The 72,089-nt window shown below is 34.7% G+C and overlaps 1 protein-coding gene across 1 annotated transcript; it reads right to left on the minus strand.

Moving 5' to 3' along the window:
* Positions 1–6,818: 6,818 nt before the first annotated feature.
* On the minus strand, positions 6,819–46,007 carry LOC131028156 (uncharacterized). The gene is made up of 2 exons (XM_057958376.2): positions 45,849–46,007; positions 6,819–8,102 (listed from the first exon to the last, which is right to left on the minus strand). Exons 1-2 carry the CDS (start codon positions 46,005–46,007, stop codon positions 6,819–6,821), a joined length of 1,443 nt encoding a protein of 480 aa, XP_057814359.2.
* Between the last annotated feature and the right edge of the window lie 26,082 nt (positions 46,008–72,089).

A 72,089-nucleotide genomic window follows, 5' to 3' on the forward strand; every position in this document is an offset into this window, starting at 1 on the left:
GACGATTTTTGCAGCAGGCAAAAAAATGCTACCAATTGAAAATGGCTCTGATTCATCAAAAAATGAGATAGGCCATTGTAGAGGAGCCTCATGCAAACCCACAGGTTCAAACAGATCAACCATATGTGTCCTGTATTGGAAGAAACAATCCATCAAATTTTGACAATTTTTTGGACTCATGGCACTTGAGAGATAGCCCCGGTATGGTATGACTCTCGACATTCTGGTGCTTTGGGATGCACAAAATGGGAATTCCTAGCCCAAAAATTCTCACCCAGACGTGCTCCTAACATTGATTTGTGCACACGACGAGCTGAAACAATTCTACCCAATCCTGCAACTCTGCATTACATGCAACTAAAGGTTTTTGTTGCAAGCGAAAAAATGCTACCAATTGAAAATGGCTGCAAGTCATCAAAAACCAAGATAGGCCATTATAAGGATCCTCATGTGACCCCACAGGGTCAAATGGATTGACCATATGTGTCTTGGATTCAAAGAAACAGTCCATCAAATTTTGATAATTGTTTGGACTCGAGGCACTTGAGAGATAACCCTGGTATGGTATGACTCTCAACGTTCTGGTGCTTTGGGATGTATGAGAGGAGCATGCATAGTGTAAACCTTCCCACCCAGACGTGCTCGTGATGTCGAATTGTGCACACGATGAACAAAATTTGACCATTGTGAGCGTGAGGGTGCTCTCGCACCAAACACATATTGTTGTTTATATTCATATTATCGATTTGTGTTATTTATATTCATATTGTTGATTACATATGAAAATATTCATTTAAATTTATAAAAGGGAAGCCACCAAATACAACGCATACACAATAATGAGTTGAATACAAGGAGTTTTGTAGGGTTAATTCAACATTTTAACAATTTTATCAAATCATATTCCATGATTGCAATGTTTTATATCATATATTTTTATTGTTTATATTCATATTGTTGATTACATAGGCAAATGATCAATTAAATTTATAAAAGGACAACCACAAAATACAACGAATACAAAATAATGAACTCAATACACATTTATTGGATCGAATATCAATATATATATATATATATTGATATTCGATCCAATAAATGTGTATTGAGTTCAATATATATAAGGCATGTCTGCCAAGTCAATACAAGTATTACAAAAATGTGGTATATGCCATGTCCAAATCGATATACAATAAAAATGTAGAATATATCTACATGTATTGGTCATTCTATGACCAAAACTAACACTATATGATCCTAAACTTGTGGTGGATCATCAAAATCAAGCCTCTTCGATGCAATACGATGCTCTATAGATGGCTGCAAAACTACAATTCAAAAGCCAAGTTAGAATTCGTTTGTAGAAAATAGTTCATAATTAACAACATAACTATGCATTTAACTATAATTCTTTTGCAACTGAAATGTAGATTACCTCATTGGTTGATCTAGGAGCTAATGTCTTCGCTCTCCTCTCCTTGTCACTCTTAGGAGTTTTCTTGAAGACATACTTAAATGGATCCACGTTATGGCCGTACTGTGAAGGGGTCTATTGTAAATTAAATGTACAATTAATACAATGTACTAACATAAATATATCAAAAACACTTAAAAGCTATAATATAGAGAACAATGACGTACTTGTGTCTGAGATGCTTCTCCAATGGACTGAGGATGGCTCACCATTGATGGAGAAACTATCGCTATTACCTATACAAAAAAATTTCAAAGATTAAATACAATTAATATAATGATAAGTATTGTACGTTAAAAATAATTAATGTAATATATCAAACAAAAGTGTGTTGGATCCTGAGATGCTTCTCCAGTGCATGGAGGAGGGTTCGCTATTGATGAAATAAGTATGGATATTTCATGTATGAAAAAATTATAAGATTATAATACATCACAAGTTCACATGTACGCATGCATATAATCATGAAATCAAGAAAATAAAGTAGAGATACATACCTCCACCCTCTCTTGATCCACGAGCGAATCAAGTGCATTCAACAAATCCACATAGCTCAATGGTTGTTGTACATGTAAAATAGACAAAAAACACCAATCAATCTACAAACCCCAACTAATACTTGATTTCAACATTTTCAAACAATTGTACAACTAAAAATGTGTTCAATTACCTTCTTCCCACGTTTTGACATCTTCGAGGAATTCTTTTTCTTAGGACGAGCCCTAGATGCGGAGGGGATAGCCTAAAAAAACAAAATTAACATGAGATATTAGTACAGATAATATATTGAACATAATTTTAAAAATCTAAAATGAAATGACTTGCATATTCCATCAAAACAATACATAAAAAGGGTTGTACAAAATATGATACTGTATAGCCTTGTAGGCCAAAATCGATCATTGAGAGCGTGATGTCATCAATCTGGGATATTTGGTCCCCTATCAACACTTACAAACCAAAAATTGGACCAAGCATTAAAGATTATTAGTATATATTGTATTTTTTTGAATTCAAAGTGTACTATTCTATTTTAACATGTTACAAAATTAATACCTCAGGCATTGAAGTTGCAGCTATAGTAACTAGGGGAGGAGTATGGGATATCGTTGTTGCATCCTGAAATGCATATTATTGTCTCAATTTAAATCGATGTATAAATGAAAATTCATTTATGTAATTACAAATTTAAAGTGACTGATAAATAAAATGCTATGAATTCAAATCAACACACCTATATCTTTTGCTCATGGGCAAACACCATGTCCATCAACTCATTTGTCAGTGCGAAATCCTCAATCGTGCGGGCCTGACATCTACTCTCGCAAATCGTGCATAGATGAGATGTGGATCCATCTGCACTGGCTGCATCATCTATCCCTGAGCCTATCCCCAAGCAACTGACACACACGTGCTAGATGGGCACTTTGTCACCACCTGGAGAAACTAATGGATCATCATCCAATACAATAGGGTGTGCTAACGATATCCCATGATGGATGATGGCTCCAATCAATGTTGTGGCCACCTGAAGAGTTTGTAGCTACATCAACTCTTTAAGCTCTTACTAGGATAGCATGATGCACCTTGGGTTTGGGTACTAGGGGGTGGCGACTCTCCGTGGGTAATTGCCTACAGGCTCTAGGTCTATCTTGGGCAAAGCCACCACCTCTACCATGGAACTCTCTCACGTCAAAATAGTTTGGGCACACATTGAGCACAAACTCACTATATACTTTTCTCAAGAAATATAATGGCACCTCATAATTATTACAAGGTGGATCATCAAAGACCATCCACCACCTCTACCAAAAAAGATTCTTCATCTACACATTGGTACACCAATGTATGAGAAACCTCTCTACATTAAGAGGTAATGACTGACCAGTTTTGGGATCAATGAAAAGGGCACATATTTGTTGTTTGCTAATATTTTTTTTTTTAACTCCCTCGTATGATAGCCCATTGACATAGAATTGACGACACCTATCTCTAAAGTTTCCCCATTTGGTAATTTGTGTGGAAACAACTATGACACCACTAGCTAATGTTTCTAGGTTAGTGGCGAGGGATTGATGATGCTTAAGTTCAGATGTTTTCAATTTAACAATCAATCTATTGATTTTAGACGTATTTTGTCCTAAATGATTAATTAATTGCTCCTGTGTTTCAGGTGTGTAGTCAAAAGGAGGAATTGGTGGTTTATTTTATGGGTTTTTAGGAGGTGCATTTCGTTGTTCTTGTTGCGGATTAGAAGAATATGGTTTTTGAAATAAAAAATGAAAAAACCTAATCAAAATTAATGAAATTAAATTCAAAATGTAAAATAAATTGAACAAACGGGAAAGAAAGACAAAAATAAACAAAAGCTAACCTTGATCCATATTATCTAGAGGAGAATTCTAGCACCCCGTTCGTAGTTTAGGAGAGAAAATGAAGAAAAAACAAACTAAAAATGCATTATTCACAAGAAAATAAGACCCGGTTTTTTTAAAAAAACCATTTTTTGACAGGCACCACGTACGCAGTTCTTTTGGGATTATTAGCGCATACACGCTCATTTTCCTAGAGATAGCGCGTATGCGCTACTTTCCCTAAAAGAAGTGCGTACACGCTACCTTCTCTAGGCTCAGGAACAACAAACCTAAGCGCATACATGATCCTTTCAAAATTTAGAACCGCGTACACACTGCTTATTTTTCTATGTTTTTTTGGGTGGTGTCCACTTTTCTGACCACCATCTTTGTGCACATACCCTATTGCATGTTAGGATTTTATTTTGTAATGCCATCGAGTCTTGATTTCTTTCTTTGGAAATGCATGTTTTCAATTTATCACATTAATTAAATAGTCGTATAGAGATGTATTCAATTTTTCTTATTAGTATTTTTCAATAAATTTATATGAAACTTATTTAATAAATTATCATTATAAGATGTTTAAGTATTAAAAGTAGATAAGAAATCATATAATTAAAAGAGGCAACAAACTAAGGGTGTTTCATCAAGCTTATAATTAGATTCATGTAAAGTTTTAGGTCAAGTATATTCAAATGTTGATCCATATGGAGTAACCTTGCATAAATTTAGCATGATAATCTTCAAAAATCCTAATTTAGTGTGTGAATAATAATGTAATTATCTTCTAAAATAACAAGATTTGCATTAGTAGCACTAAGAGAAGAATCAAGTGTTCTTCTAGAAAGAGACACTATCATTTCTCTTCCATCACAAATGAAAACTAAGATTTTTACAATTGATATCATGATTCTCTTTAGGTGTCAAATTATAAAAAGTTGTTTTTCTTTTTCCTTTTGATAGCTAGAGGAGGAAGAAGGCAAACAAAAATAATCAATATAGGGGATAGATAGAGGCTAATATTTATAGCTTGACATTAATAGTACTATCAATAACTTGACCACCTATCATTATGGTTAAATTAGGCTACATCTTGCATCATTTATTCAAAGATATTGAGAATGGTTTCAAAGAAATAACTAGTAGTAAATACCAATGCTTAAACCTCTAGAATTACCATGAAATAGATTGGATGACCTTAAAGTGCCCTTAACAAGGAAGATAATAATGATTAGCAATAGAATATTACAAATAAAATTCCATGTAGATTCAAAGAGAATAATACCTATGATGTCACATGGGTTGGGTATGAGTAATATTACCTCTAATCTTGTAAGTGATCTTGGTTGTTCCAAAACATTCCAACAAGACTAGTGGAATAATTTTACTTCTAGAAAGAGGGAGTTGATAATAATGAGATATTTGATCGTATGGATAACCTAGCTCTATTAGATTCTACTCTTTTTTATTTTTTCTTATTATTTAGAAGTATATAAAAGGGATGTAAAAACTACATTTTTGCATGGGGATATTAAGGAAGGGATTTAGATGAAATAACGTGATTATCTTGTAGTAAAAGCAATATAAATTTTGGTATGCATGGTAAAATAGACCAAATGTGATTTTAAATAATCACTATGGAAGTCACACAAAAATTTTGATACCTTTAGATTATAGCTTGAGTTTCTAAGAAATGACATAGATCATTGTGTTTATTTCAAATTAATTAGTGATCAAATACTAATCATTGTCTTATATGTTCAATGACATGATTTTTTTGGAAATAGAAAAGGTATGAATAATGAACTTAGAAATTATCTTTAAAATACATTCAACATGAGATATTTAGAGGGTACTAAAAATATAATGGGGATAAAATTGGAAGAGAATAGGTTCATAAAAGTGTTAATCTCAATAAAAGTAAGTTTGTGGAGACTATTTTACAATAGTTTTCCAAAGTCTAATGATTATTTTGAATACATACATAATGTTTTCTAAGCTATTATTAAAAGAAGCCTAACACATAAAATGTTATACAAAAGTCATGACATCTTGAGTTGATTTCTATGTAATCTATGTAAAGAGTATTGGAGTTATATTAAGAGGTGTTTATATATTTTCAATTTGGTTAACTTTTTTGTTATCATGGTACTACAAATATAAAAAAGTTATGGACATATAAAGCTTCATTGGTTTATATTAGTATATTGGAATTAGACAATAGAAGGTCCATTAATTGATTTTGTTCGCCATATTTACATTTGTTATTAGTTGGATGAGTAAGAGATAACCCATATTTTATTTATTCATGAGAAAAGAGAAGTACATGACTACTACATGTGCCTATGAAGAGGTGGTTTAACTTGACAAAGATTGTTCTCATATATATATAATGACTCTAATGCTATTTAGGTGTCAAATTATCAAAAGTTGTTTTTCTTTTTCCTTTTGATAGCTAGAGGGGGAAGAAGGCAAATAAAAAATATCAATATAGGGGATAGATAAAGGCTAGTTTTTCTACATTGATATTAATAGTATCAATAACTTGACCACCTCCCATTACGGTTAAAGTAGGCTACATTGTGCATCATTTATACAAAGATATCAAGAATAGAAAGAACTGGTAGCCACAAGATAGTTGAGATTGTTAATGATGTAATATAGAAGTTAAGCATTGTAGATAGTGTTACAATCTCTTTTTAAACCACCGAAAACATATAAATTCAATTGGTGTGAGGGTGTTATGTGCCTTGCCAAATAAATATTCAATTATCATTAATTTCATTAGTTTTATGTTTTCTATTGTATCATTCTAATATAATATCAAGGAAGAGAATGGTATAGAGTCTGATATTTAATTGTAATATTATTATTATTGTTGTTTATAATGTTTATATCTCCAACTTATTTTCAATGCGAGTTTCTATGGGTTATTATTATTATTATTATTATTGACAGTAATTCACATTATTACTTGTATCGCCTCTCTAATGTATTTTGTTGATTTGCTCCGTTCCATCCCCAACTTTTTTCGTTTTGTTGCACTGAGATACATGCTCTTCCAACTGTAAAATCCGCAGACTCAGATCATGAATCATCTCACTTTGTTTCTCACTTTTCTTCAGGAGATCATATACAGTCCTTTTTAATTTCTCATTCTCTTCTCTTGCCATGCCAATATCTTCAATGAGCTTTACTTTCTCTCGCATCTTATTCCCAGCTTCTTCACACTCCATTAACTCTGCACTTTCTAGCTTCATATCAGGCTGGATAGTCTGAGATTCAGAAGAATTTTCATCATCCCTTGGATTTCCTACAACAACTTCCTCTGTCCAAGGGATTGCAGGTGATGCATAAACCTCCATCAATTTCAGAGATTTAGAAGAATTTTCATCATCCCTTAAATTTCCTATTTTGAAACCTTCCTCTGTGCAAGGGATTGTAGGTGATGCATCAGCCTCCAACACTATGCTTTCAACTTTGTTTCTTTTCAAAATCTCTGCATCTTTATCAACCTCTGCGAATTCCTCAGTTCCAGACACAATTTGTCCTGCTTCAGAAGAGCCCTGTTCAAAGTTTTCAACTTCAGCTTTATTATTATTGTCTTCTTCAGGGAAACCCTCAATTTGCAAATCTTGCATTTCAGAAGGCAAAGTCTCCTCTGTTTTTTCTTCTGTAGCAGCATATTGTCTGGATCTGGCCGCAATTATGCCATCTACAGTCTCTTCCAAGTTAATCAGCTCACGAATCAAAGCCTTTCTTGATTCCCGCACAAAAGGAATCACTCCCTGAATTTCATCGAGCCTGAGCAATAGAGACATGATCCACTCCGTCATTTTCATCCGCTCCTTCTCATCTCGTCGAATCAACTCCACAACATGTTTGTCATTCAGACGCCTCCGAATTTCTGTAGCCTCTGCCTTAGTTTTCATTATAACCCTCAATTTGTTCACAGGCCTCGACTTCCTCACACAAAACCCTAGGAAAGCCGCCTGAATTTTTACAGCCGCTGTATTTTCGTCCATGGCGGGCGCCTTTTTGGATTTGGATGTCTTAGAATCGACGAAATTGACTGGAATTGTGACGACTTTCGTAGACGCGCTCTCAGATTTTACTGGAGTGGCGTACGAAGTTGTAGCGTAAGGATTTGGGCGCCTTTGATGAGATCGCCTTTCGGGGATTCGACCACAGCACCCTCCAAAGAAAGGATGATCCATGGCAGCAAAATCTCTCAAAACTCCAACGAAACCAAAAAACTTCAATCGAATAGCCTGTAACACAAAAATCTAAAGCAAAATGCTCCTTTAGAATTCAGGAATGCTTATGTTAATGAGATAATGGTGGCAAGAGAGGGTTTATGTGAAATTTATATGGGAGAAGCGACGAAAGGTCTGCAGGGTTTCAGACACGCCGGTTGGAGAATGATGGCGAACATTCTCATATATTTTTGGTGTTATTTTTATATTTTTGATATTATTTTAATAAAATATATGTTTCTTCATGTCACACTTCAAATTTATAAGCGATCAAATTGATTAAAAAGGAGAAAATATTATGTTTAATATATTATTATAGATATAATATATGGTCGAGGATGTGATTACAAGAATATTATCAGTATATATAATTCTTAGGGATACATTGAAAATTATCCTAAACTGTCATTTATGGAGCATTTTGATTGAAGAAGTTGAGATGCATTTTTATGATAAAGAAGTTGAAATTCCAATAAAATTGTACCATTTTATCATTTTAAGTTAATAAATGCTTAATTTTTACAAGCATACTATTTCCAATTTACATTATTACAAGTTCTTGCATAGAGAGAATAAGAAATGGAAAAGAAACATTGTGTACCTATTTCTCTTGTAAAAGATATGAAAACATAAACAATAGTTGAAGATCATTATATTGTGTACTTCTCAAAATAAATAGTTTAATTTGTATGGATATACTTTAAAATATGTTATATATATGTGTGTCTTGATGTGTCCAATTTTTTCACAATTACATTTTTATTTTAAATTGCAAATTTATAATGATATCAATGATGCCTAATCCCATTAGTCAAAATATTAGTTCTTCATTATTTCATAAATATACACGTACCTTCCTAAGCATCCCACATATCATAACAATGTTGGTGGAAAACAAAAATTATAGAAAGGTCTACAACTTGAAATCTACTAACAACGAAGGTTTTTATAGTGATTAAATATAAAGTCCATCACCTACATGGGGTTCAACAATGATACACTAGATCATTTTTTGTCTCTATCTCTGATACTTTCCTTGAAAACATTAGTGGCGGATCTCTCAATATTGTGACCTTTAACACTTTGTCCCTTGGTGGCAATATTATCCATTAACGTTTCTTACACACCATCCAGTAAACAATCAACATTATTTCACTTACATAAATTTAATGTTGGTAGAGTTTGATAAGGGAGCCATATAGACTTAGGGATTATTAAAGATAAAAAATTTTACTTTTATATTAAAAGTTACAATTGAAATCAGGCTTAAAAAATTAAAAATTAAATGAAACGTATGTAAAAAGTAAAATGTTAATTCATAATTTATTTATTTAATTAATTCAACTTCTATAAGAATAGTAGTTATTAATGTACATCGTGAGTTGGCCTAGTGGTGGAGAACTTGTGCTCTTGAAAGAGAGGTCACAAGTTCAAATCCCACAAGGGGTAGGGTATGTACACCTTATCGATTGTGGCCCATTACCTATTAAAAAAAAAAACAATAGTAGTTATTAATATCATTATTTAAAAACAATTGTATTTTATTAAAAACTCATTTGATATTTATATAAGTTAAATAATAATATGATTAAAATTTTTATATAATATATATTAAGATTAATTATTCAGATATTATAATATAATAATTATTAAAATTGAACAAATTAAACATATAATTTATTTTTAATATATTCTTTATATAATTTAATATATAATTATTAAAATCTCATATAATAGTTGGGACTTGATAAGAAAATAAATTGGTAATCAAAAAAGGACCAATAGATATCAAGAAAGAATTGTATTATTTTAAAATGGATATTGAAAAACCTATATAGGTATTATTTTAAAATGGATATTGAAAAACCTATATAGGTATTATTTTAAAATGGATATTGAAAAACTTATATAGGTATTCCATATGGCATTGGTAAAAGTTAATTTAAAACTTTAAAATAAAAAACTTCTATTTGAATAGTCTTTTATTTGTTTAAAATCATATAGTATGTATCACATTTCCCTTGCATCAATTGATATGAGAAGATGACATGTCTAAAGTTTGAAATGTTAAGCATGCATGATAAAATATCTGTCTTTATCTATACATAATAAAAACTGACCAAAAAATGATCCAATGACTGTCATCATCTCAATCATCTTGTACACCTATTGAGAAATGTGGATGTTGATTTTGGTTATTAGGCTGTCCATCTAAAATAATGAGATGCCTTGGGCTTAATTAGTTAATCACATGTTTATCTTATTTAGATAATTAAATTTTAATACTTTATGTTTCTATTTTCACTCTAATCATGCATTAGTTTCTTGTTTAAGGACCTTTGTTTTTCATACAAATATTATTAAGTTTTACTAGATTGATTAGAAATAGTTATATAATATAACATGGAAAAATACATCAATTACACGTGTCAATGTAGTTAATTTTATTTGCAATCATCTATTAACTAGAGCACATTGTATAAGCCATCAATTATATTATCTTCAATCACCTATTAACTAGACAATATGGTTATTTGATCTAGTTATTTTTATTTTCCTATTATATTGAAAGACTTGAGGATGATGATTGCTAAAATTTTATTAAAAATATAACATTTATTAGTGTCTTGATATTTAGGCCTATACAGGTTATTTTTGTATCCATCACCTCTAAGTGCATTTTCCTTAGGTGAACCTTGTCTAATATTGATTTGAGAAATATTATGATGAAGGGCTACTCCACCCAACACTCACACATAGAAAAAAAAATAGATACTAACACAAAAAATGCAAGAAGAAAAATAAACCAATTTTTATTTCTTCAATAAGATAAAATTTAAAATTCAAAATTTACAATGCTACAACCATATGAGCTTAAATTGTTACAAACAAAATCAACTCTCTAAAAAAATTCTACGAATCAAAGCCACAATCTACATTGATTGAGCTATCATCAGTAAACTTCATTCCCCTCTTTATTTGGCACCAATAACCACCTTCGAATGTTCTAGAAAGTGCAACCATTCATTTTCTAGCCCAAGAAGAATTTTTATTTGAAACTTGAATTTTTGTGGCACAAATTCCACTACCATAACTTTTGACGTGAGTGTTCAATTTTCTATCTAAGGTCTTCTAAGGTCTTCAAACTCTAGGTTGAAACTTTATAAAAGAAATTTCTCATGACACACTATAATATCTTCCAAATGGAAATACTATGAACTCATAGTGTTCATAATGACTACATAATATTGTCTAATGAATACCAGCCTTAGTAATGTGAAGCTGATGGTACCCCTAACTTGAGGTCAATCTTAGAGAACACCTTAGCTCCCATCATTTGATCAAACAAATCATAACATCCATATCTCTAAAGATTTATTTGCTTCTTCCATAGCCATAATACAATTTTGTAGTGTCAATTATTATACTGTCAATTAAAACTTTTCAAGGGCATCCTTTTGTCAATCCTTATATGTTCTATGTAAAACAAATTATTGTGCCTCTATGTAATAGGAAATTATGAAAACATCCATATAGTACAAAAAGTTCTTCTATCTAATGCTACTCTGATGTCTTTCTATAGTTCAAAGATGAACCATTCAATCTTCTATCTTTCAGTCAAAGGTTCTTCTAGTTTTGCTAGACTTCTTTAAATCCATTGTCATAATTTTTAACATTCTCATCTTATTTTTTCAGCTATATCCTTTATTTTTATTACACGATCCATAGGGATTTAGAGAGTATGAATTTTTTTTTGAACTATGCTTAGGGTATGCCTTCTTATACCAATCAAGTGTATTCTTCCATAAGGAAGCTACAAATTCTAATAATTTAACCTTATCCTCCTCAATGTACTATCTTTCCTAAAGTGTCTCTAATAAGAAAGCATATCCAATGACTTCTATTGTATCCTTTCCAAATAGTGGTAGCTTAATAGAAGACTCCATTTTTGTTTATTTCCTTTTCTATTTTTGGTTTGCAAACTTGCAGGCTATTTATTTTTCATTCTTTATACTTTTCACTATGTGGAGCTTATGTTCTTTGCCCTTATCTCTTGCTAACTTAATCTCAGAGTATTCCTCTTAATCTAATACTTTTTCTTCTTTCTTACTTGTCTCTTCTCTTTGTGGTATTTCCTTTACTAAATGTCACCCCCACTTTTTAACCAAGTGAACATGACACAACACTAACAAAGAATAAATTCAACTTTAACACAATAACATGATTTTTCAATGGAAATGCAATTCTTGAAACATACACAATTAAAAGACACAACAAACATAAACGAGTTACACCATAGTTTACTATTTTTGCAAATTTATTTTTAACCATGACATAATAGATTGTACAATTCAAGTAATAGTAGAAAATAACAGGTTACCATTCCAAATAGGATTAACTCATAAACATCAAATTAATGCTTTCTTTGGTTCCCAACATAATATACCTCCTTCTTACCCAAGTTTTCCTCGCAATTCCATTGTGGTGTATCCACATTTTCTCCCAAACCTATACCTACAAGGTGTCTATGTATCTAGGTGTTTAACACAAGGTCAAAGGATAATTAGTTACATGATCACCATGATCAATTGTATCATTAGATTTAATTGGGTCCATCATATAGTCATCAAATACTAAACTTGCAAAGATGAACAAGGAATGCATGAGATTGGGAAGGAGTGGCAAGATCAATCAAAAGTCAAACAAGCAAAACCTAAGGGCCAGACCTTATAGTGTCTCGAGGGCTCATCACAGATGGCCTTGCCTATGTGAAAGCTCAGAGACTTCGTAGTTCGTAAAGTAATTTAAAACCCATCTAATATGATGGTGTAAGAGTGGGTACACAACCCTTTCTAGGGACCACTCCCCTAGACAGTTTTTCCTTGTTTGTTGCTACCCACCTAAGTGAAACCAAGATGAAATCCTAGCAAGTTTAGTTATAAAAATTAGTCATGCATAAATTTCCTCAAAGGGTATCTCCAAGGACCCACAAATAGGTTCCTAATGATATTGAACAACAATAATAATATAACATAGTAGGTTACTACTGAGTGTACAATCATTGTGATAATGTTGATCCATATAACTATCATGCTAGTTATTATTAAATACATTACTTTAGCAATAAATAACCACAACTTTCCCATTTGCGACCCAATGAGTTTAAGAAGGGATAACTTCTTTTTTTAAGTTCCAATGTACCTCATATCACTAAATGATTTAGAACCATGGATGAAATCTACATTTATATGCATGCAATATCTTTTACTACACAAGATGATGAATATGAATGAATAATTAGCAACATTCAATGGCTAAAGAGATTAAAATGCATACCATTACTTAATGGCTTGAAATATTGAAAAAACAATTATCCAATTGATATACACAATAGGTACCTACAATAATTGCACTTCTAGGGAAACAATTAAGTTAAAGATGATCAACTATAATTACTAATTGAGATAGAGGTAAATATCAGCTCTCTATAAAGGTAAGATAAGATGAGATAGAAGGCATGATTCAATAACATAATGGCACGAGTGACAAGAACTATCTCCGAGGGGATTAAATCCTATCATTGAATCAGGTCAATAAAATTGAAAAGTAAGACTTGACTCCAATGGATGTAAAAGAAAGATGAAAAACTTAATAGTAGACCAATATTAATGATTATCTGGCAGAGATAGTCTTAATAAACCATTCACGTATTTTGGGAACTCGCTAAATACCTTTATTTTAGACTGATGTCTTTCAACTAATCCAATCCCATCATCAACATTCCCTAAGCCCTTTCAAGTATAGATGCATCTATTTTGGCTCCAAAATGACAGTACGGTTTGACTAACATGCGTGTTAGTCGCGCATTTTACACCATCAATTTTGCAATTAATTGTTGTGATTGACTAACCTATCGCTAACACATTGTATGAAAAGTTTGTTTTGGAACCAGAATAGATGCAGCCTTCAAGTACAAGTTATAGGGATACATGGAGAAAAGGGATAGCAAGGATAAGCTACTTTCTAGATCTCCCTATATGAATACTTGACTCTACATTATCAATAATAAAAGTAATCTAAATTTTATCAAGTTGGATATGTTACTTCTATTGGTGAAAGAAGCAAAGGCCCTCGAGCATAGATCCCATATTTAATGCAAAAGACGTGCTCTCAACTAATTGGTTTAGTCACGAAAGATCAATATAGGCTACTAAGCCTAATATATCTAAGACTGCAATTAATTATTCTCCTATAATTATCTAATAAGGAACTCCATACCTAATTTATAAGTGATCCACAAGGGATATTCCTTACTTCCATGTATGTTTTATAAGAACATTTTCTCAGCACTTAATTTTTTTTGCTATATTTATCAAAGATATACTAATATACTCTTCTTGATATAGTTTGGAGTATCTATTTTACCCTATTGGATAGCTTAGCTTTTTGTAATAGGTAGAGTTGTTTTACTCATTACTAGCACTCCAAAACCAAGTCGGTAGGGTTTGTTTAACTCTTTTTTCCTTTATTTGGTAGGAAGCATGAGGAATGAGGTATGTACATCCATCAACCCATAATGGTAGGGGGATTCCTATCTTAGAAACCTTTAAGAAAAGTGGGATGTTACTGGCAATGTGCCCTCATTGCTAGGTTCTCTACACTAATAAGCTAAAAGAGAGATTCAACTTGGCATATATTATATGTAAGTATATATATATACATGTTATTATTATAATATAATTAAATAAGTTGATTTGGCTATCATTACAAGAAATGGATTTATGACATAAATATTAGTTTTGTTCATAGATATGTAAAATAAAATGTTATATAGTTTTAAATATCTATTTTAGTTACCTTTCATGATAGTTCCATATTTGAGAATATGCATGTAATATAATATGATGCATATGATATTCAAACATAGTCATCTATATCTCATAATTCTTCCTTGAATAAGTCAATTAACTCTCTATTGAAGAGGCAATCTTTTAGAGAATGTTAATAATATTATCTTTATGATATCAATTTAATAGTAATGTTAATATAATACACCTATTATTACTAACATGCAACTAAATTTGAACAGTTTCTACTCACAATTTCTTAAGATAGGTTAGGAACCCATTTAGCCTTAGAAATCAAATAAAGTGAACTAATTTACTAAATACATACCTTTTTTAAAGCATCTATCCATTTGTCTAACATCTATATAGATATATCTTCCTTCCATATGAAGATTATTTTCTACCTTCACGATTCCTTCAATCTAATGCATGAATCACACTCAATCACAATAATTAATGAAATATAGTAAATATAACCAAAGGATCATAAATTCACTCACACTCTACATAACATAAAATACTTACATATAAACCTTGATTCACAAAATCTATACTTTTCTTGACATACAATTTATTCAACCCTTATTCTAGATTATAAATCATATGCATATTAATTTCACTCATGTTAATGTTCCAAAGATCCAATTCATTTACTTAAAACATTGGATAATATGACCATTAAAATCTATCACTTTTTCATTATTTATTTGTAACATTCAAAATAATTCCCATTACAAGCATAATTAGATGATTTATAATTAACGTAGAAACATATGCCATTTAACATCAAATATAAGTAAAAGTATCATCAAGTTTGATCATCACTTGATCAATTTTCATTCATTAGTAATACTATTTTATAATATTACTTGTTACCATAATTCAAAATGGTATAAGAATATAACAAGAAAAAAATGAGTTAACTCCCAACCTAGTCCCTTAATATATCACAAAAGCCTAACACTTATCCATATCCAGACTATACTCATTCCATGATCAATAAGTAAATTCCTTACAATAAGCAACCTTCTTTACTATGAATTAGCAACTTGAATGCTTTCCATAATTAATACCAATTTGTTTCCTTACAATTTAAAAGTGGTCTATGATGTCATCTACAGTTCACATAATAAATCTTCCACTGATATTTCTCGTCATTACTCCAATTAAGAGAAATATTGTATAATTTGAAATTATTATGCACATATCCAAACAAGTAGAAGTATCATAGAAAGAGTGAAATAAATGCTAACTAGGTCCATTACTATTATGAAATTAAAGAACTCACCCCCACATGATGAGTTTTGTTTTGAACCTCTCTCTTGTTTTAAACCTATGATCAAATCACACTCAATTTAAATATCATTAGTAAAATATAGCATTATAGCCAAAGAAACATGAACCTGGAATAGTCGTATAACACAAAGTATTTTCATTTACTTCATTCTCCATATGTAAAAGAACCATACTCTATCCACTTAGAAAACATTTACTTGTCTGAGGTTAGTATCTCTCATCAAGTAAGTCATGTTACATTTTAAACTCAACCTTATGTGTATAGGACTCTTAGAACATAATTCAACTATTATACACTTACAATGTAACCTTAATCAAGATCAAATCATGAGCTAAATGTCTTAAAGTTAAGTGTATTAAAGTAACATCAAAATATCCAATATTAATGTCCCACTATAGGTGGGGGCATCACACTAAAATTCTCCTATTGCTAAATGACATGGGGGGTGGGTCTTGGCCTCGGGGTTGTGTTAGTGTAGGTTTTTTATTTTCCTTATGTTAGGGGGTATTTATTTTTCCTACGCATATATTATTTAAGCTTGCTTAGGTTAATAGGAGTGGTTTATATAAGGACACGTGGCGAAATACTTCAGCTACATGTGTAACTCTCCACCTCACATGGGTAGTTGAGTTACACACCCTCTTTTGGCTTGTTGTACCACCTCTCATAACCACTATTTTGTCATTTCCTAAGTGGGTTATAGGGTAGCTGAGTTTCACACCCTCTTTTGGCCTTATGTGCCAACTTTCTCAACTCCTTTTTTATCTTCATGTAAGGAGGTTATGCCACATGTTTTGACATTTACCAAAAAGGTAAAACCTCCCACTTGTTATGGGGAATAGGAGTTAATGCACCCCTTGGATGTATATGCTTATATTTTTCTATATAATAAGCACTATACTCTCACCTTCACTAGTCAAGTTAGTGGAGTGATAGCTCGGTGAGAGTCTTCTCCAAATTTTCCTCTTTGTCTCTATTTCTCTCTCATATTGAAATTATCTTCATTCAGCTATTTTGATCTTCGATCATCCATTGTGTGAGGAGTTGCATGTGATCTACGACCGACATCATATCTTGGCTCGATTCTTGCTTCTCGCAGAATCTCACATGGTATTAGAGCTTATTGTCTGGTATAGCTCATTATTTTATTTTTTTATTTGAGGGATTTGAGACTTTTATATAGCTAATATTTTCCTTAAAAACTAAGTATGCTCTTCTCCTGCATTCTCGTGTGATCTAGAGAATCAGAATAGTTTAAAGGAAAATAGCTTCTAGTTAAATCTGGTTTACATGTATGTGTTCTTGTAAGATCTGGGTGATTGCAGCTTTGTGGTAATATTGGAAGTTTAATAAGAATTTCTAGAGTGCCCATAAGGCTTGAAAAAGTAAAAAGTGACTTTTACTTCACCAAAATCAGAGTTTGGAGGACACAGTAAAAAATCAAAGTAAATTTTTTATTTTTTTTTTAACTGGAGTTGTTTTCATTTCAACTTTAGTGTTCCAACTTTTGTTCACTTTCAAAAAAAAACAATTTCTGGGTTTTCTTTCTAGCATCGAAAAACTTCTAGGTTTTAGATGGTATTTCCAGAAAATTAATAAATTTTGTAGAAATCGAGCTTGAATAGGGCCTAAGCCATTTTTCTATTAGGGAAATTCAATAACATTTCTTAAAAGTTGCACAACTTTTGGCTCGAGTGTCAAATTTTTGCAAACAAATACTTGACGGAAAGATGGAAATGAGAACTCTCCATTATTGTAGATCTAATTGAAAATTTTTGCCTTTTTCTATTAGATATTAAAGGTTGTATCAGCTGCTTCTTTTTCTCTTCAACTGGTCATATCTTTCTCCTCACAACTCCATTTTTCAAAAACTAATAGTTGTTGGAAAGGTATTGAGATAAATTAAGCAGTTATAAGGCTAATTTGTTTCAGATCTTGTCTCAAATTATTTGTATTTAAAATATCTATTGGTTTCTTAAAGAATTGTAAACTGATAAAAAGCCTTGTAAATGCACTAATTATAAAGTGCCAACCTTGTAATATTTGGGGGGGGGTGATTTCTGAGACTAGTGAAAAGGGGGGGTGTCTCTTGTGCCTTCTTTCTTGCACTTTTCCTGATTATTTACAATCTTCTTTTCTACTATCATGGATGCATCTACAGTTCCACTTTTAACACCATATAATTATTTTGAATGGAAATCTAAGATGATAATATATCTAAAAAGACATGGATATCATCATGTTACTATGGGACTTGAAATTGAACCTCAAGATGCTGCAAAAAAGATTAAATGGTTTAATAAATGTGATGAAGCTTTTGGTACTCTATGTATGTCAATCTCTCAAGACCTTCTTTTTCACATTGAATCTGCCACTACACCAAATGCAGTGTGGACCACTTTGAAAAACCTCTTTGGTAAGCAGGATGAGCTAAGAGGTCATCAGTTAGAGAATGAACTCATAGGGTTTAATCCAACCAATTTTGATACTATACAAGACTTCTTCACTAAACTTAAGTCTGTAAGATTGCAGTTGGAACGGTGTGGAACTAAGAAGGATGATAAGCAACTAATCTTGAGTATTCTTTCTAAGATTGGTCCTAACTATTCAGTGTTTGTTTCTATATTCTATGCTACAAAATGTGCCCTAAGTACCACATTCAAAATGCCTTCTTTGGATGAATTTGCTGTAGAACTCACTAGGGAGCAAGACAAATTGGTTCAAATGGGCACAATAAAACCCTCTAAGTCACATGCCTTAGTTGTGAATCAAGGCACAAAAGAACAAAAAGGGTCTAGTAAGAAAGATAAGAAACAAAAGAGCCAAGGAGAGAAGAAAAAAGATCAGAAATCTGCTACTTCAAAAGAAGATAATCAAACCTCTTCATCAAGAGGTGAACAACCTAAGAAGGAGAAGGTCAAGTGTTCTTATTGTAAGAGGCCTGGTCATGATGAACATAAGTGTTTAAAGAAACAAATTGATCACCTTTCAAATTTTCTTGAAAAGAACAATATCAAGGTGCCTGATTCAGTCAAACAAAGTTCATCAGAAGGATCTTCTAAGGATACATATAAGAGTAAAGGGAAAGGAAAGGGTAAGGCCCTAGTTTTTGTTGCTTCACAACCCAATTCTTGGATAATTGACTCTGGTGCTTTGCACCACATGGCTTCTTCAAAATATGATTTCACCTCTTTAGAGCCATGTTCTATGCCTTCCATCTTGAAGTGCATGGGAGAGGGTCTATTGATGTGGGCAAAGGAACATTTAAGGATGTCCTTTGTGTTCCATCTTTATCAACTAATCTCCTATCTTTTTATCAGATCACTCACACTGGTTCTAGCAAGCGAGTTGAGTTCACACTAGATACAGTGGTAATCAGTGAAATGCATAATGGGTCTACTATTATTGTGGGAAAAGTAGATCATCAATCCAGATTATATCAGTTTTCTCACTTTGTTCCTGACTCTCCTTCGACAGTTTTACTCACTCATGCAGATGAGATTAGTTGTTTGTGGCATCAATGATTTGGCCACTTGAACTATCGTTACTTGCAACAACTCAGTAAACAAGACATGGTTTCAAGGTTGCCTTCTATTCGATTTTCTGATGGAGTTTGCCAGGGATGTATTCTTGGTAAGCATCCTGAGGAGAAGTATGATAAAGGCAAAGCATGGAGAGCTCCACATCTATTGGAGTTGGTACATAGTGACTTGGTAGGACCAGTTTCACAACCATCTTTCAGTAGGGCTAGATATGTCTTAACATTTATTGATGACTTTTCAAGATTTACATGGGTTTACTTTCTCAAACAAAAGTCTGAGGTATTTGAGAATTTTCTAGATTTCAAAGCTTTTGCAAAGAAACAATCTGGGAAGTTCATCAAGATTCTGCATATAGATAATGGGGGTGAATATGTTAATAATTAGTTTGAACAATTTTGTGCTTCAGAAGGTATCAACATGCAGCACACAGTTCTGTACAACCCTTAGCAGAATGGTGTCGCAGAATAGAAGAATAGGTCCTTAAAGGAGATGGCAAATTGTATGATTCACTCCAAGTCTTTGGCACCTCAGTATTGGGCAGAGGCCATCAATTATGCATGTTACATCCAAAACTAAGTTCCTCATAAAGCTGTGAAGGGGGTAACTCCTTTTCAAGCTTGGACAGGTCAGAAACCTACAATTAAGCATTTCTTCTCTTGCATGGGCCCACATTCCAGTAGAGAAATGCAAGGCTATGGATCCGCAGAGCAAGCCTTGCATATTTGTTGGGTATCCAAATGATGTCAAAGGGTATGGACTTCTCCATCCCTCTACACATGAGTTGTTCATTGAGAGGAGTGTTCATTTTGAGGAGAGTTCTTCTATTTCTTCTCATACCACTTCTCCATCCACTATCACATTGGAGACATTGCATGATGATGACAGTTCTTCTGAGGATCTTAATCCTCCTAATCTTGATGAGGAGTCTTCTTCCTCCACTTCAGATGGTGACAATGATGGTGAGGATTCACATTCTTCTCATAGTCATCCTTCAGAGGTTGATGATTCTCCCCCAGACTCTCCAGCTTCAGTGCCTCTTTGGGCTCGACAAACTTTTGAGTTAGCAGGAGATTGGCTTGGTGATCCATCAGATTCTAGAAGAACTAGGTCACAATTTCAATAAGCTCCACATCTCTTCATTGCTTTAGCTTTTGATCCACAGTCTTTTTGAGAAGCTACAGGTGTTCCCGAATGGGATGTTGCAATGCAAGAAGAGTTTAATTCCTGGGAAAGGAATCACACATGGGATTTAGTTCCTCTTCCTAAGGGAAGGAAACTTGTTCGATGGAAGTGGATCTATCGAACAAAATTTACAGCAAATGGGTCGGTTGATAAGTATAAGGCTCGCTTGGTAGCAAAAGACTTTTCCCAAGTTCCAGGGGTTGATTACTCTGAGACTTTTGCTCCAGTTGCTAAGATGAATTCCATCTGGCTTGTCCTTGCTATTGCTGCAACCCATCATTGGGAAGTTCATCAGATGGATGTCAAGAGTGCATTTCTTCTTGGTGACCTTCAGGAGGAAATCTACATGGAGTAGCCATAAGGGTTTGTTCAAGATCCTTCACTTGTGTGTTGACTTTGAAAGTCTCTCTATGGTCTCAAACAAGCTCCTCAAGCTTGGTATACCAAGATGGACTCCTTCCTTCTGACAGTTGGTTTTACTCAATGCCATTCTGATCCTAACATCTACATTCTACACCAGGATGATACTCTCACATTTCTAGTTCTCTATGTTGATGACTTGTTGATCACAAGGAGTCACTCATCCACCATCAAGGTAGTGAAAACTACTCTACATGATAGATTTCTAATGTTAGACTTGGGTCTTCTACATTACTTCTTGGGAATTGAGATTACTCAGTCTTCTTCAAGCATCTTCCTTGGACAACCCAAGTATGCACTCAATATGCTATCTAGATTTTGCATGGCTGATTGTAAGCTTGCACCTACTCCTTTTTTATCTGGGGTCAAACTTGAGGCTAAGTTCTCTTCACCCTTGGTTGATAGCACTTTATATCAACAAATTGTTGGGAGCCTCATCTACTTGACTCATACAAGACTTGACATTTCATATGTGGTGGGCATGGTCTCTAGATTCATGCAGGAGCCACATGAGTTGCATTGGAAAGCAGCTAAGCAGATTCTCCACTACATTCAGGTTACTCACAATTATGAAATTTAGTATGCAGCAGGCATGGATATTGACTTGGTGGGATATACGGGTTCAGATTGGGTGGGTGATTCTCAGGATTGCAAATCCACTTCAGGGTATTGCTTCTCACTTGGTTCTAGTCCAGTTTGTTGGTTGAGTAAGAAGCAGTTTGCAATTGCTCTTTCATCAATAGAGGCTAAGTATCGAGGGGCAGTTAATGCCACCATTGAGGCTATTTGGCTTCAAAATATTCTCACTGAGTTTGGTATTCCAGTTAGGAAGCCTACTATCATCTTTTGTGATAATCAAAGTGCTATACAGATCTCAAGAAATCCAGTTCATCACCAGAGGATGAAACACATTGAGATACATGTGCACTATATCTAGGAGCTCATTCAAGAAGGCATCATTGATCTTAAGTATTGTTCTACAACGGAGCAAACTACAGACATCTTCACCAAACCCTTCACCGAAAGCAAGTTCCTTCATTTGCGATCTCTTCTTGGGATACGACAGGTGTCTACTTCAGGAGGGACTTCTTAGTCCTTCTTTCTTTCTTTCTTTCTCTCCTTATTTAGGGGGGGCTATTCCTCTTATGGGGAGCTTCTTCTTTTGGGGGGGCTATCTATGTACATGGGTACCTAACATGGTTGCATTTGTTGGGACCCATATTTTCACCCACCTAAGCTATGCTTAAGGGGGGGTGTTAGTGTAGGTTTTTTATTTTCCTTATGTTAGGGGGTATTTATTTTTCCTACACATATATTATTTAAGCTTGCTTAGGCTAATAGGAGTGGTTTATATAAGGACACGTGGTGAAATACTTCAGCTACATGTGTAACTCTCCACCTCACATGGGTAGTTGAGTTACACACCCTCTTTTGGCTTGTTATACCACCTCTCATAACCACTATTTTGTCATTTCCTAAGTGGGTTATGGGGTAGTTGGGTTTCACACCCTCTTTTGGCCTTATGTGCCAACTTTCTCAACTCCTTTTTTGTCTTCATGTAAGGAGGTTATGCCACATGTTTTGGCATTTATCAAGAAGGTAAAACCTCCCACTTTTTATGGGGAATAGGAGTTAATGCACCCCTTGGATGTATATGCTTATATTTTTCTATATAATAAGCACTATACTCTCACCTTCACTAGTCAAATTAGTGGAGTGATAGCTCGGTGAGAGTCTTCTCCAAATTCTCCTCTTTGTCTCTATTTCTCTCTCATATTAAAATTATCTTCATTCAGCTATTTTGATCTTCGATCATCTATTGTGTGAGGAGTTGCATGTGATCTACGACCAACATCATATCTTGCTTGATTCTTGCTTCTCGCAGAATCTCACAGGTTGTGACTCTCGATGAAATCTCTTCATCTTCTTATTTGCTAATGACTTCTCACTGGTTAGTAAGCATAATTCTTCCCTCAAATTATGTTTACTCTTCTTTTTATTTTCTATATTATTAATTTCTTAATTATTTTATTAACTAATTCCTCCAAGGATTCTTCTTGAATGGATAGAACCTTTTTCTAGAGTTTTAATAAATTCAAGAAATCTAGCATCCAACTTGACTATTCGTTTTGATAGATTCAGTGTGATTTTAGGAATTTTAGAGACCTTGTACTTGGAGTGGGTCTTTATGTTATCCCAATATCCTAAGAAAAAAAATTTATATCTTCCATAGCCATCAATATTCTTCTTCAAACTGGTTAACAATTGTCCTTACTTTTCTCTTTGCCCACCTTGAAAATTGAGAGATAGGATAGCTTCCATCCCATAGACTAGTACAAAAGGAGTAAAATTTATAGACCATTTTTAAGTAGTGAGGTAGGCCAAGAGTACTACATGACTCTTAATTTTCTAGCCCATTTTATTGGCATCACACATCTTAGTTAAAGTGGTCCCATTTCCTTGTAGAGGTTGATGTGTATTCCTATTATGAGTAATCATAAATCTGGTCGACAATTGAACCTTAATTATTTTTTTGATAATGTGTTTGTAAGGAAGTTAGTGTAGAGAAACAACTTCCTACACTAACCTTGAGAGGAGGGTTATGCAAAAAAAAAAATTGATTCTTTACAACATTTACAAAAATTTAATATAAATAAACATGAATAATGTACATAAGACAACACAATTATTTATGTGGGGAAAAAATCTTTGAGGAGAAAAACCCCACACTCCAAAAGTCATCCAGTATATTACTTAGATATCAATAAAAAAATACAATATACTTGTATAGAAATATTCTCAAAGGAGTATCACCATCTAAATATCCAAAGGTAACTCAAGATCTATAAGACTCTTACAGATAACCTCCATCCCATGCACCTAATATATAGAAGACACGGTAAATGAAACTATCAAACAACGTCACTGAAACATGAGCTAAAGAAATAAATAAATGTGGTGCCTAACTTATCTCTAATATAGGATGCCCTAGTGTCAAATACCACATCAATACATCTAATTCCTTTTTACAACTCATTTATGTGTCCTACATGATTTTATATTTCTCATTTTAGGAGACCGAACTTCTAAAGGCCCTAACATTTAATCTGAGAGTCCAATTAATGAGCCATTTGAAATGCCATAAATTTCTTGAAGTGCTCTATCAATCTACAACTCACTACATTGGTAGCAACCACTTTTGGGCCATAAAATGCCTCTGAGGCCTTCAAAATTGACTTTCAAACTTTAAAAAATAGAAACTTTAATATCTTCAAATCTAGACATGACCTTACAATAAAAAATTTATTGGCATGATTATTTAGCCATTCTGTAGCTTTGGGGAAAATTTTAGACCAATCCATGATTAAATAAAAGCTAACCATAAATAGTAACCTTATGTAAATGCAAGGTTTAGACAACATTTTTCCAAAAAAAATCCACTTTGTCAAACACCTTGTAAGAGAAAATAGAGTATTTACACCATAATTTAATTGCTAAGGTCCTAGAGAACCATAAAATCCTTGAACATCATATGAACTTTTTGTGTGCTTATAGCCTTAGTGAAAAAATCAGCAACATTAATCAAAGTGTCTACCTTAACCAACTTCACCCTACCACCCTTGACCATATGTCTAAAAAAATGATATTGAATATTAATCTTCTTGATCTTGGCATGAAAAGTTAGGCTCTTAGCTAGATATATCACACTCTAACTACTAGAATATACTACCACTGAACTTTGTTATGTTATAATATTTGATCCCGGTCTCTTAAGCTAAATGACATCTTTACAAGCATGAGTAGCTTGTTGCACATATGAGTCTTTGTTTTCATTGATGTCAAACTTTTTGGTGGTTCTTGGTGGTCCCTATTGGTGGATGTCAACCACAAGTAATTTATAATGTAGAGATGTATGAGATGTATGGGATGACAACATGTTATGTTGATTGGTTTGGTTGTTGGTCTTAATGTCAAGTTTGATTAGTGGTTTAGCTATTGGTTCGAAAGTGACATAATGCAAAAGAGTATGGTTTGGTAGTGTTTTAGTTGCATTTTTTATTTTGGTTGTGTCTGGATGTTGGTCGGGATATTTTCTTGTAAGTGATATGATGTAGAATTTAATGTAGACTATGTGCAGTATAATGAGTTGCTTTCAAAAATATGTGGATATGCTGTTTTTAAGAGGAAACTAACTATAAGTATTATAGATGACAAATATTTATGATATGCTATGTTTCCAAAAGGTTGATGTCTTTTTGCTTGGTCTACGAACTTTGTGACTATCTCTAGTGACTATTTTGGTGAATAGTAACTTTGTCTTGTAGTGTATGGTTGTACTGGATATGTATTAGATTAATTTGTGGATTGGAGTAGAATAGCTATGGTAGGCTGATCTTCTTGTATTTCAGCTTTCAGATGCAGATTTGTTTATTATGAGAGCTATCTATGTTTATGTTCAGAGTTTGTGCAGTTTTAGGATGTTGTGGAGGAATGTTTTGTATTCCTTGTCTTTCTAGTACTCTAAGGATGTTGTGGATGATTGTATTATGCTCCTAATACATTATGCTTCTTTTGTGGTGGTCTGCATATCTTATTTTTGGCTCTGGATTAAATGTTTGGGTAAAACATATTTATATGAAATGACTGATGTGTTTTGGTTTGAACGTTTGTGTGTAGAGTCTTTTTGGTGTGAATCTTCACACATCTCTTTTTCCTTTCACATGTAATATTTTGTGTCAATGATGCATATGAACACTACATATTTAAGATGATCTAATAGAGGTTATTGTTGATCTCATTGATATATAAAGGACAAATCAAATATTTTATGATGAGTGTGGATATGAAGTGTATGTGAGAAATATTTATGGTGTGTGTGTAAATATGATGCGAGGTTGAGGTGATACAGAGGTCTAGATGTGTTGCAGTGTAGAGATGAAAGCTGGATCGGATGAGCATTAAGTTGTGAATTGTTATCCACATATTGGTAGATGTTATTCTCTTTTGTAGTTCAATCTATTATTCTTTTTGTAGTTTAAAGCAATCTGCTCCTTGGCCTATGGATTAAATACTTGTAAATACTTATTACATATATTGTGAGTTGGAATTTCATTGTGGTTTTTGCTAGTTTGGGTTTTCCACATAAAAATCTTAGTGTTCTTGTGTGTATGTTTTTTCTGTTTCAGTTATTCACTTTCATGTATGTATGGTGACTAATGTTGTGAATACTTAATTGATTGAATGTTCTTAATCTAATCAAGTTTTAGTATATGATTATCCACCCCCATCCCTAACTATCCCTCTCAACATCTGATAGTGTTCAACAATCTCTTGACAAAAAAATGTCATTGATTTCTGTAATGCCCTGCCAGAAACCTTGAAGGAAAAACATCACAATCTATGCAACTAAGGGTGAAATAATTTTTTCTTTAAAAAGAACAAGTGCTTGAATTAAACCATTGCACATCTAATAACACAGTAGAAGTCTAACTTTTGAATTTCCTAAGGGTCACCAACGAAGATTACTTCGTAAATTATATTAACACCACAGAAAAACCTATTGTTCAGCTATTTTAGGAAAATTAAATGTTTAAGATGAAATCAACACATAAATCTAATTTCCATAATGAAAGAATCATAGTACTCAAATGCATTTATTTCTCATAAATCATATATACAAATGATTAAAGCACCTGAATTAACAAACATTACAATGATTCCCTTTTTCAATATCTACAAATACATGGTTACCACAAATACCATAGATTACAAAGTTACAAAATCAAGGTTACATAAAAGTTTGATACAATGACCTCAAGGTTTCAGCTGAACAATAATCATGAACATGAGCTGGTACATGAACCATGAACCAAGAACTCCAATGAAGCCCTTCCTTTCCTGAAGATACATTCCAGAACATCCGATGGGAAGTGACACTACCACCCGACCATGTGATCCCGAAATGGAACCACCCCACTATGCTACGAGATAGTAGAAAACCCTCAAGCAAGAAAAAGAAGACAAGTACGAAAGATATACATGACTCTGCAAACATTCATGTGACTCAACTCACAAACACAAGTGACTCTAAGGAGAGAGTGTCATCACATAGCTTAAGATGGATACCATGGTACAGCCTCCTAGGTCCCGACTCTCTGTCCTGGTAACCTCTCCTGGCTTCTGGCCCCAACTAAGTCTCATGCAGACCCTACGAATCTTTTCATGAAGACAAGGTGGTTAGTTTGCCATTCCAGGCCTTCTCATAGCATTATGAGCCCTATTCAAGCACTACACCTATGCACGAGGCACATTATCTTAGTTAATATTTATCTCACCCATATCAATTTTTAGGTTATCACTTTTTAACTAACTTCCGACAGGTTATCATGTCATCCACTTTGGTCATGTACCCCACTTGAAAGCCACTCTCTCTCATAGGACACTACAGGAAAAGTCTCTCTATGAGAACTCTATGGTGAAACAGACAACCATACCTAATCCTGACAAACCACAGGTGAAGAATACATGATTTACTAACTAAAGGTTGACCATTTGGACAAAACACACAATGTCTCACATCCATAAAGTTATACATTGACACCTGACCAAGGAAACATAATCACATAGGACACAATGATAATGCAACAAGAATTGGAATTTAAACTTGATAGAAAACACCATTTACACATGATCCTAACACAGGCAATCTTTCCTTAAAACAATCAAATGCATAAACAACTTGCAAATAAAGACTTTTAGAAAATAAGAATTACAACTATATTAATACACTATTTAATAAGTCATAAACCTAATGTTCCAATAGTAAGCCATTACTCCCCAAACTCTCCTAGAGAAGCGACTAATAAGTCTTAATACCTAGGTTCTGAACACAAGCATAAATTTCTTTCATATAATCAAAAAGTGTGCAATATGTTCTTAAACAAAATTCCAATACTATAGCTATAATGTAATTACACTTAATAATCTCTTATTTTCCATTAACTAACCCAAACAATAAATGATACTTCACCATAACTATAACATAAGCCAGATCATAATCATTACTTATAACAAAGACTTTGTAAATAATAATGATCCAAAACTAAAGAAGTTCCTGACCTTTTGCAAAGTTGACCCATATGCAAAACCTCAACGCCCTTCTACCGAATGATAATGTGCCTTGCTTACGAACCTTATCTCCAATATACTCCCAACTCTATCTCAAAAACCAACTCTCTTTGACACTTCCCAAAGTATCCTCTCTATCTCACTATTCTACTCTATTTTTCTCCTCTATTCTATTCTTCCCTCTACTCTAATTCTTTCCTCTTGAGTCCACCGTCCTTCCTTTTATGCAAAAATGAATTCCCCCTTTCTTCCTTCCTCCCACCTCTATTTATCCTAAAATTCCCTACGACTTCTCCCTTATTCTATTCTCTCTAATCTCTTTGTCGCTCTTTTACGTTCTTACTCTCCTCTATCTTGCTACCCACTATCTTCCTATCTTCTTCATTCCATTCTCTAATCCTTCGTTGCATCTCCCCTTCCCTTCTCTTTCAACTCAATGGTCTATATATAGGGTTGTCCTCTACCCTCTTTCCTACTTTCAATCTATCTCTACTAGAGGTGGATTGCTTCTAAGCGACACCACTCAAGATCTAATTGCATCATAACAGTCCTAATCATATTTGAACACCTATGTGTTCAACATGTAAAGTTCTTCATTAACCATTTCATGACACCACACCACTAAAGTGGTTAAGTCCATATTTTTAGATGATACATGTGGCTTTTGACTTCAATACTAAATGGACTTTACTATAAATAACTTCCTAAAAACATGCAAATTAAATAACTATCTAATACACATTGATAATGGTGGATATGGGTGGGTTTACGTGGGTTGGTAAACCACATTATTCTCCAAGTTACTTCCTACATTACTTCCTACCCCTACATTAACTCCTTCCACCACATACCTTAATGAGCAAGGTTGCAAGTTAATCGATGCCTCCACTGTATTTGCATGTTAACGTGGGGCATGGAACGTCAATACCCATCATGGTTTATGCTTACTTGCAACGTGGCTTCCACGTGGAGTATGAAACATTACAAAGGGAGGAGGGCATGTCTAATAAAAGGGAGAAGGGTGTGTATAATAAAAGGGAGGAGGTTGGTCGGTGGTAATATCAACCCCTCCCTTTTATTAAGGGGGTTGGTCGATATTACTATCAACCTCCCTCACATAAACCTTTACTTGTATTAAAGAAACCACCTTTTCTCGGTCATTACTTGTAACAGTTTCTCCATTTCCTAAGTCTCGGTGGCTTCCAGTATACCATTAAACTCGTCGACTTCTACTTGCAAATGTTTGTTATGTGGAATAGCCCTCGTGGTTTTCTACTTTCTACGTGGAGCATGCTTTATCGAAAGGGAGGAGGGTCGACTACATAAACCGGTTTCCCTACCATTACACCATGGTTTGTGAGGAATATATGCCAAGTCAACTAGCTACAGTGGCTAGACTATCGTCTTGACTATCAACTCTTGTAACAGTCATTATCTAAGAGGAACTGCCACCCTTAGTTAAACAAGAATTAACGTTAACTTAAACATAACCGATAATATATTTATATTAAACTTTTGTATTTTAATCAAAGAATTAAATTCTAATTTGGTATTCTATAGTATCAATATCTTATAATATATGATAACTAAAAACCCACCACCTTTTGAATATATACCTTTAACATGTGACTTAATCATATTTTCTATTATTATTTTAAAATTTTAAATTTATTTATTTATAAATAATGACTTATCAATTTTAGTCGCTTATCTAATAAAACCCGCCACTTTTATACAATATGAGACTTTCTATAATTACATATGTGTATTACTTGTATATGGTTAATTTATACAAATATATGGTCAAACCATATTCTTATATAATACGTATATATATAAACATAAACCTTTTATTTTAACCTCAAATGATTACGTAGATATATACAAAATTCATGGAGTAATCATATTTCACGATAATTGAGCATGACTCCTAATTACCTATATGCATATATATATATATGTATATGTCTGAGTCCAAATCAACATATAAAATACGTATAACTTTTAGTATAATTTGAAAACCAAACATTGAATATCGTTTCGATAATTCACCTACCTCTACATGAAGGATGTTAAATCCTCGCATCACTATTTAATTCACATTATCAACAATTTTTCACCCTTCATAAACAAATAAAACATAACATGAAGTAGTTAAAATTACTAAACACACAAACTGAGAAAACATCAAGCAATTAGGCATAAAAGAGCAAACAACAAAATACGAAGCCCGAACAAACTGACCGGATGACCAACTGATGACACTCACATGAGTGTAACTGAATCAAATAGGGTCAACTACTATCTCCTCCACTTCCATCAAAAAATATAAGGCACACTCAGACCTATGAATCCAGGTGGAGACAATACCCCGTACCTACTCGGTACTTGTACCTGCAATATCCTACATCACCAAACCACACATGTGTATATACAATATAGAAAATATGACATGCACACCGATGAAGGAGAATCATGACATTCCTTGTCTCACTAGAACGAGTGAAGGAAAATTGTCCCCTTGCATCCAATACACTCGTAGACACACAACATATAATCCCACATTGCATAGTTAGAATAAAGTGTTAGTACACAGCAATAATTCATAAAATGCCATAAATCACAAGTACTGAAATGTTGCAAATAAATTATGCATTCCATATCCAGATTAAGCATGAAATAATGTCATATAAGTCTGAATAACAAAACATGGTAATGTATCCATTGAAAACAACCAAAATAAAATACGAGTTCAATGAGTTCAAACGAGTAGGGGTACTACAATTTCAACTGGATTTGATGAGAGTTGCAAAAGGATTTCTTGGATCCATTGATGTCAATTTGGTCACATTTAGGCTGCAAAAGAGTCATTTCCTTGAGTGGTTACAACCATGGTGCATTTCGGTGAGAGAGTTTGAGTGTCTCCTTGACATCCTAGCAAGTCACCATGACTATGTGTTTCGCTATGAAAGCCATCAGGTTCTACAAACATCATATGTTACATCACATTCTAGTTTTGAGGTGACTCTGCAATTCTCTTGTCGATCTCTATGTTTTTAAACAAGACCTTGTTCTTTGACAAGACTGGTTTTACCTTTTGTCAACCTTTGTGTTTTATCAATATGAATGTCTCTTTGGTGTGACAGCTTATGTTTCTTTCCAATGATGAAGACCACAAGTGAACAATGAGAGGGGGGGTGAATCAGTGATAATCTAAAACTTCAATCAGGTGTGTGTGCAAATAAAAACAAAACTAGAATCATACAACACACAAGGACACATCACATACCACCAGTAATTACGAGGAAAACCTAGTGTGGGAAAAACCTCGGTGATAATAGCTACTGGAATCTACTACTCCAATCCATCCTCACAAGTAAATCATAGTTACAATATGTTTTAGGGATCTGACCCAAGGAGCACCAACCCCTAATATTTTGAGGACCAACTCAAGGAGCACCTACCCCTGTTCTAAGAACCCATTCAAAGATACACAGTGATTCAATAAATAATTTATTACAATTATAGAAACCTTGTTACAAATGAGTTTTGTAACACCTATCTGTTGCTCTGAAAGATGCTTTTCTTTTGCAATTACTTCTCTAATTTTGGCTCTACTTCTTTTCTAGTCTACCTCTGCAACACTTTCTTCTCTACCCTATTCAATAATCACTTAATTAAACTTATCCTTCTCTCTACTTCTATTTCAACAACCACATCACACTATGTCCACTACTGAGTTCGTAAAGCACACATCACCTCCAAATAGTCAGTTGGATCATAACTCATCACATGCAGCACAACTATTGTTCTTCCTCATTGTCATGTCCCATGATTTGTACAATTTCTAATGTAGCTTGCATATCGTTCACTTAGTCAGTTTGTATTTGGCCAGTAAACATTTCAAGTTTCTAGACGCACCAACATGTGTTCATGATTAGCTTTGAATCTAAGTCATTGATCTGCTAGATCCAACTAGGAGGGCTTGATCATAATTGTCATCATGGTAGTTCCATGCACCACATCATCTTTGTGCTTGTCGGAATTCAATGTGTCCTCAAAGCCTTCCTCAATCTGCATCCAAGTCACTTTATCAAATTGGGTCAAACATCCATGTGGACAATTGTAGTCAGGGCATGCTTTGCAAACATGTTGCACATATCGGGTTGACTCATTCCAACACAATTCCTCAAAGCTCTATCAGTATAGCTTTAACTCTTGGGCTAACATCTCGCATCTACTCCACCTTCACAAATTATCTCGATGACCTTGTGATTCCTTTGGTCCCTTTCATCGGCATGAGTTACTCTAATGAAATCCTCACCTTTGATTTCACTTATCACCATAAGCTATCCCAAATGAAGAACTTCCAAGCCAAATGACCACATCTCAAAATAACCATAACTATCGGCATAGGAAAAATATACTAGAATGACAGTATAAGTTATTTTGATGACATATTGTCCACCTTCCTTTATCGGTATAGGTATTTTGAAATATATGTACCCATCGGAATAGCCAACAATATCTGATTAATATCTAGACACTAACCCGTCAACACAAACTTATTCCGATGACCCAACATAAACAAGCATTGGCATAGCTATTCCAAAATCAAAACACCAAAAACCTTCTCCATATTAGCATATGTTATTTCGATTAAGAAAGATTCCATAAAGATGACCTTGTCATTCCTTTGTTTTGTTGCTATGAGTTATGCCAATGATCATGCCAAGGGGTCTTCTCTTCATTCTTCCTCTATCAGAATATCTTACACTATCGCCATTGTAAGAATTTGTCATCCCGCCTTTGTCAATTATTCTGATAGGTACCCCAAGTTTTTGTTTCAGCCAAGCTATACTGTTATAGTGATATTGAAACAGCTTGTTCTATTGATATCTCAAAAAATTGCTACTCCACCTATGTTCATCTATTTTGATGTGTAGCACATACTTTGTATTTGGAACAAGATACTCCGATAGACAAAACACAACAGAAACTCCACACAACCCGACATCGGCCTAGTTATTCTGATCAAGCCACCAGAGTAGATATCACTTGCACAACACTTGTTTCTCTGCATCCTCTTAGCATCCCTACAGTACTTGTTGACATCAATGACAATAATGCCAATAATACCCCCCTTTGGCATTGATGTCAACACATGAACCGGAAATGTCTTCTCTCCCCCTTTGACAACAATGATAAAGGGCATTCTCCAGCTGAGCAAGATGAACCATTATTACAATATAAAGGCAAGGCCACTATTGCTTACACAAATTCAGATCTCCCCCTAAGACTAGACATGACGTTCAAGGAAAGGAATAAGTAAACCAATGAGCTCCCGTTGAAGCACAGATTTTTGTAAATGCTTAAGTGCTAAAATAAATTGGGACAACCCCCAATTTGAGTCTCAAATATTCAAAAGTGTCCTTGGGTAGAGGTTTTGTAAAAATATCAGCCACTTTCTCACCTGTGCATACATATTCAACCTTGACTTCCTTGTCAGCTACCTTCTCCCTCAAAAAATGATAATTAATTGCTATATGTTTTGTCCTTGAGTGCATGACAAGGTTCTTGGAGATGTTGATTGCACTTAAACTGTCACATTTGATGGAGATTAGATCTGCATAGTCTACCTAGATATCCTTGAGTGTTTGCTTCATTTAGAGAACCCGTGAACAACATTTAACAATAGCTATGTAATCTTCTTCAGCAGTAGATAAAGAGATGTATTCTTGTTTCTTGTTGTTCCATGAGACTAATCTACCACTAAGGAAGAAGGCACCACCACTAGTTTTGTTCTTGTCATCAATACATCTTGCCCAATCAACATCTATGTATGTTTCTAAGCTAAAATCACCACTCTTTGAATACCATAGACCATAATCAAGTGTTCCCTATAAATACTTGAAGATTCTTCTAACTGCATTCACATGTGATTGCTTTTGAGCAGCTTGGAATCTAACTACCATGCACACTTCTTGCACAATATCAAGCCTTGAGGTTGTGAGATAAAATAGGCTGCCAATCATGGATCTATACAAGGTCTGATCTACACTAGGTGACTCATCATCTTTGTTTAATTTTCATCATCTCACCATGGGAGTACTAACAGGTTTACTATCATCCATTTGAAACTTCTTCAACATGTCCTTAGCATACTTGGTTTGTGATATAAATATACCCTTTTCTAGCTGAGAAACCTGCAAACCAAGAAAATATGGCAGCTCTCCAAGCATAGACATCTCAAACTCAGACTGCATTTGATCAGCAAAATCCTTGCATAGGGCATCCTTGTTGCTTCCAATGATGATGTCATCTACATATACCACAACAATGATCATGTGATTACCATCTTCCTTAAAGTATAAGTTGTTGTTAACATTCCCTTTTCTGAATCCTTTTTGTTGGAGATATTTGTCTAACCTAGAATACCATGCCCTTGGTGCTTGTTTTAAACCATATAAAGCCTTTTTCAACCTACATACAAAATTCTCATCTTCATGTAGCTGAAATCCTTTAGGTTGCTCTATGTAGACTTCTTCTTCAAGATTTCCATTCAAGAAGGCAGATTTGACATCCATCTAATATAATTTATATCCCTTATATGTTGAGAATTCCAGGAACATTCTGATTGCTTCAGGTCTTGCAACTGGTCCAAATGTCTCTTCAAAATCTATTCCTTCAACTTGAGCATATCCCTTGCATACCAATCTAGATTTTTTTCTTATGACCTTACCTTCCTCATTCATCTTATTCCTATATACCCATTTAGTCCCAATGATATTCTTATCAGCAAGTCTAGGAAAAAATTCCCATGTTTTCTTCTTTTCTATCTATTGCAGTTCTTCTTCCATAGCTTCTATCCACTTCTCACTCTTACTAATTTCATCATAATTCTTTGGTTTCATTTGTCATGAGGCAAAAATTACTTGCTCATTGATCCTTGTAAGTCTTCTTCCAGTTTGCACACCTTCATTTTTGTCTGCTATAATTTGATCCTCATGATGATTTTGTTGGCAAATGCACACTCCAATGAGAAATTGTAGGTGATTGAAGGTTTTGTCATTGATGGCAACCTTGCAATCATATGATACTAGCAAAAAAAATATACTAGCACCGGAAACAACAAACTCTACACCAACACATAGAACACCAACAGTGAAAGGATGGATACCGGCACTCTGGCCGACAAGAATTTTGTTGATAATATATTTTGTAATTAATTGCAAAATCATTGTTAGCCAACATGGTAAGTTGTAATATGACTCATATATGTATGAGATCATTGTAGAACATTTAAGAATAGAGTTATAGGAAAAATTATGCAGACCTAATATGCGAATTATAGGTTAAGGGTTTATGTATGAAGCAGAGCTAAAATCGGTACTGGATCTGGCATAGCAGATGCTAATTTGAAGTCGTACAAGACATTGGATTTGTATAATCCATTTTTGTAAGTCAGTGTGACTTCCTTTGTAATTGATCAGTGAGCTCTAGGCACTTGGCCTTTCTGCATGTGCAGGCCCCTCATGTAAAACAGTAATATTCCCTTATTGGCCAGTAAGTGAATATTGTGGGTCACAAATCCCACCAAGGTTTTTCCCACACCGAGTTTACTCGTTAAACTACTGTGTTATGGTGTGCTTCTCATGTGGTTGTTGTTATTCTTGTTTACTGCATTATTTTTTGTTTACCAATACACAGTATTGATATTCTTTACATGTCTTAATTCAAGTAAATTCACAAACCGGTTAGATATTGATTCACCCCCCTCTCTTAGTATCTTTGGGAATCCTAACAATTGGTAGTAGAGCTTGGTCCTCTATTTTCAGAAGCCTAATAGCTTGAGGAATATCTTGTCACTAGTAGAGATGGAAAACTTGAGAGAACAATTGAAAATAGCTCTTTCAGACTATGATGCAGAAAAGGTGAAGAATATCAAACTTGAAGATGATCTAAAGGTTGCTCAGGATATCATTCAAGCACTTCAAGAAAATCTTACCATTGCAAGAAATAAGAGAAGAGAACTTTGTGAAAAGATGTAGAATGAGAATGATGAAACAGAAACTCTTAATGATCTAGTAAACAAGCTAAGACAAGAGATCAGTACAACATAGAATGAGATGTAGGATATGACTATGAGATTTTGTAAAGAAATTGAAGATAGGAAGAAGAATGAAGAAGACTTGGCCAGAAAACTAAATGATGCTGGAAATGAGAACACAAGACTTAGTCATGAAAATGATATGTTGAAGACAGATCTAATGCACACACAAAATGACAGAATTGAACTCATAAGATAGAAAGGAATCTTGGAAAGCGAACTAACTGCTGCAAATCATCATAAAGAAAAATTCAAGAAAAGTTCAAAAGAACTTGGTGACATATTGAAGTATTAGAAACCTAATGGTCATACAAATGGGCTTGGCTTTGAAGTTGGTGAAAGCTCCAGTACTGCAAACAATCATGATCATGGCAAACCGATAAGACAACCTACTACTTACAAATTCAATGGCAAATGCTTTAACTGTTACAAGTATGGTCATAGAACAAATCAGTGTAGATCTAGAAATTATTAGAACACTAATACACCCACTGGTCAATGTTCTAAATGCATCAAAGTTGGTCATAATTCAGAAAATTGCAGAATGAATGTGAGATGTTATGTTTGTGGAAGATTTGGGCACTTATCTAATCAATGCAGAACAAATATCGGCATAGGATATGGGAAAGCTATTCAAAAGAACAATGTGACTTGTTATGCCTGTAACAAGATAGGACATATTGCTAAATTTTGTAGAAGTAAGGCATCACTGGCAAATAACAAAGGTCCTAGTTTGAAAGGTAAAGAAAAAGTTGAAGAGGTAAATCAAGAATTTTCAAAACAATGGATCAGAAAGTCAGATCAGAATGTTGATATGATTACACCTCCATTGGTAGAACAGAGTAACACTCCACCAGTAGGAGACTCCTTATCTAACTGAAGAAAACTCTTTTGAGGGTTTAGCAACAACATGAAAAACATGCTATTATTCCCTCAGTTGATGGTGAGAATTTGAAATTACTTCTATACTAGCAGATGACATAAGTTGTGACTTAACCAGAAAGCATTAAATGTGGTAGTTAGCAAAAATAACATTATAAAGCAAGTTTTTTGGCTATTTTTTCATTCACCGAGCATTCAAATCTTTGAGAGCGCAAAAATTCTTGAGTGAAGGTACTCCAAGCAAAGAAGTGAAGCAATCCAACAAAGCATTCATCATTAAGGCAGATTGAGGTATTTATAGCTATGGCATCTTCATCCACTCCTGAATTTATTGCAAACCCTACAGTTGTTGAAGTTTTTAAGTGACCTAGACCTATTTTTCAACTAGTTCCTGAAATTGCTAAGAAAGATGATAGCATAGGTGCATTCTCCCAAATCCCTAAAGGAGTAGTATATGTTGAAGACCCTAGAATGTATATACATTGTCATATTGATGAACTAGGTGATGATGAAATTAGGAATATGTATGAGACTATAATCTATGATGAATCCATAAATGTCAAACCTAAACACAAGATAGTAGAAACCCTAGGTTTCACTGAAATACTTAGTATCTCGAATTTCCCCAAGGATATCATAAGGATTGTGTTAAGCAAAGTACATGGTGAATTTTTTGGTTAGACTCTATTCACAAGATCACAAAAGAAGTGGAAAGGGTAGTAACAAGGTTACCTTCCATCGACAACAGACCTAACAAAACTAAGAAGGTCTCAAATGACTTAGTGACAAACCTAACCAGTGCAACATTTGATAAAAGATCACTAAGGGTAAATGATGTAAAGGATACAAATATCAGATTTATTAGTATGATCTTAGGTTACAAGGATACACATGCAAAGAGGTTAAACTTAGTTTCTAGCCTATGTATTAAGAGTGCCTATGATATGGTAAATGATAATGCAAGGATAGACATATGTGAATGGCTTAAAGATGAGCTAATAGACAATCTAGGAAAGATCAAAAGGGAAAAGAAAGGAACATTCAGATCTGGAAACCTACTTGTTTGTCTGATGCTATACATAACCAAACAAGTACCCAGTATTGGTGCTAAATATTTTGGATTTGATATACCGGTAGGAAAACAACTATTAGAATTGTTGAACAATATGGGAGAGAGTAGGGAGAAAACCATAAATGAGCACTTTCAAGCACTAAAGGCTCAAATGAAAACAAGAGTAAGGCTATCACAAGCTATTGTGGATAAGTACCAAAAGGAAATCTGTTCTGTAATAAAGAAAGATGAAATTTGGATGGAGGCAGTTATTCCTAGAACCATCTGGGTAACTGAAATGGGGTATGAGACTGATGACAACATAATAGAAACTTATGCAAAAGTCCTCCTGGAAGCTCCTAAGGAACCGGAAGAAAAGGTATTTGGTAATGTTGAAACTTTAGAAAGCCAAATTAAATCAAGGAAAAGAGTTAAGAAGGCTGAGGCAACTGTTAGAAAAGGAACTCAGTAAGAAAAATCTATTAAAGAAGATGTGCTAAAACAAACCGGTATAATTGAAAGTGAGTTGGAAGCACTTCAACCGGAAACTCACCTTTCACCAGTTGGAACTTCTTCAGAAAGTGACATACCTGCTATATTTAGGAGAGTTGAAAGGAAAAGAAAACCTTCACTGAAACCTTCTCCTACACCAAAGAGGACAAGATAGAAGCAACAAGTAGTGAGGCCCCCAACAAAGAAATTAACTCCAAAGAAAAAGAAGATGACTCCTAAGAAGAAGACACAACAAACTATTGCACCCATTGATAAACTTCTTAGTGAAATTACAGAGGATGGAAAGTTAAAGAACATCAACAAATATTATGACACACTATCCGCTAATGACAAAGAGAAAATAGAGAACAGTGCAATCTTACACTTAGATATTTTCAAGAAATTTTTGATGCAAGTTGTTGATGAAATACTAGCAGATCTATATAATAGACTAGAAGCTAGAAGAGTAGCTATTGTTGAGATAGATAAGAAAATAAAGATTGAAAAACTACTTGCAGTGCACCTTGTTAACTCACCTGATGAGATAGATCAATTAATCTCTGAGGCTAATCAGTCAGTATTCTCAACTACTCACTAGCATGTAGCACTGATGGTAGGAAGAGTGAATCAGGTAACAAAGGAAACAATAGATGCATGGGACATATTTCCGGTAGAAAAAGAGAAACAGGAAGAGTATCAAAAACCTAAAACCTTCAAGGTATATCAAAAGGACAGGGACAAAGGAAAAGGTAAGGTAGGTGGACCTCCCAGTATAAAGATAACAGACAACTTACCCCCACTGCCTCTAGATACTCCATCATTAGACACTATTGACAATCAACCGGCAATTGAGAGTATGGACACACCACATGAGGATACAAATCCTAATTCTGAGGTGTTATATATAGTGAACATTGACACTCACAAAGTCAATATTGTGGTGGATAAGGAATCTACTAAGAAATTAGATGTGGCAACAGAGCCACCGGTAGGAAATATTACAGTAGAAAACGTTGAAATTGGGGATCTAAAACAAACTAAAGGATCAAGTGAACCCCCGGACACTAGAAAGGAAAAAACCTCAAATTTGCATACTAATGCATCCACTAAGCCACCAGAACCTACTAAAACTAAAAAACCAACTGAGTCACCAGCAACAGGCAGCATAGAGGAAAAACCAGTAGTGGACAACATAGAGAAATAGGTAGAGCAACAGGCTCCTTCATTGGTACCGACATAGACAGTGCCACCGACCCAAAATGAAAAGCCTAAAATTTTGTTTGTAGAAATGCAAACCCAAACAGATCCTCCAGAGAAATAGGAAAGCAAAGCTACAACTACAACTGACGGATTACAGATTGTAAAAATTATTGGACAAACATCTAGTATAGCCATGACAGAATTCAAACCTACTAATGTAGCTGAGGTCTTATTAGATTCAATAAAGAAAATAATAGAGTGCAATGCACAAGACGATAAGGCTATAGATGACACTTTACCAATTTTGAAGATGATAGCACCAAAGTGCAATGTTGAGAATAAAGATTCTTTGAGCCAATTAGACACATTGTCTAAGTATATAACCGGCAACCTAATAACACTGGACAAAATACATGAGGATACATTTAAGGAAAGAATGATAAAAGAGAAAGAAAAATTCTTTATGGAAATTGTGAATAAGAATAAAGAGGAAATGGATACTCTTTTACCAGAACTCAGTGAAATCATTCTTGACTTCAAGAAATTGTACAGGGACACTTGCAAAATAGATGTATTAATAGAGGATCTTTTCAAAGAAATCAAAAAAGCACAGGATAAGATTAATAATATTGTTGATAATCTGATTGGAACATCAGACTCTTTTTTGGAATTAGAGAAGAAAATTACAGAGCAGGAAGAGAAAATCAAGAAACTAGTAAATGAAAAACAAAGAATAAAGGACAAAGCAAAGGACTTAAAATGCAGACTTGGTCCAAGACTAGAGTATCTTATTTCTTTGAGAAAAGAAATATATGAGGCTCGGGTTCCTAGAATAAAGACACCAGAAGAGAAAATGTACATACTCACCGGTACAGAATAGAGGACTCAAGAAGCCATAAAAGACTGCAAAACATTCAACAATGGAATAAATCTAGTTTTGACAAACATTTTTTAGATTGTAACCCACCGGTTACAAGAATTCAGGCAGGAATCCACTGACAATGAATGAAAAACTTTGTCATTGATGTCAAAGTGGGAGTAGAGGAATGAGAAAAATGGTTCATCTACTAAGGGGGAGCACACGGTTTTTGAGCATACAGTTTTGGTAAGACATTTTTGGCAGACTATTTTTGGATATCATTTTTGAACACTTTTTTATTTTTCTCATGAGTGTTGCCATCAATGCCAAAGGGGGAGATTGTTGGAAAATGCACACTCCAATGAGAAATTGTAGGTGATTGAAGGTTTTGTCATTGATGGCAACCTTGCAATCATATGATACCTAAAAAACAAATATACCAGCACCGACAATGACAAACTCTACACTGGCACACAAAACACCAGCAGTGAAAGGATGGATACCGACACTCTGGTCGACAAGAATTTTGTTGATAATATATTTTGTAATTAATTATAAAATCATTGTAAGCCGACATGGCAAGTTGTAATATGACTCATATATGTATGAGATCATTGTAGAACTTTTAAGAATAGAGTTATAGGGGAAATTATGCAGACCTAATATGCGAATTATAGGTTAAGGGTTTATGTATGAAGTAGAGCTAAAACCGGTACTGGATCTGGCATAGCAGATGCTAATTTGAAGTAGTACAAGACATTGGATTTGTATAATCCATTTTTGTAAGTCAGTGTGACTTCCTTTGTAATTGAGCAGTGAGCTCTAGGCACTTGGCCTTCCTACATGTGCAGGCCCCTCATGTAAAACAGTAATATTCCCTTATTGGTCAGTAAGTGAATATTGTGGGTCACAAATCCCACCAAGGTTTTTGCCACATCGAGTTTCCTTGTTAAACTACTGTGTTATGGTGTGCTTCTCATGTGGTTGTTGTTATTCTTGTTTACTGCATTATTTTTGGTTTACCAGTACACAGTATTGATATGATTTACATGTTTTAATTCAAGTAAATTCAGAAACCTATTAGATACTAATTCACCCCTCCCTCTCAGTATCTTTGGGAATCCTAACAGATTTTTCTAAACATACTTATTTGGTGTCTTATTTGGTGCCTCTTCTTGTTCATTCTCAAATTGTCCTTCATATTCAACATAAGGTTCTTCAATCTGATTTACTGTATTTTCCCTTCCTTTGTGAAATTTCTCATCTATTCTAACATTCACACTCTCAACCACTCTCCTTAGTCTTTTGTTGAAATACCTGTAAGCTTTGCTATCAGTATAATAGCCCAAGAAGATACCCTCATCACATCTTGATTCAAAACTACCTAAACCATCTTCATCTCTTTTAATAAAGCATTTGCTACCAAACACCTTGATGTACTTGACTGGGGGTTTTCTATCATACCATATCTCATAGGGTGTCATTTTGTTGTTCATTCTTAGCTGAACTCTATTTAGTGTATATAAAGTAGTATGGATTGCCTCCATCCAATATATATCAGGCATATTTGCTTCATTTAACATAGTTCTTTCCATCTCCTCGACTATCCTATTTTTCCTTTCTACAACACCATTTTGTTGTGTCATCCTAGGGGTTGAATATTGTCTTCTAGTTCCATGTCTTTCACAATAGTCTTTGAATTCTCCATGGTCTAATTTGAGACATTTCAGTTTATAACAACTTTCTTTTTCAACCAACTTTCTAAAAAATTTTAATCTTTCAAATACATGTGACTTGTCTTGCAAGAAGGTAACCCATGTGATTCTTGAAAAATCATCAATAAGTAGTATGAAATATCTCTCACCATTTAGAGCTCTTGTCCTAGTAGTGTTACTACTTATCAAGTTGCCATTAGTTTTATGTCAAAGTTATACTATATACTCTAGTCGGTTACTACTACCAAAATATTCGGCCGATATAAACAGTCTAGTATGTTACAAAAGAAAGTAGTATCAGAGCACAGTATCCACCGAGCTGTCTACTGAGCAGAAAATATGACACACTGAGTTGATATACACCGAGTGAAATGTGTTACCAAATTCAATGAACCTAGACATGCATATGAAAATGTGTTACAAGATCGAGGCACATAGAACCGTTATCACATTGGAAATTGCACCTAAAGATTATGTATGATTTTGAGGTCATCTAACCAATGAAATATTTTGCATGGTTATTCATTCAATAAAACATGTTTGTAAGATTGAAGCAATGAATTGGATCACCATCATAAGAGATCTATTTATACAACATGAATTGAGATCAAAAATATACATGCAGCATGACAGAAAGGAAGTTATTGAGATATATGAAGCAAGACATGTGAAAGCACCAAATGTTATGACTGTTATAGAGACACAGAGGTCATCGAGAAAGTTTTTAGAAAACAGTCAAAGAATAGGGTAAATAGAAGGGTTTACTGAGTTACTATATGGGTTATTGAGGTATGCTATAAGCAAGGTAATCTATTCTGAGCACATAGAATCTGCTATAACATTCTAGATGTAAAGTTGCAGATATTTGTAATGATTTTATTGTAATATTTTGAAGTTGTAAGAGAAACCTTTAACAGGGTAAAAGACTCTAATCAAGTCTATAAATTGTAAAGCCTCTAACCAGGTGCAGCATTTAGATTAAGTGTTGTAAAATCCTTTAGCAAGGTAGATCTAATAGATCTTGTTACTCCTAACAGGGTAAGCTATCAGAAATATATAAACATGTAGCTCTAACCGAGCACTCTTTATTATTGCAGTAGTGAAGTTGTGGGTGCCATCCCCACCACAGTTTTTCTCTCTAACCAAGAGTTTATGCATAACCAGAATATATGTGTTATGGAGTGAATCATGTATGATTGTTATCTATTTGTTTTAGCTTTATATTATGTTACTGCACTATTCAGTTTATGCATAATAGTAAAGTTATTGTTGAAGAAAAGTTTTGATGTACTGATTCACCCCTCCCCTCTTAGTACATTAGCTTTCCATATTGGGCCTAACAAGTAGGACCACACAGATCAGTATGCACAAGCTCTAAAGGCCTTATGGTTGAGTAATCCTTTATCTTGAAGCTTACTTTAGTTTGCTTTCCTCTTAGACACTCATCACAGAAAGTGCTTGCTGGCTTGATGATCTATGGTATATGCCTCACATATCCTTTCTTGTTGACATTGACAAGATTGTAAAAATTTATGTGACCCAATCTTATGTACCATAACCAACTCTCATCAACTTGTCCCATCATGCATTGGGACTCATAACACTCCTTTAAGTTATATACATTTCCATCAGTGCTTTTTCCTTCTTCAATCAATTTATCATTTCTCCCCTTTTTGATTTCACATCCTTTTGAATCGAAACTAAACTTGTATCCTTTGTGACACATTTGACTAACACTCAACAAATTGTGTTTTAAACCTTCCACATAGTATACATCATGAGCTTTTATTTTCCCATATATGTTGAGAGTACCTTTGCCTTTGATTTTGATTGATGAATTGTCTCCAAACCTCACTGAGCCACCATTCCTATCTTCAAGATTGATAAATTTCTTTTTACCACCAGTCATGTGATTTGAGCAGCCACTATCTACTACCCATAAGTTCTTCCTTTCAACATGTAGGGTAGTTTGAACAATCAGACTTGACTCAGCCTTGTCCTTATCTTTTTCAACACAAACCTGTTTGGTTTCTTTCTTCTTGTATGTTGTTATTTTCTTATCTGGATTGGCTTGAGGTTCCAAGGTTGAAATTTTCTTCTTTTTCTTAGCTATTCTAATTTTACAATGCTTTTCTATGTGTCCAAGATTTTGACAATGATAACATTTGAGATTTCTATTGAATGATGAACTTGAGGAACTGTTATAGGACTAAAAATCATAGCTTCTACACTCATAACTTCTATGACCAATACCATTTCAATGATAAAAAATGATATTTGCATCTTTAAGAGCAGTAAAAGGATTACTGCTTTCATAACTAGGAAGAGACCTACTCAAAAGCCTACACTCAACAACTCTATGACCATAAGTATTACATTTATAGCAGTAGCCATGGAATTGTGGTACATACCAATTATTGTTGTCTATGTTTCTCATTGGTCTCCATGAAGCAACATAACTCAATCTTCTTGAGTTCTTCCTAGTGTCTTTGACTTTTATGAAGCCATCATTATCCACCTTGGGATCAGCATGTTTTCTCTTTGCAGTAGCAACAAATGGTTTCTTCATGTCTTCAACAATTGTAGTTAGATCTATTTTCTTCCTTGGTGCATCCTTGACTATGAAGGTTTTCCTATTATCATTGTTACTTGAAGTAACAAAGTGTATTTCCTTTCTTGATAAGTCTTTACTTGTAGAACACTAACCAACATCAAATCCAACACCCTCTATATATTTGGAATGCTTCTTTTTGTTTAACATTTTATCCAATGCATCAGTGTTGCCCTCATACTTGATTCTTACCTTAAGTTCATCTTTGCACTTTTCAAGTTCCTTTCTGAGATTTAGTTACCTCACGAATTTTCTTAGCTTCATCCAATTGTGTTCTCAGATCTAAAATGTTTTCCTTAGACTCCTCAAGACATTTGTCCAATCTATCTTGTTCTTCAGCAGCATCATACTTAACCTTTTTTATATTCTCTCCTTACTTTTTGAGTTCTTCAAGTGCACTCATGAGTTCAGCTTCAAGATATACCTTAGCTTCAACTTCCTCTTCCTCATCAACAACATATTCATCATGCAACTCTTCTAGTGCCATAAAGAGATTGACTTCTTTTTCATTCTCACTACAACACTCATCAGACATACTTTCTTCAGTAGTAGCATCATCCTCAAATGTGTAAAGATTGTTCATCCTTCTAAAATTTCTTCTTCTTGGCTTGAAAGAATTCTTCATCTTCTCTTTACCATAAGTCTTCATATTTTGCTTCTCATCTTCATCCTTCTCTCCATAAGGACATTTAGATGTAATGTGTCCAATCTTACCACAGTTGAAACATTTAAAAGGGAGTTTACCTTTATATTTTCCTAAACCTTTCTTGAGTTTCCTTGCAAAATTGGCTATAGAAGCATCAGATTCATCTTCCTCCTCATTGACAACTTCTTCTTTTCCTTTCTTTGTAATGTTGAAAGCAGCTTCTCTTTTTTAAGTTTCACTACCAATTGTCCTCATCTCATAGGCTAATAAGGAACCAAATAACTCGTCCATGGAGAAATTTTTTAGATCCTTATCTTCTTCTATTTCAGAGACCTTTGTATCATATTTTGAAGTGATTGATCTCAGCACCTTTTTGACAGTGACTTCATCTTTGAATTCCTCTCCAAGTCCTCTTATAGAACTCACAATTTCATTTACTTTTTCTACATAATTCGCTATCTTTTCCTCTTCTTTCATTTTTAGGCTTTCAATTGAGCCCTTAGATTTTGCAATTTGGCTTCTTTCACTTTGGTATCTCCTTCATATACTTTTTGTAGCTTATCCCCTGTTACCTTTGCTGAAGTGCAGTGCAAGATTTTGACAAACTTTGTATCATACAAACCACATAAGATTGCATTCTTAGATTTGGCATCATTCTCATATTCCCTCTTAGCATCAGGGTCGGTAGGATGAACTTGAGGAACAATATATCCATTTTTTACTAACATCTAGACATCAAATCCTAAAGAGGATAAATAAGTTTCCATTCTTCTACAACAGAAGGCATAGTTTGTGCCATCAAACATAGCTATTTTGGAAGAGGAGGATTCATTCCTAGCCATTGTGTTCACCAAATAGGATCTACCCAAGGTAGAGGAATATTTTCACTAAGGGAATGTAAAGCTCAGATACCAATTGAAGAACACAAGTGAACACTGGGAGGGGGGGGTGAATCAGTGATAATCTAAAACTTCAATCAGGTGTGTGTGCAAATAAAAACAAAGCCAGAATCATATAAAATATAAGGACACATCACATAAAACTAGTAATTACGAGGAAAACCCAATGTGGGAAAAACCTCAATGAGAATAGTTGTTGGAGTCTATTGCTCTAATCCAGCCTCACAAGTAAATCATAGTTATAATATGTTTTAGGGCACCAAACCAAGGAGCACCAACCCCTATGATTTTGAGCACCAACTCAAAGAGCACCTACCCTTGTTTTGAGCACCCACTCAGAGATACATAGTGATTGAATAAACAATTTATTACAATTACAGAAACCTTGTTACAAATGAGTTTTGTAACACCTATCTATTTCTCTAAAAGATGCCTTTCTTTTGCAATTACTTCTCTGATTTTTGCTCTACTTCTTTTCTTAGGTTTACCTCTACAACACTTTCTTCTCTACCTTGTTCAGTAATCACTTAATCAAACTTATCCACCTCTCTGCTTCTATTTCAACAACCACATCACATTATGTCCACTACTGAATTCATAAAGCACACATCACCTCCAAATAGTTAGTAGGATCATAACTCATCACACGCAGGACAACCATTGTTCTTCCTCATTGTCATGCCCCATGATCTATACAATTTCCAATGTAGCTTGCATATCGTTCATTTAGTCAGTTTGTATTTGGCCAGTAAATAGTTCAAGTTTCTGGATGCGTCAACTTGTGTTCATGATCAACTTTGGATCTAAGTTGTCGATCTGCTAGATTCAACCAGGAGGACTTGATCATAATTGTCATCGTGGTGGTTCCATGTGCTACATCATCTCTATGTTTGTCAGGATCCAGTGTGCCCTAAAAGTATTCCTCAATCTACATCCAGGTCACTTGATCAAACCAGTTCAAACATCCACGTGGAATATTGCAGTTGTGGCATGCTCTGCAAACATGTTGCACGTATCAGGTTGACTCATTCTAATACAATTTCTCAAAGCTCTATCGATATAGCTTTAACTATCAGGATAACATCTCGCATCTACTCTACCTTTACAACTTATCTCGATGGCCTTCTGATGCCTTTGGTCCCTTTGATTGACATGAGTTACTCCGATGAAATCCTCACCTTTGATTTCACTTATCATCGTAATCTATCCCGAAAGAAGAACTTCCAAGCCAAAAGACCACATATTGAAATAACCATAACTATCAACATAGGAAAAATATGCTAGAACGACAGTATAAGTAATTTCAATGACATACTGTCAACCTCCCTTTATCGGCATAGGTATTCTAAAATGCATACCCATCGAAACAACCAATAGTATCAGATTAACATCTGGACACTAACCCGTCAACACAAACTTATTCTGATGACCCAAGATAAACAAGAATCGACATAGTTATTCTGAAATCGCAACACCAAAAACCTTCTCCATATCAGCATATGTTATTTTGATTAAGCAAGCTTCCATAGAGATGACCTTGTGATTCCTTTGTTTTGCCGCTATGAGTTATGTCAATGATCATGCTAAGGGGTATTCTCTTCATTCTTCCTCTATCAGAATAGCTTACAGTATCACCATTGGAAGAATTTGTCATTCCTCCTTTGTTGATTATTATGATAGGTACCCCAAGTTTTTGTTTTGGCTAAGCTATATCAATATAGTGATCTCTGAACAATTTGTTCTATTGGTATTGTTGTCACAAAAGTTTGGACCCTTGGTGATCAGGCTTGATCACCAACCTTGTGAAACATGGAAACAACCTCCCAAGTGTGGGACTTGTAGAAGTGAGGTTGAGTCTCCAAAGATGGTCGACTTTCTTTCCAATCTCATGTAGGTGTCGGATCAACCCAACACTGATAAAGCTAACCTATGTTCTGACAAGAAAAAGGGAGAGAGAGAGAAGGGTTGCATGAAAGAAGGGAAAATATTTGCACCTAGATTGAATGTTTGATTTTCCTGCCTATATTTGCATAGAACATCAACAGAAAAGCTATGAGTATGCACAAATTACTATCCTATTTAGCCACCTATGTGTGAATGAGGGTTGGAATTCTAAGAAATGAAGAGAGGAACTGAGTCCAGTTCAGAGTCAACATCCACAAGGGAATCGACATAGACACTTGCAGCCTAGGAAAATAGAATACATTCATACAAAGAGGTAAATTGTTACACAGTTTGCAAGAATTGAAAAGGGAAAGAATAAGCATAATCCATTAATGTTAAGGCAAGGCTACTTTTAAAAATCATGAAAACAAGTATTTAGTTGAAGATAAAAGAAATAATATACTAAGAAAATTACAAAAATTGCCTTTACAATTCAAGCATAACTCTGAATTGAACATCTGATGAAAACCCTAACCCTACCCAGGCTAGGTTACAAAATTTGAGAGAGGAGAAAATGATCAGATCAACATATCTAATAGCATACTGAATCCAGCCTCTGAAGGTGTCCTCTACCTCTAGAAGAGTGAAAACCACCCCTCAGTGAAGTAATTCTTGTTGACAAGCATGGCCGAGCACACTTGCAGAAACAAAAATTCTTTGTACCGCAATGAATGAGCATGGGTTCTATCTGAAAATGACCTGTAGGGGAGTGATTGGAGTTATGGTGAGCCAATTCGGTGTTTGGAGTGAGATGAGGGCCAAAATTGGGCACCCACTGAGAAAAGAATGCCCTCAACCATCGAGTCAACAACCACCCTACACAAAGGATTCAAAACTCAATGGTCGCCATGAATTCAAATGTCCACCATCAATCAAGAGATCTCGTGCGTAGATGGACGCATGATATCTCTCCATGTAAGTGTGCTCAAAATCCCAACAAAAGATTAAAACATCATCATTGGATCGGACTTTATGAATATCCAACAACCATGGATAGCTAATGTGGCACCCGGGTCCATGCCTTTTTGGCTGAGTTTGACCACTGAACAGTCCTGTATACCATGCAAGATAAGTTCTACATCTCTGCCTTGGTTAATTCTTATCCCATGGGTCCCTTTATTGTCTCTGCCTACCTCACGGGATAAGTCTTTCCTTTTTTTTTGTTTCCTTCTACTATCCCACGAGCATTGTTGAGCCACTCTTCCACCTCACAAGATAGGGCTTGAGCTTTCTTTGTTTGGGCCTTCACTACCTCTTATCCCATGAGCTTCCTTTGTTTCTATTTCCTTCTGATGGGATAAGAACTATTCAATTTTTCCTTTATTTCCTTGTCCCACAGGAACACATGAAATAAGGAAGTCATATGTTCCCTTGTATCCTTTGTTTTCTTATCCAATGACTCACTTTTGAGTCTTTTCTTCACCCAACGGGATAAGCATTTGATTGCCTTTGTTGATTCTTATCTCGCAGCATCATTTTGTCACCATTTCTCCCTTACAGGATAAGAGAAAGCCTTTCACTTTTCTTTGTCCTCTTATCTCATGCGCCCATTTGAACCTTCTCTTTACCTCATGAAAAAGGAAGAGATACTCCTTCACCTTTGTTATGTCTTATCTTGCACAGCCTTATCTTGTGAGACCCTTTTTTTCTTGAACCCGTCCTTACCTCCCTGACTAAGGCCCACCACACCTTAATTATCCTTATCCCATGGCCCACTACTAATGACCTTGTAACTCTATGGGATAAGAGAAGAGCCCCTTTCTTTGACCTCCTTATCCCATGGGACCTTATCACGTGTGGCTTCCTTTTTGAACCCGACTAACACTTAGCTGACTGGGTCCACCAAAGCGGTCAATAATATACCATTCCCCTATGGTCAATAACACGACCTAGTTATTAACATGAACTATTGATATAGCATATGAGGTACAGGGGTCAATAATAGCCATTTTATTGACACATCATATAACCTTCATGTTATATGACTCTTCAACACTATGAAGAAGAAGATAACTCTGTTGAGACTGATAACACAACATGTTATCGATATTGACTAACACGAAATGTTAGCCACTCTAAAATCTAGGATCTGAGCTCTGGTCAGGTTGGCACAAAAAATGTCAGTAGGTATCACACAAAATTGCTACTCTGCCTATGTTCAGCTATTCCAATGTGTAGCACATACTTTGTATTTGGCACAGGATACTCTGATAGAAAAAACACAATAGAAACTCCACATGACCCAACATTGGCCTAGTTATTCCAATCAAGCCTCCAGAGCAGATTTCACCTGCACAACACATGTTTCTCTACATCCTTTTGGCATCTGTGCAACATTTGTTTACATCAATGACAATAATTCCAAAAAATGACATCCTATTGATTGTGATCATAATTTTTGTCTTGGCAATGTGCTTCTTAGTTTGGTGTGACTCACCATTTTGATGAAACCTTTTTCTATCTATGCAGACCTTATGTTTTATACCAATGTGAAATATTTTTGACATAGGGGTTTAATGTCTTTCCAGTGTTGGAGAACTCAACTTTCAAAGTGTGGGTTCTATTCAGTTGACATGTTCGATAATGTCCAGGTGGCAGTGACTCATTGGTCCAATTGGGCCATGATCTATTTGTGTGGGGGTTGCTTATCTTTTTCGGCAAGACCTACCTTTTCGCTATGACACTTTCTTCCTCTTGGTAGACAATATACCCATATGGTGGGGCCCCTCGATTATGTGGTGGTATATGACCTCAATTGGGCCCATTTCACCCTGAAAGTGTTCATAGATATCCAATTGGTGATCATTCATTGGTTCATCCTGGCAGTGAATTGTTTCGTGTGGGGCCTAGCCAATTCTCTCATTATCCTATCGCGTCCGACAGAAAAAATGGAAGTGTATCACTTTTGTTCTTAAGTTCATGTGTCTCCCAATCCTCTGATCTCTGATGTGGACCCCACCAAGCATCTAATTTCTTATGTTGTGTGATCGTGTCCGACCAAAAAAATTGAAGTCATTTTGTTCTCAGGTCTGACTTTTGGCCAACCTCAGATCTCCGATTATGGAGCCTTCTCTGTGTATTATTAGGCTATCACATCAGGATGTAAGTGTTGTCATTATTCCTTTTATATTTCATATCATCTTGATTTCTTCAATAGTCATACTCTATGATAGGAGAAGTTCCATGTGGTGAACTGGTGATGATGTGTTCGTGTGGGACCCACTTCATCTGAGTGTCTTGGGAATACACGTGATGAATTCTCATTGGTCCAGTTGTGCAATGATGTGGCTATGTGGGGCCCTTTATTCTCTTCTTGGTAGTCTTCACATTCGCTATGATTTTTGAGCAATCTTGACACATTACTTCTCTTCAGCAAGACTTTGGGTTTCGACATGATGAAGCCTGACTCGAGCTGACTTTTGGGATGTATGCCGAAATAGTTTGATTTAGTGTGACTTCATTCAAGTCTTGGCGATATAAATTTATTTGTCGGTGTGACCTAGCCTTTCAATAAGACACAAAATCCATCTTGTTGGTCTTGTTGAGTTACTCTAACATGTTGGTGTTCATTGTGAGGTCTTGTCAATCTTGACGATGGAGCCTTCATGTTCGATATAACATTTGATCCATCTTGACGACACAGTTTGCTTCTTCAATGAGAGTTAGCTCTTCAACATGACTAAAATTGCTTAGTGTTGACCCTTTGAGGCTATATCAACCTAATCTTATGCGGTTGTGATGAATGTGATGTCTAAGTGAAATATACAACCATCCCTCGACTAGGAAGTATGAAGAAGGATTACTCTAAGGGGATCAAGACCACAGTGAAATGACTCAATCCCACCATCCCGCAGCCATGAAATATAATAAAGGGAATGTCTATGGGGGTAACAATTAGATAATAGATGATAAATCCCACCATCCTATAGGTCTAGTGTGCAATGTAGATAGCACAATGAAGAAGTTCATCTCATGTCGATGGTTGAATGACCCTTGTGGTAGGCTGACTAAAGTTAACCCAATGGTCATAAAGCAAGCTTTGGACGTGGACATATAGGATGAGTTATTTCCACTTGGAATAAAAGTGTTGAGCTAAATGCAGAGGAGTTAATTAGAATAAACAAATCAGAGTAGTTGGATTTCCAAATAGATTCAAAGCTGCATTTAATGAAGATCACTATGCAGAATGTTGGTGGCTCCAGAATGATTTAATATCTTCAGTCGGTGATATTTTACACCTTTGAGGGTTGTAGAAAAGATCTTAGTTGACATGACAAGTTGATGCAGAATAGGTGAAGGTTACTAAAGTTAGTAACCTACTCTCTAAGGTCATCCCCAGAGCAGAAGACAATGCATTTAATATGGGTAGTTGTTGTATAGATTTTTCTTTGAGGTCACAAAGAATTATTATTTTTTTGAATTGTGAGTTTGGAGGGAAAATAAAGAAAGTGCATAGTTAAGAAAAAAGATGAGATTAATGAACCTAATGAGAGAGAGAGAGAGGAGAGTGTAGCAAAGAAGAGTGGAGTGTATGTAATAGAGAGAGGAGTGCATATTCTGATAAGGAGTGAAGAGAAGAAAGGAAAATAGTGCAGAACTAGAGAAGAGGAAGAGTTGAAAATAGAGAGTTGTAGAGAAGAAGTGTGTGGTGTGGAACAAAAAGTGAATGTATCTTTAAGAGTAGATGTTGTTGTCTAACAAAAGCTTGAGTGTTGATAAGTGAGAGAGAACACCACAAACTCAAGTGTGTATTGCAGAGGAAATACAAGTGTGTGGATTCAGAGATAGTGAGTATGCAGAAGACTCAAGTGCAGAAAAGATACATCAAAGAGAACATCATTTCAAAGTAGAAATGAGTGCATACCATAAGTTTGTAAGGGTTACAAAACTCATTTGTAACAAGGTGTCTCATTCTTTTAAATTTATCTATCAGTCATTGTAGTTCTATGAGTGTATGCTCAAAGGAGGGGTAATTTTTCCTTGAGAAGGTGCTCTAAATTTGTCAGGGTTTGGTGATCCTTGGGTTGGTGCCCTAAAATATATTGTAATCATACTTTGTATTGTGAGTTTGGATTGGAGCAGTAGACTCCAACAACTATTCTCATCGAGGTTTTTCCCACATTGAGTTTTCCTCGTAAATCCTTGTGTTGTGTGATTTGGATTTGATGGTATGATGAAAGAATAATTATTTGGTAGATTACTAAGAGGGGGTGGGGGGGGGTGAATCAGCAAATAGAAAAACTGATACAAAATTTCCCACACTTAATCTCAATCACACAAAGTAAATTATCAATGACATACCACTGTCATAATAAATATTCATAAGAAAACTGGTTGACTATTATAGCAACTTAACAATAAACAACATTAAACTTGTAAACATCCAAATGCTTTACCATATGTCAACATACTTCATTTCTCAATGCTTTCGGTTATCATGCCTTATCAGAAATAGTTAAGTAGTTAATCAAATCAACCATAAGATCATAACCATAAAAACATTCACCACATGACACAAGTATTTTTGACGTGGAAACCCAAATAGGTAAAAACCACGGTGAGATGGGACTCACAAGATAATATATAAACTCTTCTAAAGTTTGCCTTGTTAGGAGCCAAGCTTGTTAAAGCTTTTAGAAAAGTTTTGTTAAGAACTGATCCTGTTAGGAATCACTCGGTTAAGGGATTGACTAAAACTGCCTTGTTAGAAGCAATTACCCTATAAGGAGTAACCTCAGTAGAGGATTTGAAAATCCAATCTAATGGACCACCTTGTTAGAGGATTTAATAAGTAACCAAGCTTGTTAGAGCTTACTCGATTAGGGGATTTCAATTCTACTGTAATTGTTAGAAAACAACAAGAGTTGCTTGATCTATCTGAATAGCACTACACTTTCTTGATCAGATCCTTTTAAGCTCCTATCTGCCTTTACTCAAACTGTAGACTCATTCTCCGGTTTGGCAACCACACACTCAACTGATTTCTGCCAACTCTTGCCAACACCCAAACAAAACAACATCATCGACCTTATAAACAATTCAATTCGGTCAGTAACACAACAAAAACCTAATTCTCTCATCGAGATTACAAACAAGTCGGTTCAAGTATGACCATTGGATTACATAGCAATCTATGCACATCAATAAAGAAAACCCCAACCTCTCCTTGATTACCGCTCCATCAAGCTCAATAACTCATCACGCACTTTGCAATAGATGCAATACACTTTTCTCCTTCCCTAGACAAACAAATGCAAACTTGTCTTCTTAGAATGACCATATGTGTCACCATCATTATCGCTCAACATCAAATCATAAACCAACATAACCAATAAACTTGATCGGTTAGGGTTTAACAAAAACAACTAGTAGGGTTTACCGGTTACATTACATAGATAGGGTTTAACCTTTTACACCAGTTACTAGTTCAACTCACAAACTTACATACCGGTTTACAATATCCTTCACAAAGTTCTTTGTACCAATTACAAGACAATATCAACAATAACAACAATATCAGCACTATCATTACTGGTTAATTGACATCAATGACAACATAACATATCATTAATGCAATCTTCATGCAAATGCCAGCAATTTCCCCCTTTAGCATTGATGGAAACACAAATATCAACACCATTTATTGTTGTTGTGATTGTGAATAGGAACCCTAATTTACATTACCAAGTATTCACATGCTCTCTCTATGTCTTCAAACTCTTACTAGTTTTCCTTCCCATAATCACACAATTCTTCTCCCCCTTTGACAACAATGCCAAATTGATAGTAAAACATGTAATGTCGAATTTTCACTGTGCATCAACAACATATGGCAACTTGATGCTCCCCCTATGGAATAGCTTCCACTACTACACCAATCCTTGTAAAATTCTACAATTAATTCAGGGACTGATGCAATCAACGTCATGCTTAACTAACCTCATGAAGGGGTACAATTCCTAGTTGACTTCTAAGATACTCAAATATAGTCTTAGGTAGAGGTTTAGTAAAAATATCTACAAGTTGCTCCTTGGTAGAAACATGCTCTAAGATAACATCTTTCCTCTGCACTTTTTCCCTCAAGAAATGATACTTCAATTCAATGTGCTTGGTTCGTGCACGCAAAACAAGATTCTTGGAAATATTTATGGCACTTGTATTATCACATAAAATCTTTATAGGTTATGAAATCTTCATCTTAAAACCTTCCAAAATGTGCCTCATCCAAATAGCTTGTGTGTAATTCATATAAGCTGCAACATACTCAACTTCAGCAACAGATTGTGAAGTACAACTTTTCTTTTTACTACTCCATGAAACAAGCCTTCCTCTAAGAAAAAACACTCCACTGGTTGTGCTTTTTCGGTCATCAACATTTCCTGCCCAATCAGCATTTATGTATACCTTCAAATCAAAGTTTCCTCCATATGGATACCATAATCCATAGTCAACAGTACCTTTCAAGTATCTAAAAATTATCTTGGTTTCTATAAGATGTGTTTCCTTAGGATTCTTCTGGAATCTAGCAACTATGCCAACTACATGGGCTATGTCTGGTCTGTTGTGAACAACATAGTGCAATTTTCCAATCATTGACTTGTATTCTTTCTCATCAATAGACTTAGATTAATCTTCCTTAGACAACTTACAACATAGTGCAATTTTCCAATCATTGACTTGTATTCTTTCTCATCAATAGACTTAGATTAATCTTCCTTAGACAACTTACAACCTGTAATCATTGGTGTCCCAACTGGTTTATAGTCACTCATGTCAAATGTCTTCAAAATCTCTTTCACATACTTAGACTGTGTAATGAAAATACCATTCTTCATTTGTTGTATCTACAAGCCTATGAAAAATTTTATTTCCCCTACTAAAGACATTTCAAACTCATTTTTCATTTCATCTACAAAATTGTTGCTCATGAAATCATTACCTCCAAATATGATACCATCAACAAACACTTCACTGACTAGTATTTCATCTCCTTCAGACTTGAGATATATGTTACTATCATCACCAGTTCTCAGAAAGCCTATCTTCATCAGATGTGTACGAAGTCTTTCATTCCATACTCTGGGTGCCTACTTTAATCCATATAAAGCTTTATGCAATCTACATACCATATCTTTCTCATCAGTCAAAGCATAACCATCTAGTTTCTCTATGTATACCTTTTCTTCCAATATCCCATTCAAAAATGTAGACTTAACATCCATTTGATATACATTGAACTTCTTATGGGCTGGAAATGCAAGTAAAGTTCTGACACCTTCCAGTCTTGCTACTGGTGCAAAAGTTTCACCATAATCTTCTCCTTCTTCTTTCTCATAACCCTTCCAAACCAATCTTTCCCTATTGCAAACTACAATACCATCTTCATTCAACTTGTTTCTATATACCCATTTAGTACCTATAACATTCTTATTTACCAGTCGGGGTACTAGGGTCCAAGTGTTGTTCTTCTCAATTTGATCCAATTCCTCTTCTATAGCTTTTACCCAATGATCATCACCAAATGCCTCCTTAGCAGTTCTTGGTTCAATGGTGGAGATCATACAAGAATTTTCTCTGATTCTTCTTCCAGTTAGTACTCTAGCATCCTTATCCCCAATAATCTATTCAGGATTGTGATTTAGTCTCACATATCTAGGAATAACATGATGATCATCGTCTTCTGAATTTATCTATTTCGGTTGGACAAGTGCATCAGAATTTGCTTTGCCGATTTTAGATTTCATAGTTTCTGGTTCCAAAATTAAAATGCAAGGATCTTCATCCTTTTTCTCTAAACTGGTTCCTTCTGAGACTTCAAGAAATTTATCCACTTGAACATTAGCACTCTCAACAATTCTTTGTGTCCGGTTGTTAAAATATTTGTAGGCCTTACTCTTGGTGGAATAGCCAAGAAATATACCTTCATCACTCTTAGCCTCAAATTTGCTAATGTAATCACCTCTCTTAAGAAAACATTTGCTTCCACATATCTTAAAATAGCTAACATCAGGTGATCTTCCATACCAATATTCATAAGGAGTCTTTTCCATACCTCTCTTTACCATAACCTGGTTCATTGTGTAGACAGTTGTGCTGATAGCTTCTCTCCAAAAGGTTTTCGCTACACCTTCTTGTATCAACATTGTCCTAGCATCTTCAACAACTAACCAGTTGTTTCTCTTTGCGCTACCATTCTATTGTGGTGTCCTTGGTGTAGAAAGTTGCCATTTGATACCATTCTCTTCACAATACTTAGTGAACTCCTTATAAGTAAATTCACCGCCTTGATCTGTCCTCAGACATTTTATATTCTTACTTCTCTCTTTCTCAACTAAGGCCCTGAATGCCTTGAACTTACCAAAAGCTTTAGTCTTATCCTTCAATAATGTGACCCACATCATCCTTGAGCAATCATCAATGAGTATCATATAATATATGTCATCTTGATTTGTATGAACCAAATCTAACAAGTGCTCCACTGAAAAATATTTTCTCTTGAAAATTGAAGAAGTCATCTTGCCTAACTAACATTCTTTGCAAAGAGCATTAACCGATTTGTCTAACTGAGGCAAATCTCTCACTGTCTTTGACTTACTCACTTTAACAATTTTATCAAAGTTTATATGACAAAATCACCTATGCCAAAGCTAGCTATCATCTATTTTTGCAATAAAAAAGTTGCTAACTTTAGAATTAAGATGAAATAGGTTACTTTTAGTTTGCTTCCCAATTGTAATCAATTCACCTTTTTTGTCAAATAGTTTGCACATACCATTTTTAAACTCCAAAGGTATCCTTTGTCATTGAGTTGTGTCACACTCAAAAGATTGTTCTTTAGACCTTCAACCCAGTAGACATCATTTCCACTACTCTTCCCATTAAGAGAAATAACTCCCTTACCTTTAACCATGCAGGGTGAGTCACTGCCAAATATAACAACACCGCCATCAAATTCCTTCAAGGAAAGAAATTTTCTTTGATCACCAGTCATATGATGTGAACAACCACTATCAATGATCCAATCATCAGAGTTATCCATCCTGGATACTAATGCCTTCTGGTCTGATATCTCTTCCTTAATAGCTACAAACACAATATCTTCACAAGCATCACCATCAAATTCTTAATCAGTGATACCTCTATCAACAACAATAAGATAATCTCTCTTGCCTTTACCCTTATACTTCTTGAATTTATCTCTCTTGTGTTCATTTTCACTATTAGGACAATTAGTTGCAATGTGACCGATCTTGTTGCATGCAAAACATTTTAAAGGTAATTTACCTCTATATTTACCAGTGCCTCTAGGCAATCGCTTTGCCAATAATGCTTCAAGCTCCACTAAACTATCTTCATCATCAACATCTCTACTGGATCTGGAGTCATAACCAAGACTAGTATCTCTACTTTTTCTCATAGATGGGTTAGAAATAGAAGCTCTAAATGCAGACTTAGATTTTTGTACACTACCATCATAACCGTTTAATTCAAAAGCAGTAAGCTTGCCAATGATGGATTCAAGAGTTACCTTAGTTTTGTCAATGGACTTCAGCTCCTGAATAGCTGCAACTCGAATAGTATAGATTGGTAGCAGGGTTCTCAGTACCTTACGGATCACTGTGGCATCTTCCACTTTCCCTCCTGCACTCTTAATTTCACCGACTATCTCTTTTATCCTTTGACCATACTACTGGATATTCTCACCTTCAGCCATCCTCATGTCATCAAACTTTCTTCTTAGACTCTCCTCTTTAGAAATCTTAACATGTTCATCACTGCTAAAAATCTCTTCAAGTTTTTTCCATACCTCATATGCAGTTTCAAGCCCATGAACATCTACATATTCAACATCAGACAAATAACTGATAATAGCCTCCAATGCTTGATGATTTTCTTGTTTATCTTTCTTCTAATCATCAGTCAGAGTTCCAATGGGTGCAATATACTTAGTATCTACATGATCCCAATACTGACTTCCCAGACTCTTGATATAAATTTTCATTATATCGCTCCATATCCTATAGTTTTCTATGCTAAACTTTGGACCTTCCTTCTTCATCATGATCTAGCAGATCTTTTCCTCAAGTTGTTAGGCTTAGACCTTAGAGGACCTAAGATGCTCTGATACCAATTGATGGTATGATTAAATAATAAGTATCCGGTAGATTACTGAGAGGGGGGGGGTGAATCAATAAATAGAAAAAACTGATACAAACTTTCCCAAACTCAATCTCAATCACACAAAGTAAACTTATCAATGAAATACCACTGTCATGATAAATACTCATAAGAAAATTGGCTGACTGTTACAACAAATTAACAGTAAACAACATTAAACTTGTAAACATCCAAATGCTTTACCATATGTCAACATACTTCATTTCTCAATGCTTCTAGTTATCATGCCTTATCAGAAATAGTTAAGTAGTTAATCAAATCAACCATAAGATCATAACCACAAAAATATTCACCACATGACACAAGTATTTTTGACATGGAAACCTAAATAGGTAAAACCCACAGTGAGATGGGACTCACAAGATAATATCTGAACTCTTCTGAAGTTCTCCCTATTAGGAGCCAAGCCTGTTAAAGCTTTTACAAAAGTCCTGTTAAGAACTGATCGTGTTAGGAATAACCTGGTTAAGGGATTGAGTACAAATACCTTGTTAGAAGCAAGTACCCTATAAGGAGTAACCTCAATAGAGGATTTGAAAATCCATTCTAATGGACTACCTTTTTAGAGGATTTAATAAGTAAACAAGCTTGTTAGAGCTTACCCGGTTAGGGGATTTCAATTATGTTGTAATTGTTAGAAAACAATAGGAGTTGCTTGATTTGTCTGACTAGCACTACACTTGCTTGATCATATCCTTTTAAGATCCTTTCTTCCTTTTCTCAAACAATAGACTCATTCTCTAGTTTGGCAACCACACACTCAACTGATTTCTGCCAACTCTTGCCAACACTCAAACAAATCAATTAGGTCGGTAACACAACAAAAACCTAATTCTCTCATCGAGATTACAAAAAAGTCGGTTCAAGTATGACCATTGGATTACATAGCAATATCTGCACATCAATCAATAAAACCTCAACCGCTCCTTGATTATCGCTTCATCAAGCTCAGTAACTCATCATATGCTTTGTATTAGATGCAAGACACTTTGCTCCTTCCCTAGAGAAACAAATGTGCCAAAACAATTTGAACTTGTCTTCATACAATGACCATACATGTCACCATCATTACCGCTTAACATCAGATCATAAACCAACATAACCAATAAACTTGATCAGTTAGGGTTTAACAAAAACAACTTGTAGGGTTTGCCGATTACATCACATAGATAGGGTTTAACCTTTTACATCAGTTACCAGTTCAACTCACAAACTTACGTACCAGTTTACAATATCCTTCACAAAGTTCTTCCTACTGGTTACAAGACAATATCAACAATATCAACAATATCATTACTGGTTAATTGACATCAATGACAACATAACATATCATTAATACAATCTTCACACAAATGCCAACAGTTTTTATGTGTGTGCATTTAATCTCTTGCATCTTCAGTAATAACACATTAGATTTAAAAGTTTTACTTTCATTGATTCACCCTCCCTCTCAGTGACTTCATTGTGTTCTTCAATTGGTATCAAATCCTTGGGTTCCTGGTTAGATAAGCTTTCTCTAGCTTGGGTAGATTCTAGTGTGTGAATAAAATGGTGATGTATGCGTCATCCTCTACTAATGTACCAAGGTTTTATGGGTCAATCTATGTCATTTTGAGTTCAAGAATGGAAGTCTATTTTGTCCTCCTTAGGTTATGACATCTAGATGTCAATTAACAATGGATACTCTATCCCTGTTAGTCCTCCAATTGACCCTAATGCTAAAAGAGAATATGAATACAATGTTGAAGCTAAGAAATTTATTCTCAGTGGGTTGTCTGATACAATATCTTTGAAGCTTAAGAAGTGTAAGTCTACAAAGAACATATGGAATTGGCTGAAGAAAATCTTTGGAGAAGAGCCTAGTACCATTGGATCAGATTGTGGAAGAAAGATGAAGAAAGGATCAAACAAATGTGAAAATGATAGACGCAAATAAATTAGTTGTTGAAATAAATATGAAAGAGAAACTCATATGTTCATGGAATAAGAGATTCAAAATGAGGTGAAGACATCAAGATGTTATAGTGGATCCCAATTTAGCAAGCATGACTTATTTGCTAGTGATGAAGAAGGTGAAGAAGATGTTGATGCTAAAGTTGATCTTGAAGTAGAACTAGTGTGTGCTCTTGAAGAATTAAACAAAATAAGGAAAGAATACAAAAGATATAAGAATTCAACCATAGAGGAACAAGATCAGTTGAGCAAGAGTCTTGAAGAATCTAAACAAAGTATCAACATCATGAAAACTTAGCTAGAAGAAGCCAAGAGGATAAATGAAGTAACAAAATCAGATTTGGATGCCAAGGAAAAGGTGTGTCAAGAGTTGGAGCAAGAAGTTGTGAACCTTAGAAATGAACTTAAAAAATGCAAGGATGATCTCAAGGCGAGGATGAAGTATAATGACAGCTCCAATGCTTGAGATGACATGTTGAAAAAGAAAATCAAAAGACTCTACGGGCCTAGGATATGAAGCTTGTCAAAGTTCTAAAAATGAAGATTCTTCTAAGAAAAACATACATTTTGTATCTTCTAGAAAGAATGGTAACAGAAGAAACTTTGACATAGTCAAGATTGCTCCAAGGAAGAAGATTGATTTAACTACCACTGATGAAAGTATGAATACACAGGCTACTACTACAAGGAAGAATAATGTTGATCTAAAAGGAAAAGGTAAGCTAAATGTGTTGGCCATTTGGTGGAATTGATTATATGTTGCATTGATGTTTTTTCATTGATGCCAACACTAGGTGTTTGGATGCTTTACTGAAACCCTTCTGGTCTCGGTAGGTTGAGTGGTTTCTAGTTGATTTGGTAGGCTCTGGTATAGTTTGGTGATGGAATTATCTTGTTCATGATACTCATGCTCATATTCAGTCAGTTGGTTTTGGTCTAGTTATCAGATGCTACCCTGTTTGCTTAGAAGCTTGGTTTTTGGTTCTAGCGAGGGTTTCACTAGCAGAGATTTTGATGAAGATCTTTGATGAATTGCATAAGTGGTGTTGGTGCAGCTTCTGGTAGAGTTTCAGGATGCTATTGGTGATCATGTTCATGACTTGACAGATTGAGATCATTTCTATAGCATTTGGACCTATACTAGGTTACGGTTGATCTAAGTTATGGACCAACTTTAATGTAGCACGTAGATTGGACCTCTCGATGTGTTTCCGGAATGTCTTATGTGTTGGATATTATTTGCTTGGTCTAAGGTCCACATGGTTTGTAATATGTAATTGGTTTATTATCTAGTGGCCGACCTGATTATTTATGGTCGAGGGTCTATATATATAGATGTAAGATCTCATTGTAGATCATCATGGTTATGTTAGAGGTCATGGTGAAGGGATGTAATGTGTGATTAATGTAATATCATTCAGGCAGAGGATTTGGTTGATCATTGGAGATCGAATTGGGTTTATGTAAGAGCCTCTGGTATTGAGCTTAACCAGAACTATACTCATGCATATGAGATACTATCTTTTGCAGTTCAACACTTCTCTGAATTGTAGTGTGGATTTATATGTAGTTAGTGAGACTCCTTTTTGTGATGAGCAGTGTGCTCTAGGTTGTTGGCCTTCCTGCAAGTGCAGGCCCCTCAATTGTAATTCACATACTTACTGCAGAAGTATTATCTGACTATGGGTAGGCTTCCCACCATGGTTTTTCCCTTTACTGGGTTTTCCACGTACAAATCTTGGTGTCATGTGGATGGTATTTATTCTGTTATTATTGTTTATGCTTAATTGGTTTAATTGTTATTCTGGTATTAATGTTTTGGGCTATGGTATTAAAGAATTAACTACTAATGGTTCCGGTAATCAGTGACAAATGATTCACCCCCCCCCCTCTCAGTTGTCTTTCAGTTATTTGAACTATCCAACAATTGGTATCAGAGCTTTGGTCCTCTCTGCAGAAAGCTTAACTGCTTGAGGAAGATCCTATGATGACTAACAATTCAAGTTAACCCAGTTCATCTTGAGCTTTCTTTCGGAGAGATATTCCTAGGCTTGATGGAACAAATTATACAGTATGGAAGATTCGGATGGAGACTCATATGAGATGTCTTGGCAAGGAGATTTGGGAGATCACACTGAATGGTGTCACACCTTATAATCTGGAATCTAACAATCCTCCTCTGGCAAACCTGGATAAGGAGCTTGAGAATTATTTTAGAGAAAGAGAAGACCTCTTGTGTGCACTTTCTGAACAACAAATAATGGGATTAACCGACAAATTATCTAGAAGGGCTATATGGGATAAGTTGGAGACTCTTAATGAAGGTGACCCTATAGTGAAGATTGCTAAACTTGATGGTTACCGAGTAAGATATGAAAACCTAAAGACTGAAGAAGATGAAGGGATTACTGTATTCATGGAAAGGGTAAATGAGATTGTTATGGGAATTTAATGTTTTGGTGGAACTCTGAGCGAAGATGAAATTGTTTCTAAAGTTTTGAGAGCCCTACCACTGGAATACAAAATGAAGGCTACTGCTATTAATGAGTTGAGAACAATGGCTAATACATTTGTCAACAAAGATACTTTGGTTGGGAAACTATCTGCTTTTGAGCTTGAAGAATTTGGACCTTCTGGAGCTATGAAGAGTAAACCTGCTTTTCATGCATCTACATCTGCAACCAGTAAAAAAGATTGGAAATCTTTGTATGCAAAGGAATTGGAAGATATGAAGAGAGAAAATGATGATTTTGAGCAACTTGAAGCACTATTTACTAGAAGAGTACCTAAAGGAACGGTAAGAAGTAAGTATGATGGAAAAACACCTTTTAAATATTTTGCATGTAATAAGATTGGTCATTTTGCATCTAGATGTCTTGAAAAGAATTCAAGATTTGAATAAAGAGTTAGAAGATCATTTAAGCCTAACCCTGGATATCTAAACAAGTATAAGTATAGGAAAAAAAGAGACAAATCATGATACAGAGTAGATGAGGAAGGTATTACTGATTCCGATGATGAACTAGCAGAAGACTCTACTAGTGGTTCTGGCAATAGAAATGAATGGGTGTTCCTAGCTATCAAGGAAGATGATCCGGAACTTGAAGAGAATGTACTTGAAGAGAAGGCACTTGCTACTAAAATTGAAGACAAGGATGAATGGGTAATTGAAAGTGGTTGTTCACATCATATGACTGGAAATAAAGGGAAGTTTCTATCTTTGCAAGAATTTGATGGTGGTCTAGTTAGATTTGAAGATGACAAGGCATGTACGATCAAAGGAAAATGAACTATATCATTGGATGGTAAGAACAATACTGACAATATTTATTATGTTGAAGGTTTAAGGCATAATATTTTGAGTGAAGGACAATTGGTGGATAAGGGATTTCAATTACAGTTCAAGGATGGAAAATGCAAAATCATTAATAGATCTGGCTTGGAGATTGCAAACGGTACACAGACAAAAGGTAACATATTTCATTTGAACTTCGGTGAGAAGACATGTTTGATTACACACATTGATGAGAGTTGGCTATGGCATAAAAGATTATGTCATGTGAATTTTGATTGCATTGTGAAGATCAGTTCAACTAAGGAAGTTAGAGATATACCTAAGATTATGAAGCCCTATAATCCAGTATGTAAAGAATGCCAAATGGGTAAACAGGTCAGAACCTCTTTTAGGAGTATACAAGATAAATCAAATGATGTTCTTGATCTTATTCATATTGATTTGTGTGGCCCTGCTAGAGTTAAAAGTTTTCAAGGTGATAGATATTTCATGCTAATCATTGATGATTATTCTAGAATGATGTGGGTTACTTTTCTAAAAGAAAAATTTGAAGCATTTGAAAAGTTTAAAAATGTTAAGGCTAAAGTGGAAACTGGGACTGGATTGAAGATTAAATGTTTGAGGTTAGATCACAGTGGAGAATTCACATCCAGTGAATTTAATAACTTTTGTGAGAAGCATGGTATAAGAAGACAATTTCTGCTCCCCGGACACCTCAACAAAATGGAGTTGTGGAAAGTAAGAACATAACTATCTTGGATGATGCTAGAACAATGATGATGGAAGCTAGTCTACCTCATATCTACTGGATAGAAGCAGTGAGCACAATGGTTTATACATTCAATAGAGTATATATCAAAGGAGAAACCAGTAAGACAACTTATGAGTTGTGGTTTGGCAATACACCTACAGTTAAGTATTTCAAAATTTTTGGTAGTCAATGTTATATTAGGAGAGATGATATCATTGGAAAATGTGATCCTATATGTGATGAAGGCATATTTATTGGTTATTCTAATGAAAGAAAAGCATCTAGATGTTATAACAAGAGATTGCAGAGAATTGTGGAGAGTGTTAATGTCAAAGTAGATGAGCTGAACATAAGTCAAATAAGATTTTATGAGAAGGAGCCAGAAGTTGAAATGATTATATCTGAACTAGTGGAACCTTTACCGGAACAGAGTGTTGAACTAGTTACTCCGACAGTATCAGAGAATTCTATAGTGACTAAAGAACAAGGAAGAGGAACAGTGAGTCAGAGGACTCCTAGGTATGTGAGATTGAATCATTCAGAAGATCAGATCATTGGGGATAAGAACAATGAAGTGATGACAAGAAGAAGAATGGCAACTAATGAGGTATGTTTAATTTCACAAGTTGAACCGGTATCAATAATTGAGGCATGTAAAGATGAATATTGGTTGAAAGCTATGGAAGAAGAATTAGATCACACTGAGAAAAATAACACAAGGACTTTGGTTCCTCGGCCTAAAAATAAGAATGTTATTGGAACTAAATGGGTTTTTAGGAATAAATTGAATGAGGATGGTCAAGTTATGAGGAATAAGGCTAGATTGGTTTGTAAAGGATATTCTGAGAAGGAAGGAATTGATTATGGAGAAACTTTTGCACTTGTAGCTAGGATTGAAGCTGTAAGATTATTTCTTTCTATGTTGTTTATAAAAATTACATAGTTTATCACATGGATGTTAAATGTGCATTTTTGAATGGGGATCTTGATGAGGAAGTTTATATTGAGAAACCTGATGGTTTTTCACTATCGGATGATACAAATATGGTTTGCAAGTTAACGAAAGCTTTATATGGATTGAAACAAGCACCCATAGTTTAGTATGCAAAGTTGGATAAATATCTTTTGAAACTTCATTTTACTAGTGTAGTACTAACAGTAATTTATATTATAAGATAACTAATAATGATATACTGATTATTGAAGTATTTGTTGATGACATTTTTTTTGGAGGTGAAGATAAATTATGCATAGAATTTTCTAAGAATATGGAGAAAGAATTTTAGATGTGTATGATTGGGGAAATGAATTTTTTTTTAGGTTTGCAGATTACTTAGACTGAAAAAGGTATTTTCATATGTCAAACTAATTATGCTAAGGAATTATTGAAGAAATTTGGTATGGGATATTCTAAACCGGTAAGTACTCCTGCGGTTACAAGTGAGAAATTGACAACAAAAGATGGTTTTGCACCAGTAAATCCTACAAGATACAAATCTATGATTGGAGGTCTACTTTATTTGACTCAGACTAGGCCTGACATTATGAATGATGTTTGTATTGTTTCAATATTTCAAAGTGATCCTAGAGAAAATGATGAGATTGCGGTGAAAAGGATTTTTAGATACTTGCAAGGTACATCAGAATATGGTTTGTGGTACCCTAAGAAAGATGAATTTACTTTATGTGCATATACAAATGTTGATTGGGCTAGAGATGTTGATGACCGAAAAAGTACTTTTGGTGGAGCTTTATTTCTTGGAAAGAAGTTGGTTTCATGGATCAGCAAGAAACTATCATGTACTTCTCTATCTACTACTTAAGCTAAGTATGTTGTTGCTGCTATTAACTCTACACACATTTTATGGATGAAGCAAATGTTGAAGGAAATAAAGGTCGGTTGTGATGCACCGATAGTTATTCACTGTGATAACTCTACTACTATTGATATATCAAAGATTTTGTTATTTCATTCTAAGACAAAGCACATATCTATCAAGTATAACTTTTTGAAGGAAAAGGTGGAAGCAAATGAAGTTAGACTAGTTTATGTGAACACTAAAGAGTAGATTGCAGGTATTTTCATTAAACCTTTTCCCAAGGAATCATTTGAGTACTTGAGAGACAAATTGGGAGTTTCTCCTCCTCCGGTAGAGACTTGATTGATGTAGATTGGAATCAGTCTAGTATGCATTATCAAAGATACTATTCATTCTCATACTGATGTGGGGATGCTACTGCTCAAGGGGACTAGTCAGCTTTGTGATTCAGTGGTTTATGTTTTTGCTTTGATATTTTTGTCAGATTTATGGCATTGACATCAAAGGTGGAGTGATATAGATGTGAAAAAGAAAATGAAAACTTAAGGAGTTGTATACATTAGGGGGAGAGAGATTCAGATCTTTACAGAGATGTCATTATCAGGGGGATTTTGGTCTTTCTTTTAGAACCTCATTGCTACATCTGTTTGTGGGCGATCATTGGTTGTCTTCCATTGGGAAGATTTGTTTGGAATTTCTTGGTACTTAGATGTTTTTCACATCTGGTGTTTCCATCAATGCCAAAGGGGGAGATTGTTGGCCATTTGGTGGAATTGATTATGTGTTGCATTGATGTTTTGTCATTGATGCCAACACTAGCTGTTTGGATGCTTTACTGACGCCCTTCTAGTCCTGGTAAGTTGAGTGGTTTTTGGTTGATTTGGATCCGGCATGATCTGGTAGGCTTCGGTATAGTTTGGTGATGGAATTGGTTTGTTCATGATACCCATGCTCATATTCAGTTAGTTGGTTTTTCTCTGGTTATCAGATGCTATCCTATTTTCTTAGAAGCTTGGTTTCTAGTTCCAGCGAGGGTTTCACCGATAGAGCTTTTGATGAAGATCTTTTATGAATTACATAAGTGGTGTTGGTGTAGCTTCTGGTGGAGTTTCAAGATGTTGTTGGTGATCATGTTCGAGACTTGGCGGATTGAGATCATTGTTGTAGCATGTGGACCTATACAGGGTCCCGATTGATCTAGGTTATGAACCAGCTTTAATGTAACATGTGGATTGGATCTCTCGATGTGTTTCCAGGATGTGTTATGGGTTGGATATTATTTGCTTGGTCTAAGGCCGACATGGTTTGTAATTATGTAATTGGTTTATTATCTAGTGGTCAACCTGGTTGTTTATGGTCAAGGGTTTGTATATATAGATGTAAGATCTCATTGTAGATCATCATGGTTATGTTAGAGGTCATGGTCAAGGGATGTAATGTGTGAATAATGTAATATCATTTAGGCAAAGGATTTGGTCGATCATTGGAAATTGAATTGGGTTTATGTAAGGGGATTTAGTCCTCTGGCATTGAGCTTAACTGGAACTATACTCAAGCATAGGAGATGCTATCTTTTGTAGTTCAACACTTCTCTGGATCGTAGTCTGGATTTCTATGTAGTCAATGAGACTCTTTTTTGTGATGAGTAGTGTGGTCTAGGTTGTTGGCCTTCCTGCAAGTGCAAACCCCTCAATTGTGATTCACATAATTACTGTAGAAGTATTATCTGACTATGGGTAGGCTTCCCAATGTGGTTTTTCCCTTTACCGAGTTTTCCACATACAAATCTTGGTGTCATGTGGATGGTATTTATTATGTGATTATTGTTTATGCTTAATTGGTTTAACTGTTATTCCGGTATTAATGTTTTGGGTTCCGGTATTAAAGTTTTAATTGCTAATAGTTCTGGTAATCTGTGACAACTGATTCAGCCCCCTCCCCCGCCCCCTCTCAGTTGTCTTCTGGTTATTTGAATTGTCTAACAAAATGAAGATGAATTTATCAAAGATAAGGTCTCAAAAAGGAGGTATGAAAGACCAAGATATGCTACTACATACAAGGCTAAGAACAAGAGGAAATCAGAATATAGGACTGCTTCAAATGGATAGCTCAAAGACAACAATAGAGCAAGAAGATTTAGGGCTAATATGTCCACATTATCTCCACCTAACCAAAAAAATTACTTTGTAAGATACAATATTTTCTTTTCTGGTTATCTTTATTCATGCAAAAGTTATGGGCATAAGGCAAGTGAATGTAGAAAATGGTCTATGAAATCTCAAGTTCCATTCTCTAGAAATAGAAATGTAGTTTGACAAAGATGTAATGCATGTGGACATACAGTTTCAAGTTGTAGACTCATACATAGATTAGCTTCAAGTTATGATAGAAATAATGTTTATGATGTTCTAAGAGTTAGGAATATTGTGTGTGTAGATAGCTAAAATTATCCTTTTTAATTAAATAAATAAATTTTATTTAATTAATTATTTTATCTTAAGTCTCCTATTAATTAAATTAAAAAAAAATTATGTAATTAATTCATTTAGCCTCTTCTAGCTCCTTTTTCTAATTTAAATAAATACTTTTATTTATTTAAATAATCTTTCTCCTAAATTAAATAATATTTTATTTATTTAATTATCCTTCTTCTTCTATTAATTAAATAAATCTTTATTTATTTAATTAATTCATTAGTCTTTTCTACCCATGACTCATGTCATTCATCTCTTAATTCCTACACTACCTACCCTCTCATTATTTTCTTATTTTCTCTACCTACCCCTTTAATCTTAGCCAGCCATTTATCCTCTTCACGTTTTAATCTTATCTCTTCATTTCCTAAAGTGTCTTCTATATAAGAGGATACTTCCTTCATCACCAACCCTAAACAATGTGTCTAACACTCATATGCAATCAGACCTTCTTGTGATCAAGCTATCAACCACAATCTATTCTTTGTTGAGCTCTTGTGCACACATAAAATCTGAGAGCAAATATAATAAACAAGATCAATGGAGATTGAAACTCTACTTGACATGTGAATGGTAATATTGTTCATTTTGTTGATTTACATGATCTTAGGTATCTCTATTGGTGTATGGTGGATGTTTCATTGTAGGACTTAGATTGTTTGTGGTTGGATCTTTGTGGTTCTACAATAGGTTTTCATCATCATATTTTCATCGTATACATTTTGGCATGCCCAGTGGGACCCTTGTCCCTTTTATTTTAACATTTCATTTACAGATTTGTTGTTTTGAAAAGTTGCAGGTCGGATTTTGTGACGATTTCAATTTATTGCACACGTGTGACTATTTTAACTACATTGGTGATCGGAATTTGTATCTGTGATTGTTCTTATTACGTCTATGTTTTTTTGTCCATTTTTTGTAGATCTCAGATCCGAATATCACGTTTATGTTTATTATTATTGTGTTTTTGACATATAATCACGTTTGTGTCAGACATTGTCGCATTTTTGTTTTCTGGGTTTTGCAAGTGCAATTTTCTGTTTGGCAGACACATTTTCTTGAGATTACCGCATTTGCAATCTACCTTACCACGTCTATGATTTGAAACCATGTCTGTGCTCCCTGTTTTTTGCATTTTTATGTTATGTCTATTTGGTAGGTTTTAGATCTCTGATTTTACATATATGCTTCACATTTTTGCATCTATGATCAAAAGTTTTGTCTGTCTTCAGTATAATCACATTTTTGTTTTCATCTTTTGGCATATTTTTCATGTTTAGGGTTTTCTGATTTGGTTTTACCCTAACCCCTTGCATTGGCCAACAAAGTGGTGCAACTGTTAAAAAGAGAAAACATTGTATTATTTCACATTTGGATTTGGATTTCTCTAAGTTTTCCTAACTAGTGTTCTTGCAGGTGGGGGTAATCTATCAAAACTACTAATAATTTGATGCAGGGGTAATCTAGGTGTGTGTCTTTGGCTTTTTAGTCTAATTAGGGTCACATCTCTTTTCATTTGGGGTTAAAGAACTTGTTTGAAGTATTTGGTGCGCTTTGCACATTTTATGTTTATAACCCTAGAGTTGATAAAAAAAATATCATCTCCCCTCACCTTCCATTGGACCTTAGGTGTAAGAGAAATTGTTATCATCTTCTATTTAGGTAGGAGCGTCTGTCTCCTAGGTAGCCCATAAGGGAAAGTGAG

This window comes from Cryptomeria japonica, chromosome 4, assembly GCF_030272615.1.
Source record: "Cryptomeria japonica chromosome 4, Sugi_1.0, whole genome shotgun sequence".
NCBI lineage: Eukaryota > Viridiplantae > Streptophyta > Pinopsida > Cupressales > Cupressaceae > Cryptomeria > Cryptomeria japonica.

Coding starts and splice junctions, on each gene's coding strand:
- LOC131028156 (XM_057958376.2), bottom strand. CDS start 46,007: ATGAACAATCTTTACACATTTGAGGATGATGCTACTACTGAAGAAAGT. Junction 8,103..45,848: donor AAGAGGAAGTTGAAGCTAAG/GTATATCTTGAA, acceptor TTTGTGTTACAG/GCTATTCGATTGAAGTTTTT.